This window comes from Morus notabilis, unplaced genomic scaffold (assembly GCF_000414095.1).
Source record: "Morus notabilis unplaced genomic scaffold, ASM41409v2 Scaffold1154, whole genome shotgun sequence".
NCBI lineage: Eukaryota > Viridiplantae > Streptophyta > Magnoliopsida > Rosales > Moraceae > Morus > Morus notabilis.
In genome coordinates this window covers 24,403-96,491 of record NW_010359557.1, presented here as the reverse complement: position 1 = coordinate 96,491, position 72,089 = coordinate 24,403, and the positions used below count along the sequence as shown (strand labels likewise).

The window sequence follows — 72,089 nt, the reverse complement described above, 5'->3', positions numbered from 1 at the left end:
AAAAGATGTTACAAGAAATGGAATTATGGGGATTTAAACACACACCACAATAGAGCAAAAACTATTCAATTTTTTTTTTAAATAAATCCGGCCACATTTCTTCACCTAGATTCCGATTTTGATGATGAAAAACTAAAGCCATTAAGCTCATTAACCATGGCAAATTCGATTTTCTTTCATTAGTCACCATCAAGCCCCATTACACACCATTAAGGACACCATTAAGCTCATTAACCAGGCCAAACAGTTTTGACAGAATGTGGACAGTCTTGGGCAGAAAAAAAATTACAAAAAAAGGCCCTCACGGAGTAGGCTTTTCGGTCCGACATTCGTGTCCACAGGTTGCGGGTGCACACAATGGACTCCTAACCCTCTGGATCCGTTATTTGCATCCCCATGCGCGTGAGAGAGCCTCTCAAGTATACATGCTTACCTAGTCTTCAAAATGCAATCACTTAGATACACCACCAAGGCTTCATTCCTAACCAATGTGGGATTTTATAATTTCCATCCAATTTAACTATTTCAAGTGGCATACTTAGAACATCCATTTTTTATTCACCTAATATCCATTTTGAATGTGTGAATATCTGATTTTGAACTTCTAGTGACGGAAAATGCAAATTCATTGAGATCTGTCCCAAAATCTAATTCAGCATCTTTCCAATATGGACCTTAAAATAGGCCTTTAACATGACTTATCAAGCTATTTTTCTAACAAAAGGTATGTAAATTTTAAGTCTCTATTTTAAAATTTTGAATAACTGAATATTAAAAAGTCCTATTCTCATAAGAGATAACACATATAGTAAATGTGTCTGACGATAAATCATAAGTTTCAGCTATATTTTTATTGATCTTCTTTTCTCCTGATTTATTAATGATTAATGATAAATTCTAATAACTATTCTATAAAATAAGTATCCAATTATTATTATTATTATTATTATTATTATTATTATTATTATTATTATTATTATGCAATAACTGACTAAGAAAATGATTATGGCTAGTTTCGAAGAAAAAAAAAAGTGAAAAAAAAAGTGCAGATATGGTGTTAAGAGATAATAATGGAAAAGGCATACGGTTCAAAAAAAATTATTAAACGATATAAAACAGGTGAGGCAAGACTTGAGTTTGAGAAGACGTGGATTTTATCCCCACCATATAGATGAAAAAGATAGTCTAAATTTGTTACTTTATTTAGATATATATTTAAATTTGAGAGATGGGATATATAAAAGTAAAAATTAACGCATAAATGAAGCTTTAATACATTTTATGAAAAAGTGGGGAAAAAGAGTAAAAAAAAAAAAAAAGATAGATGGTCTTTTTTCTTGTAGTCACATACCCCATAGTAAAAAGGAAATATCCGTAGGAAGATATTGCTACATGGCCTAATCAAATTCAAATCCGACTCCGAATCAAACTTGAAGGAATAATTAAGAAATTTCAGTAACTATAAATATCAGATATAATTAAGCAGTGCAAGCGTACTACACAATCAAACACCAAAGATCTACTCTAGTCTTTTCCAACCTCAATCCTCTTTTCTTTTTTGCTATTTTCTCCTTTCAATTCCCTTGTTACTAATCTAAATTACAATGGTCACTAAGCAGTTTTTAGCTTCACTTTGGAGAAGACTTTATTATTCTTCATCCAATTCGAACGACACCGAGTCGAACGATTTGGCCATCTTGAAAGGTTTTTTTTTTTTTTTTTTTTTTCATATAACTCTTCACATTTATTTTTCTTTCTTCCAACTTTAGCTATTTGTGATGAAAATCAATCAAATTAAAATAAACTTGTTCCAATTTTAACGTGTGTTATATTGGTTCATTATTATATATTATATATATAAGGCATGCATGTTAAGCGTCTAATTTTCTTTTCCTGTTTTTCTTCTATATAAAAAAAGAGTTTTTGACGTATATGACATTAATTATTTTTGAATTATTATGACATTTAATCAATTTGTTATTAATTCCGAAGTTTTCATGTAATACTCTCAGCAAGAGAAGCTAAACCCAGTCACCATTTGTTGAAGATTGAGTCCTTTAATAAACTTTCTGAAAATCTATCGTCGCCTTACATCGCTGAGGAGTTTACGGCAGGAGGCTATACATGGTATGTTCTTAGCATTCTTATATTAATCCTAAAAAGTGTTGCATTATTATTTTTCAAAAAAAAAAAAAAAAAAAAAATTCTATCTCTAGATTTGCAAAAGTATTTAGTTTAGAACAAAAATACATCTTTGAAATTTTTGTAATTAAATTGGGCGTGCATGGCAGGCTTCTTTGTATACACCTGCAGGGTGATGAAGAGAATGATGGAAAAAATCATGTTTCTATTTATTTGGAAGTGACAGATTCGACTGATCTTCCTGATGGTTGGGAGATTAATGCTACTTTCAATTTCTTTGTATACGATCAGATTCGGGACAAGTACGTTGGTCTCCAAGGTATATATCTATATACATATTCTCCATATACGAACACACACCGACACACACACATATATAATAATATAATATGATATCGTTATTTATAAATTACACAAGTTGTAGTAGCAAATTGTATTGTACCTTTTCCACTGTTCAATATTTATTTTATTTTATTTAGTTTATTTTTTGAGAATATGTAGTGCTCAAGAATTTAATACAATATACGAAAACTAAAAAACAATTTAGTATTAATTATTGTTCAAGGTTAATAATAAGCATTTGATCAAAGTATATACATGCATGTATAGGATTGATCATATATAATTTATACAAATATTTCTAGGAACTTTTTCTAGTAGTCTCTATAATTATAGATTACCAGTTGTCTTTTACTCTTTAGTCGTTAAATCAATATCAGAATATGTTTGTTCTGTGTACTATTTTAATGTTATCTGATTTTAATCAGATCCAACAATCACAAATTAAAACTACTAGTATAGTAGACTACCGAAAAAACTCTCATATTTCTAGGGATTTTCAAGTTTGAATTTCCTTATAAGAGATTTGAGCTTTATTCTTATAGTACTTGAAAAGCACTCACTTCACTTGTAATTACACGTAGAGGCGCGAAAAAGACGTTTCTACTCAATGAAGAACCGATGGGATCGTCACAAAATTTATTGATCTTAAGACGTTTAACAACCCATCAAAAGGATACCTCATCAATGATATCTGTATTTTTGGAGTGGAGGTTTTCATTTCATGCACCCAGATGCATCTGAGGATGATACGTGAACCCGAAAGAATTTACAAATTTAAATGGCAAGTTGACAATTTTTCAAAGAAAATACGTGATAAGTGGTACAAATCTGATTATTTCGTTGCTGGAGATTATAAATGGTACGCACGTATAATGTTTGATATACAACAACAATATTAATAATGTTATTTGCAAAACTAACAGATTGTATTGTTTGAAAACAACTTATATTTAATCAGTATATTATGTATATTTTGGTGCCTTAAATGCAGGAGGATGTTGTTGAATCCAAATTGTCATGCTTTGAGTAAAGGAAGCATTACAGTTGGTCTGGAATTCGATACTTCAGCCATTCCTCCCAATAATAGGCTGCTTATGAATTATCTTCTTCGGTTGGTGGAACAAAACAACAAAGATGAAGATATTGAAGTTTCTGGTGAATATATATATATATATAATGTCTTTTTTATTCTAGTTTTCCTTCTTATATATTCTCTTTCATGAATTGGAAGAAAGATTTTTAATTATAAGTTTTTACCTAATTTCTTTTCTTTTCGTTAATTCAGGTAGTGGTTTATTCTACTCCTCTAGATATACAGATCCTTCGAGTACTTATGGAGATTGCATCCTAGAAGGAGAAACTGAGCATCATAAAAATCCTTATTTCATATCTCTTGCTGAACTATACTTTGTTATTTAGAAGGATACATAGATACAGATATATATATATATATATTTATAAATATACATCTACTATTATTATTATTATTATTATTATTATTATTAATCTTTTTAGAGGGAGTGCATAATAAGGATTTTCATTTATTTACCCGCCAAATATGGACACGGATTGTCGCTCTTTGTCTCCATTATTTAGCATTTGGTCTTAGTCGATTGGGTAAATCCATCGAGCGGATCTTTCACTGTTACGTCTTTCATTCCTAAGCCTCATCAGTCTTTATTAGTGGATCAAACCAATTTTTATAGTCGAATTTTATTATAGGTGGTGCTCACTTACGACTATTTTGAATATGTAATTTTCAATGAAATGAAATTTTCCCCAAAAAATACCTGAAAAGGTTAATTCAAAACAAAGAAAAAAAATGTAATGTAAAGGTAAATTGCATTAAGTACAATTTATCCTCCAATACTTTATTTATCCGCACATACGTGTACATATATTTATGATCGATTTGATATACATAGGTATCGTGTGGGTTTTTTCAAAGTGAGGGAGAATATGCGCATTATACAATGTACGGACTTTTAATGTCTTTAATTGCTAATTAAGTTCACCATCTTTGACTTCATGGGTATAATCTGAATGCCAATCCTCTATCCTTAAGAAATAAACTGTATAATCCTCTGATCATGGATGCAATCTAATCTAATGGTCTTAATTATAGTTATTAAGTAGTAATAATAGTATGGTCCTGATTATAGCGACGAAATTTCATTTTTAAAAGAAAGAACGTTTTACTTTCTCATGTACACTCGTGTCAGGTAGTACAAACTGACATAATTATTTAGAATATAAGAAATATTAAAAATAATTAAAAACAACTAATTATCTCCTAAAAATTAGCCCTAGAGTTTCTGATAAAACATAATAATTAGTATATAATTTATCTTGTTATTCTCTTTTTTTTTTGAATAACTATTTTCTTGATGTGAAAATTACAAGTACAATATCGCATACAAGTAATAAAGTAGTGAATAAAGTATCGTTCTCACGAGGATTGCAAAATTTTAATTAAGTACCCAAATTGGTTAACTATAAAATTATTTGAACAACCTAAAATAAAATAGAAAAATAGTAAGAGCAAAATACAAATAATAACTCAAATAAATAAACTAAAATAAATAAAAGACTCAAACAAATTAAAGACTATGGCAACTGATTTCACCAAATCTAATCTTCTTTAATTCATTATTCTTACTAACATTGCCTATTATTCATGTGTTAAAACGAGTAACCCTAAAAAAAAATCACACGTAAATATACAATCCATTGGACTTCTACCTCACAAAGGCATAAAACACTACGAATTAGTAATAAACAACACCAACGTTGATTCTGGAGGAATGAGAGGCTAATGTTGGGGGGTTGGTGTTGTGTGGATAAAGAACTAATATTTAGTTGAGCACAAGAAAAATTAGGAAAAATAATAATAATAATAAAAGAAATATAAAATAATAAGAGAACTATTAATAGTTATACACAATACCCACGATCATAACGCTTAACGGATTTCTTTAGGATAAAAAAAGTAAGACTCAAAGCGAACATATGTTCATAATGAAGAGAATGATGGAAAAAATCATGTCTCAATTTATTTAGAAGTGGCAGATACGACTGACCTTCCTGATGGTTGGGAGATTAATGCAACTTTCAACTTTTTTGTATACGATCAGATTCGGGAAAAGTACTTTGGTCTCCAAGGTATATATCTATATACATATATATTCTCCATATGCGAACACACACTGACACAGACACACACACACATATATATATTCTCCATATACGAACACACGCAGACACACACACACACATATATATATATATAATAATAATAATATAATATCGGCATTTTAAAATTACACAAGTTGTAGCAAATTGTATTGTACCTTTTCCACTGTTCAATATTTATTTTATTTTATTTAGTTTATTTTTTGAGACTCTGTAGTGCTCAAGAATTCAATACAATATGCGAAAACAATAAAGACATTAGTATTAATTATTGTTTAAGGGTAATAATAAGCATTTGATCAAAGTATATACATGCATGTATAGGATTGATCATATATAATTTATGTAAATATTTCTAGAGACTTTTTTACAAGTCCCTATAAAAATAGATTATCAGTAGTCTCTTACTTTTTAGCCGTTAAATCTGTATCAGAATATGTCTATTTTACATATTTTTTCAATCTAATATAATTTTAACTAGATTTAACGGTAAAAATATTAAGACAATTAGTAGGGTAGAATATCAGAGACTCTCGTATTTTAAGGGACTTTTAAGTTTGAATTTCCTTGTAAGAGATTTCAGCTTTATTCTTATAGTACTTTCAAATCACTCATGTCACCTGTAATTACACGTAGATGCGAGAAAAAGACGTTTCTGCTCAATGAAGAACCTATGGGGCGTCACAAAATTTATTGATCTTGAGACATTTAACAACCCATCAAATGGATACCTCGTCAATGATATCTGTATTTTTGGAGTGGAGGTTTTCATTTCATGTACCCAGATGCATCAGAAGATGATACGTGAACCCGAAAGAATTTACAAATTTAAATGGTAAATTGACAATTTTTCAAAGAAAATACGTGATAAGTGGTACAAATCTGATTATTTCGTTGCTGGAGATTATAAATGGTACGTACGTATAATGTTTGATATACAACGTTATTTGCAAAACTAACAGATTGTATTGTTTGAAAACAACTTATATTTAATCAGTATATTATGTATATTTTGTTGCCTTAAATGCAGGAGGATGTTGATGAATCCAAATTGTCATGCTTTGAGTAAAGGAAGCATTACAGTTGGTCTGGATTTCCATACTTCGGCCACTCCTCCCAATAATAGACTGCTTTGGAATTATCTTCTTCGGTTGGTGGACCAAAACAACCATGATGAAGATATGGAAGTTTCTGGTGAATATATATATATATATATATTGTCCTTTTTAGTCTAATTTTCCTTCTTGTATATTCTCTTTCATGAATGGGAAGAAACAAAGATTTTTAATTATAAGTTTTTACCTAATTTCTTTTCTTTTCTTTAAGTAGTGCTCTATTTCGCTCCACTAGATATACAGATCCTTCGAGTACTTATGGAGATTGCATCCTAGAACGAGAAACTGAGCCTCTTAAGATGCCTTATTTCATATCTCTTGCTGAACTCCAAGATCCGAAATTGGGTTACCTCAAAAATGACACCTGCATCCTAGAAGTAGAGATACAATTCTTGCAATGTTTCTTTTAAAGTTTAACTTGAGTATAATTTTTGAGTTGAATTTGAGTTATAACTTGAGTTGAACTTGTAACTTGAGTTTGTGTTTAGTTGTGTACATTTGAGTTATGGTTTGAGATAAGAATCTTTTTGAGTTTGTGTTTGAGTGAGTCAAAACTTGAATTTGTATTTAGCTAGTATTTTAATAAAAACTCAATGTTTATGAAAAATTTTAATAGGGTATATGGGTCGGATTTTATTCATCTTTTCGTTGTTAACGCATAGAAAAAAAATCATCTCAATCAGAATTAAAACGAAAAAGTTATAGCATTTTTAAGAATAGAAAAAATATTGTTCATTAATTTGAGTTCGAGTTTCTGAACTCGAGTTGGATGAGAAACTTGAACTCGAGTTTTAGTCCTAAACTCAAGTTTAAACTCGAGTTTAAACTTAAAAGAATATGAACTCAAATAAAGTTATAACTCAAGTTACGAGTTTTTCACTCGTAATTTAGGTGAGCAACTAAAGAGACAAGCATAACGATTAATGTAAACGAACATTTACTATTATAATAAGTAATTCAGTACGATCGTTTCCTAACTTCCGTGTTGTTCTTTTAGCCTTTGAAGTAAGGCCGGCAATATGGGTCACGACACGACGACACGACTCGAAAACGACATGAATTTTGCGGGTTAGGGTTGAGAAAAAAAGAGGTTCGGGTCAGAATTGGGTCGACCTGAAATTGAAAAGAAAAATACGAGTCAATTTCGGGTTGGACCCGCCTAACCCGAACACGACACGAAACTCGTAAAAAACTAAAAAATACATATATTTTTCATTTCATATTTTAAATTTTATTATGAACTTGTGATATCATGATAGTTATACTCAAAATCTTATACTATTATTTGCTTAATTTCAATGGATGTTATTGTAATTTAGTGTGTTATGAATTTTAAGTTATTTCTAATATGTAAAAAACTAAATAAAAGTATACAATTTTCGTGTCAATTTCGGGTTCACGGGTCAATTTCGTGTCACGGGTCATTTTCGGATCGTGTCTTGTCAGCTCGTAAAGTGGTCGTGTCGTGTTCGTGTTGCGGTTTTTAAAAAATTTCGTGTCACGGGTCGTGTTCAGGTTGACTGAAAATTTTAAAAAAATGATCAAAACACGACACGTGACACGAATTGCCACTCAAAGTTTGAAGATTGTAAATGTATTGTTGTTGCTAATAAAATATTGTCGTTCTTGTATAATGCTGTCGATTTTAAAATCTCGTCGTTTGTAAGAAAAGTTGTCATTTAGGAACAGATATTGTCGTTTTTGCCTTCCTTTATGGTGTCAAACCAAAATTCCTTGTCGTTTCATCAAAAGTAAATTTTTGTTCTATATCGTCGTTTCTTCACATTGCTGCCGTTTATTAGTGGTTTAACTTATAAGTGATTTTATAAATTTGTCGTTTTATGGGATGTGTTTTCGTTTTATTAGATGTTCTTTTTTATATAGTGACGTGACTAATGTCGTTTGATGGAGAAAATCGTTTTCATGTTTTTGTTGTTTTCAAGTTAAGTAGCAGATTGTCGCATTGAAAATGATGTTGTCGTTTTTTTTTAATCTTTTTAATCTATTTTGGTTTAGAGAAATTGTATTAAGTAAATAGCATATTTTAAAATATTTGAAGTAACAGTAAAAGATTTTTACCACGTAAAATTTTTATCTACGACTTGATTTACAAGGTAACTAACCACATAAATTTTCTTTTACGACTTGATTTACGTGGTGAAAAGAGTTTTTACCACATAAATTTTAAATTTATTGTTATTTACTTTAAATAGTTTTAAAATTACTATTATTTTTAATTATTTACTGTTTATTTCACTCTTTTTTTATTTATCTTTGAAGGAATCACTCAAATTACACTATTTGACCTCCGATATTTACTTTTAGATAGTAAGTCATCTCGAACATTGATATAATCTCATGTGAAGTCACGTGATGAGTTTTCATCTCTTTTGAAACGAAACTGTGGCAAAGAGACTAACAATGAGGTTTTTACAAAGTATGAGATAACATATTGTGTAATTCGCATTTAAGTTATAGTACATGAGTCATTTATGAAAATAACCTAATCTATCATATAAGATGATGAGTTTCATAATAAGGTAGTTTCACTCGTTTCTTTCTCCTTGTAAAACCAGCTCCACCCCTTTTTTGCGAGTTTTGTTCGCGTATTGTGTGTAATTTTTGTTAAGAATTAGACGCTTTATTTCTACGTAACTGAGAGCAATAAAAACACTAAAAAATAAATCAAATAAAATCAGCACACAAAATTTATAAAAGTTGGCCTCTTAATATGAGACTACGTCATCTTGCTATAGTTTTTCACAATGATGAAGAAGAAATTACAAGAGAAAAAATTGTACACCTCACAATTCTCTGTGTTTTTTCTATACTTCTTTAACTAACACCAAAAATGGTGTCCTCCCTTTTATAACAAAATTATGTCAACTGAATTTTACAAGTGTAAAATACTCAAACTACACTTAATGAAATTTGATAATAAATCGTTAAGCCAATTAATAGCCAACACAATTTAACAATTTCTACATATAGACGTCAAGAATTTGATCTCATAATTGTTCTTTTTTTCGCCCTTAAAGGACGTTGGTTGCTTGCTTTCTTCGTCACCTTTTCAAGGATAATAGATGAATACTAATTTTAGAGCATTGGTATTTAAACATACCATTTCTATTGAAAGATTTATGCTAAATTTCTCAAATTTTTGGGCTTATTGAAGCTAATTATTATGGTATCGTTTATTTCACCGATTTGAGTTTTCAATTTCAATTTTGTTACAGTTAAAAACTCTCACAAAAAGTCACATCTAACTTTTTCTGTTACAATAAAAAGTTTTCACATAAAATCACGTATCAACTAAAATTGAAAACTCGAATCAACGAACTGAATAAAGCTTATATAGTTTACCAATTTGTAACCAAAAAATAAATAAATAAGAATAAAAATTCAGTATTTTGAATTTGGTCCAAATGATCTCTTTACGTTTCATGCCTTTGAAATTCAAAAAGTTGAATCATGCTTACCAATTTTCCAATATTTCGCAAATCTTTACACACTTTTTTACACGTTACACCCACACGTGCACATACCTTAAACTCAAAAGGCTGGCAAACCCAACAGAGTAGATATATCTATATGAGATGAGACTTTTGCAGGAGGGTAATGGTCCCCTTTCCATTTATTGCTGCTTTAGATATCTTTCCAATCATGGTGTGAAACACACATACACACACACACACACACACACACACACACACACACACACACATATATATATATATATATAGCTTAGGAGTCATCGAATCTAATTCTCAAGTGTGTCATTAATGCGAGAGGCGTATTTAGTTGAACCAATCAGAGACTTGATGAATATTAATGGACAGAGACAAATGCCTCATTTATTTCACCGATTCGAATTTAGAATTTGAATTTTTTTACAGTAAAAAACTCTAAAAAATAATCACATATAACTTTTTTGCTACAATAAAAAGCTATCACATAAATTCAGATCTCAACTTGAATTAAAAACTCGAATCAACGAACTAAACAAGTCTAAAGTGTTCTCGTTTGCTTTGAAAATAGATTAATTTTTAGTTTAGAAATGAGACTATTTTTTAGCTTTAAAAAATGAAATTTTGCATCATAACACACAATTTTAAAACTATAGTAGGATAGAAACATTATTTCTCACGTCAAAATAATATATATATATATATGTATATAGAGAAAATGTTGCAAAAGTGGTCATCAATATTATATATGGGGCCCACTATGTTAGCAGGAGAACGTGATATTGCTGGATCGCATGCATTTTATGATCTGATCATGATCACTTTGAAGTTGTTTATACCTTCCAATCCCTGTTGCTATATGGTACAAAAAAACGATCATAATTAAGTTTGTCGAGTCTCATAAATGTTAGAGGTTTATTTAGCTGAACTAATATAATGAATGCATATGAGAGTTTGTTTGCGTATAGAAAACGAAACAGAAGATGAAAGACTCCTTAAAGTGTTAATATTTGTCACCACTATATATGAGAGTTTGCTGACCCGTATTTTGCGGCAAAAATTTTCTCCAAAATACAACGAACTCACGAATTTGATAATTAGGAATATTAATATTGATTTCCCAAAATAAATATAAAACTGATCTTATTTTTAGAGTTTATTTATAACTAAAACATTTTTTTTTTTTAAAAACAAGAGGATGTAACTACGATAGGCACATTTGTTAGACAACAATCATTTAATTTTGACCGTTATACCATAATCATTTACATTTAGTTGATGGATTTAGAATCATTCTTAATTTACGTGTGTTTTTTATGAGAGAAAATATTATAGCGAACCATGATTCGAATCATAATACACGAATCCTTGAACCAAACGTACATATACAATTTAAATTAATGTGAAGACATGTAATTCTGATCATCGGATCAAAACAGATCACATTGTCGGTATAGAGATTAAACCTAGAAACTACAAGCAAACAAAAAGCACCCAAAACTCTCAATCGTCTATGTATCCTAGCAGCATACATTTCACCTATACACGTGTAATAACACATCACGCGCATGTTTCCATGGTAATTAATCACCTAAATTTAACCTAAATTTGTTTGCTTTTATCTTAACAGTTGACTTTTCAAACATATTACAATCTCGGAAACAGTACGTGTGAAATATATATATTACACATATATAAGACCTACCTTTATATATATCTATAATTATCGATATATATATAATATTTGCATTAATATATATATATATATATTGTGGGTACATGATGTATGGTACATGATGCATAATATATATGCATAACATATAGATATATATTTGCATTAATATATATGCATAATATTTGAAAAAAATATATATATATATATTGTGTGGGTCTTGAGAGGCTAATTAAGCCACGCAATACGCATTTTTTCTGGCAAAATTCAATACCAATGCCGTGTTCATGCGCAGTGCATGTCTTAATATATATACAGTGCTTGATGACATTTTGAAGGAGATAGTCGTTTATTGACATGTGGTTCATATATCAAAGTAGTTTGAGTACGTAACTACAGCTTGGCACAATCTTTTTCTTTGGTTTGGAGAGTAAATTAATATTGATTGTATTAAAGGTCTGTATTACAATTAAATGTAAAAAGCAAATAACCGTAATAAAGGAAACAGCAGTTTTATAGGTTACGGCTTGGCCCGAGCTTTTATAATTTCTTTTAGGATTCCATGAAATTTATATAAAGCATGTTGTAAACGTAAAATCAAAGATAATTATTACAAAGGACAGAAAAATTAGCCAACATGACATGTCATTCCATGATTTTTCCTCCACAACAACAAACTTAATTTTGTACATGTTTCCAGTTGTTTATATGGCCGAGTTTTCTTAAGTAATTTGAGGCTATGCACGTTAAAAATGATGTTTTTATTGCCTTGATTATTTGAAATATATTTTCTTTTTTTTTTAAAAAAACCCCCTATAGTTTAGTCAGGAAATTAATGGTTCATAACGCTGACTAATTACAAAATTAAAGATCACGCAAAGTACTCATAATCACCATAAATATGCATATTGAAAGAACAAGAAGCTGTATATATTAACTTTAATTTGCTTTGAGTTCCAAGGTCTTGGGATCTTCGTAAGGACCGACTAATAAGCAACTAATGTTGCATATGTCTTTACGGATTGGCAAACAGTACAGATAGAATGTAATTAATTGATACTTAGTAATTTAAATATTGGTACGTAAGAGAAATAATTTAAAAAGTTTTATAATCTTTATGTAAGCGTATAGAATTGCTCAAAATGAAAGTGTCACCTGCAAAATGACGAAATATTTATTTTTCATCAAATATATGTATGCATGGTTATATACATAAATAATTTTGAAAATATATATATATATATAAATATGTGGACTACTCGTTATATATATATATATATATATATATATATGTATGTATTATTTGAATATTAATTTGTACTTTCGTGTGCCAACTGCTAAGTGCAAGAGAGAGAAGAGTACATGAATATTTATACATATCTGACGGGTAGCGAGTTGAGGCCTCTGACTTAAATGCCTCTCCAGCTCTCCCTCTCAATTCTCATGTGTGTGTGTGTATGTATATATATATATATATATATATATATATATATCTATCTTTATCTATATAATCTACGAGCATTGTGTTTCCTTTTGTACATTAATAGAAATTTGTCATGTTCAAAGCCAAAACTACGTGGGAAAACCTAATGGTCCCGTGAGGCATTTATTGTTATTTAACCTTGCATTGGACCTTTCAACTTCTGCATTAAATTGTAGCTTTTATTTGGATCATAAATTCCACGCGTCTCATTAATGTTTACAGGTTTACTTAGTTGAACTGTTGATCATCTTAATTAATGACGATGCTGACCAACACAAAGCCATTCAAATTAATTAAAATGGCTCTAAATGCCTGAGCTTAATTATTACTTGTGATCGCAAAAAATATATATATATATATATATATTAACGAGGAAGACTTTTTCTTTCTTTCTTTTTCTTGGGCAGACTTATAATTATCGTTAATTAGTACTAATGATTGAATTAAGCCAAAGAAAATATTATATACATTTATTGTAAATAGTGAATTAAATTGGATGTAAGGTTTTTTAAACCTTATACTTTTAACTCGTGTACTATATATATGTTGAAGATTAATTAATAGATTAGCACGGAAGGGATATATATACACACGCATATATATACATATATATATATTATGCAAAAAGAGAAAAGACTTAAAAGAAGGGAGGAAGTAGCCTAAGACATTAATTATAGTAAATACAAAATTCAACTTAAAGCTGCTGATATTGTCAAATTAATTGGGCAAGCTAGATTGGGTGGATATTCCTTTGGTACTGCTTATCCGAATCCAAAATATCCTCCTTTCTAGCTATTGAAGAAAGTTTGTTAGTACTAAAATTTTATATATATAGTTATATTTATTGCATTACTTTGAATGAGAAATAAATGAATAATGCTTGAGTCACGAAATTGTAATGGGCAGGGTAAATTGTAATTTGCTTGAAGTATTAACTAATTTCTGTTGGATAATCTTGACAAATACTCTTTGAAAGTGCATATACATCAGAATTTTAACTGTTTACTCTCGATTTATAATCTTTTTAGTTAAATAATTACACTAACAAAAAAGTATTTATGATCAAGAGTAAAAAATAAAAGTTCAGACTCTACGCTCTTAAAAGTAAATTCTATAATTTTCTCTTTTTTTTTTAATACCCAATTTTTTTTGTTCCTTGTAACATTTAAGTAACAACATTTACAAAATCATCAGGCAAACGTTCTGGTGTGCATTTAGCGCTCTCATCTATTGCGTGAAATAATGCTTCTCCTCATGGCATTAAGTGACTTATTTTTAAAAAATACAACAATACAAATATATATTTATTGCAAAACTAAATGAAACTAATCAAGAGTCGCATAAATATTATCGTACTTCTTTTCAGCATGCATGATTACTATATATACGTCCCAACTTTTACACGATATATATATACACACATATATGTATAAAATATATTGAATTGGGGTGGGCAATTTGAACTCTAAATTATCTGATCAACAATAACGGTAAGTCGTGGGTGAAATTTTATCACTAGACTAGACATGCAACCACAAATTTTAAATATTAAATTAGTTGGTCTACTGATTAGTTACAAATTTTAAATATTAAATTAGTTGGTCTACTGGTTAGTTACAAATTTTAAATATTTAGTTGGTCTACTGATTAGTTACAAATTTTTTAAATATTTGGTTGGTCTATTGATTAGTTATTTTCATCAGATGATAGTAATCTTGACAAATACCTTTTAAAAGTGCATGAGTCAGGATTTTATCATTTACTCTCGATTTATAACATTTTTAGTCAAATAATTACACTAACAAAAATGTATTTATCAAGAGTAATGGATATTCTATGTATAGGAGGAAGTTATATTTTGGAAAATTGACATTTTCACTAAAGTATTAACTTCTGCCATAATTATCCATCAAAATGTTTATTTATTCAAATATGCTCTAAATAATTAAAAATACGTGCACTTATTCAAATTTGTTTATAATGTTATAGTTTGTCACTTTTTATATTGGCCTTAAAACATACGATATTGGCTCAATAAATGATTGAAAACAGCAGTTACCTAAAATTTGTCGAACGCTACAACCTAATACCTATGCTGAACAATTGTGGAGCTCATGGTTTTAATTACCCTTCTATTCAAAGTCATTTCATCAGGATATAAAATTAAAGTATAATTTAAAGCGGAATGGGAAATCATATATAGTTTTCAATGTGTCTTTAAAGTTGCTTACCTACCTACTTCTACTAATAAATAAAGATATGAATTAATGAAGCATTTAGTGCTTACGTGGAGAAAGCATGAGTTTAGTCTTTGTCCTTGACAAAATATGAATCATTAATATTCTCCTAATTTTCACTAATAATTTCACGCCTAAATGTTGTTTTGACATAATACCTAACATAGGCATTTAAGAGAAAACAAGTTATATGAAGAATGATGATGTCATCATACACATATTTGGAGTTCTATTCACACGTACATTAATACCCAAAATTAATCAGTATATATATACACACGTACACTATATTTATTGTAGCAGTATATAATAGCAAATGAAGGAAAAAAAAAAGAAAAAAGAAACTCTATAATTGGCCAGACATAGCCAATAACAAGTACGCCTCAACTCAAGTAGAAATAGTGGAAAATCCATCACTTCTTTCTAATCCGGAGATTTTTTTTTTTTTTTTCCTGCTGTCTTTTTGTGCATAATATTAAAGACCAATCTAAGAGAAAATAAGGAGTACAACAAACCGTCCAAACCACTTAAACTAATTTAATTAAACTAAACCAATTAATAATCAGTTTGGTTTGGTTTAAATTTTAAAAAATCAATTAAATTAATTTGGTTTGTGATTTTACACTTAAAACAATCAAACTAAATCAAACCAATTCTATTATATATTTTTTCCTAAAGTTATACATATTTTATATATTTGTAAGGTATTTATATTTAAAAAAAATACGTTTATTCTCAAAACTAAATGATCATAACCTGTATAATGCAATGGCTACTATACAAAATATAAGTACCAGTTATGGTTATGGTTTGAGAAGAGATTGTAAAATATTAGTTCAAACCAATTAGAAAAATCAAACTAAATCAATTACAATCGATTTGATTTGGATTGAATTAGATCCCTTAATTGGTTTGATTTGGTTTGAAAATCTCTAAACTAATTTGTAATTGGTTTGGTCTGCATTTCACCTAAAATACGCAATTTGTTTGCTTTTTAAGAGTTAAATTCATTGATAGTCCATGAATTTTTTTCTCTTTCTACAATTAGTCCCTGTAGTCAAATTTTCTTATGAACAATCTCTAAACTCTAAAAGTGTTCGATAAATGGTCTCTCTCTTAAATTTTGGATGGAAACCTTTAACTTTGTCTCATAAAAGGTCCCTAAACTATTATCTCTCTTTAAAAATAATTTCTATGTTAAAGAGAAACAATAACTATAATAGAAATTAAAATTTCAAATCTTTGTCAAAGCTTCAAAACCCACTAACCCAAAAGAAAAATTATTTTTTCCTTAAGATCAAGAAAAAAATGAAATAAAAATAAATAAAAACTCAGATTTTTCAAATCCTCTCCCCTCAAAGATTTTTTTTTTCAGATCTGCCAACCCTCTCCTAGCCCTGTGCTCGTCGGCTCCTCCCCCTGCTATATGCTCGTCACCTCCGTTGCTTTCCTTCCCTATCCTTGCCACGCACACGCGGCTTCTTTCCCTTTCTAGCCTCATTCGACTCCGGCAAGGCTTTTCGATTTGAACATAAGAGGCTTTCGCATCTTGGAATGACACTTTTCGACTTCATTGATAGCGGTTCGACTGGTGCTCAGGGCTTGGACGCTTGCTGCAGATATGGGCTTGCCTTTGTTGCTCTTTAAATATTTTGTGTGTTTTTGCATTAAGGAGAAATTTATGTTTTGTTGATCTTTTAAATTTAATTTCTTTAGATTCATATTTTTAGTGGAGAAGATGAGGACATGCGTTGTTGTCCTTTAGAGATTTTTATTTTTTATTTTTTATTTGACTTTTTTTTAGTTCTTTTTCTGATTCTATAATTTTTAAGATAATATGTTTTTTTTTATGTTTAGGAATTAAATTTAATAGAGAGAAAATAATTTAATGACTTTTTATGAGATAAAGTTAACGATTTCGATCTAAAATTTAACATAAAAACTATTTATAAGACATTTTAAGAATTTAAGGATTTTTCATTAAAAAAAAATTGATTACAAAGACTATTTTTAAAAAGAAAAAAAAGTTCAGATACTATGAATTTAACTCGAAAATATACGGGAATTAGACAAAAATCTACGTGGGACTTACGCGAGTTCTACGTACGTACGAGCGTCATAATAACTGTCGTTATATATTATTATGCACATGAAATCTGGTCTTTTGGTAGAAGTTGCACTCGTGAGTATTCAATTTCAGGCATTTAATTACGTGGGATCCACACTCATTGAATTGGATATATACTCGTGTTCGTCGCAAGTGTCTTTAGTCCTTTTCTTCATTTAATTACTATTTATTTTTATTTATTTATTTATTTTATTTATTTTTGCTCGTGGCCAGCAAGAAGTGTGGCTAGCAATTATGTTACGGTATCTAACGTGAAGAAATTAAGGGTGACCCTTTTATTTTTTATTTATTTATTTGCTAGCTTTATCCATAAAATTGCTGATTTCTTTCATTACTTAGTAGATTTACTCTGCAAAACATTAACCACAGACGGCATTTATATGCTCTCTCTCTCTCTCTCTCTCTCTCTCTCTCTACAACAATAGTAATAATGAAATCTCAGGAAATATCAAGGGTTATTGTGTTGGTAAAAGTAATAAATTTAATTTAATGAAAGAAAAATATATACACTTGCCTGTATGTACATTTTTTTCGGTTAGTATGTATACAGACGTGTTTTAATGGCTATTTGTGGTTACTCATTAAATATAAAAATTTAATGACGTGAAATGATCTAAAAATTTAATTTTATTAATTATCACAAATTTTTTGATTAATTATTAAATTTATTACAATCTTCTTATTAATATTTTACATTAAAACAATTATACTCATTGATCCATAAATATTAAAGTAAATTCGTTAAACCATTAAATATATATATATATATACACACACACACACACAATGAGCACAAGATTACAACGAGTAAAGTATTCAGATATATTTGTAGGATCCCTTCTACAAAAAGCAAAAAAAGAAAATTTATGTCATTAATCAATTCTTTAGTTACAAGATTCCTCGGTTTCAGAAGTTGTAGTGCAATCCTAGGAAAAAATTGTTCTATCGAAAAAAAAAATTTCTAGAAAAGTTTATGTTATGTAATTGCCAACTGCTAGTTTTAAAAATGCGGTTGGATACAATTACATTAAATTAATTTATAAGCCCGAGAAAATTTTAAATTATTCAGAGAAAATATTTTTGTTGAGGAAATGATTTTTTCTACATACACATATATATGCATACATACATATATACGTAAGATTATATATGTACAGTCAAGAAGAAAGAAGGAAACATTAAACTCATATAAGAAGGTAGGTAGGCGAAACTTTAAAGACTATGATAATATTTAATTCTCATTTAATGGCCGTTAGGTATATTAATGAATTGGTCTAGTAAATGGCCATAATTAGCTCCATGCAGAAACCATTAAGCACATCAGTTTGACAAATTGTAGTTGAATGCTCTTTTCAAACATTTATAGGACACAACCATATTTTTTTTTTTTTTTTTACATCACTATCCCTCATTTTATAATCCATACCAAAAAGACCCTAGAGATGGACAAAAACCAGTACGTGCCCTACATGTGACTTAAGGCATATAAAATGAGACATTTTATCAAAACGCTAAAAAAAAAAAATCCAAAAGTCCCGGATAAAGATTACATTCAAAGATTAATTGGGTTTCCTTTATTTTGCATGAAAATGCCTCTTTTTCAAATGTTCCATTAATCTATATTTTTGGTTACCTTATCTTTTAATTTGTTTCCTTTTTTGTTTCAGTTGGGTCAGAATCTGCAAAGGATATATATAGCCGAATAATCACAGATAACAAGGAAGGAGAAGCTATATTTATTGTGATGTAAATGCGCACCATACATAATTGTCACCTAACATGAATTGCTTTGCCTTGTCCTTAAATTTTGATAATTGTTTTCTCGAGTTTGTTGCTTAGGATCCAAGTATGCCCAACACAAATGCTATGAAGGGCCGCTATAGTAGGTTTACAATTAAGGGAGAAAGAGAGAAATATGTCAAGACTTGAGATAAATTAAAATTAATAGGCTAATAGTTTACATAAATTAATAAATAGGCTAAATTACTGTTTTTGTTCATAACTTATCTGATTATTAACCATAACTTGACAAGTTATTGTCTATTTTTGTCCATAACTTGTCCGGCTATGAACCATAACTTGATAAGTTTGTCCATAACTTATCTGGTTATGAACTATAACTTGACAAGTTATGATCTATTAATTTCTATAACTAAAAGTTAACCTATATACTTTCTTAAGCTTTTCATATTGATTTATTTTTTATTATTTCTGTACAATTAATTCTATTCAACTGGGGGACTGTAAACAAGTCCTTGTATAAATATATTTTTTAAAATAAAAAGTTAAAGGCCAACTAGAATGTAAAGAAAAAAAAAAAGTGTTATCCTTGTGTGTGTGTGTGTGTGTTGGCCTTTCGCTATACTGCCCTAATCCTAATCGTCCTATCCTTTCTCCTTTGGGCATGTGATATGAAAAACGTGTTTTATCATTTTTTTTTTTTTTTTGTTGAATCATCTTTTCTGTTTCTGGAAAGTAATTGCTTTTGGAAATTATTGAGAATCCCCTAAAAATCTATCAATTTATTGAAATTCGGATTAGATATTGTGAAATGCCTTAATGAGTCAAATGGAATTAAGTGGGTTTTGGTTTTGAAATTGAATGTGTCTATAAATGCTTGAGAAAATGCCAAAAGAGGAAATAAGAAAAAAAAAATACAATGTATGCCGTCAAAAAATAAAAATCTAGGAGATCATGGGATACGGTTTAATTTGAGGCTCATCAAAAAGTTCTTTTTCATAAGAATTTATTCCTACTGATCAGTCATACACAATTCTTTTCAATTTACTATGAAATTTTTTATGCCTACCTTTGAGCTGACAAGGAATGACTTTTTTCTCTAAGTTTTCCTTAAAGTGAAGTTCTGTTTAAATCTGCACCAAAAGCAATTTAAAGGCTTTACTTTGAGAGTATTTTTCAGTGAGCTATTCTTGAAGTGTTTTAAAGGGAATGACCAAAAGTAGTACTAGAATTCCAACCATAAGTACCAATTAAACCATAAGGGAAATAAAAAAGTCATTAATTGGATTTTTCTTCAAACTGAGACCAATAACCAAGGAATATCATCATAATCAATCATGACCTAAAACTTCTAATTGTGTATTTCACTGTCTGATCATGGACATACCAACTGCTGATCTTACAATATTACAAATCAAAATAAGTAGGAAGGACCAATAAAGCATGAAACTTCCATCAATTATGCTTGAAAAGAGTAATGAAAATCATAAAGCCCTCCTTTTTTTTTCACTTAAAAAATGTACATATGCTCTTCTATCACTAAGAAATCTATTTTTCCCCCCTTAAGAAACACATCTCCTTTGATTATCATCTATCATATACAAAAATTATATCAAGCATTAAAAGTAAAATTCTAAATTATTCTCTTCATTCCCTTCAAATTGTCATGTTGAGGTCAATCCGAGGTTTCTTCATCAAGGGCAATGGAATAACAGAGTTGCACCTTGGGCATTTTGGGTTGTTCTTCATTATCAACACATAAGATAAGCAGCCAGGGCAGCCGGCGGCAAATGGGGATGAGAACACTTTCTCATCATGATACTCTTCCTCTTGCGCTTCCTTCATCGATGACGACGACGAGGAGTAGGATGGCGATGGCGACGACTTCCAAAGCGTTGTCGTTGACGGGGAGCGCCTCTTTGCCGCGGGCTCCTTTTCCGCCCTCTCGAGGGCGGATTTTACCTTGTCTAGGGTGCACACACTTTGGTAGTTTGGTGAGGTTGAGGGTGGTGATGAAGAGTGTGAGACTAGTTTCAATTCTAGACTAGTGTCATCAAAAAGGTTCAATGGCATTTTTGATGATTGTGAGGCAGGGAAGTTTAGGTCTTGGAGCTTTGGCACTGTTGAATTGGTTTGGTGGTGCTTATTATGGTCAGAATAAGAATTTGTGCCACTGCATCTTTGAAGGTACACTTTTCCTGACTGCGAAATAAAAAAAATGTTACTACAATATTATGTGTATTATGTAGCAAAATGAATTGAATAAACAAATCAAGGTATTTAATTAATATGATTAATGGTTAATCAAATGTATGAAATAAGGACAAACTCTAAAGAATGTACTGTGGGTCTAGAAGTCTGAGAGAGCATTGAAGATTAACATTAAACTAATTTATTGGGTCAAATTTGCCAGTCTCCTAATAATAGTGCTATTAAATACTATTTCCAATGTTTAGTACTGATTTTTTTTTTTTCAAATGAATAAATTAATGTTGTGCACGTAAGCAAAGACTGTTCAATGGATCCTTTCTTAATAATATCCCAAAAAAGAATATATATTGAACAACTATATTTGATTACAGAAGAAACTCAAGGGACAAATAGAAAGAAACATGAAAATTGAAAAGTCATGAACTTAAAGCTATATTGAAACCCAAAAGTTCAAAAAGCCAAAAAGCCAAAAAGCAAAATCTTATTAATTGTACAGATTACATGAACTTAAAGCTATATTGAAACCCAAAAGTTCAAAAAGCCAAAAAGCAAAATCTTATTAATTGTACAGATTAAAGAAAAAATTCGTCAAAAACAATAAGGTACAGATTTAATCTTTTTTTATTATTTTATTTTCTGGGCAAATTAAGGATATAGCAGAACAAATTCCCGAGAAACAAACAGACCCAGATGAGAAAATCAACCAACCTTCAAGTCCAAGCGCTTTTCCCAGCCGCTGGGGACCTGCAAATCGAGGTCCAATTCCTGGGCATCGCTGACGAGCTTGGAAGAAGAAGAAGAAGACGAGGACCCACCAAGCAAGTCACGAGTAATCAGAGCCGTTGATCTCTCGGCGGTAGAATCATTACCCATCGTCGTTGACCCACGTTGATCGTCCTTGTAGCCGCTCAGAACCCGAACCAGAGAGCTCACGTCAGCAGCCATTTTTTGAGAGGCTCCTTCAAAATTTTCCTCTTCCTGTTGCGAGAGAGAGAGAGAGAGAGAGAGAGTGAGGAGAGAGAGAGAAATGAAATCCTTTTGAGATTGAATAGAGCCTATATATAATAGTAAATATAGCCCCTTCCATTCAAATAAAATGGCAAGCAAATTTTTTTTTTATATTATTAAAGGAAAAATGGTTTCTAGTTATTAAATATTATTTAATATTTTTTGAATTCCAAAATGAATTATAATTTGCATTAATGGTTTAAAAAATTTTGATTAATTGAAGACATTTAATGTTGGGTTGGGGTTATTTATTGAAAGGAGTTGTGGAGGAGTGGGAGGAGAATTCAATAAAAGGAGGCACCTAAAGTTATGGCGACATTAAATGCTTTTGGGAGAATACTAATAGTAACACACCACACACGCTCTCAATTGTTTTTGGTTAATTAAGATTTTTTTTTATTTCACTTTCTCCCTCTTGTGTTTTGTTATTTATACTTTTGTACCATTCAATCACTTTTCGTAATTATGTACTTTTGGTGGGTGATTTTGGCTTAGATGAACATGTACATTGTTGGGGTTTTACGCTTTGTAGACCCTTTAGTGAGCCGATTCTACCTCCTTTTGAACTTTTTTTTTTAGGATAATCCTATGCTACGAATTACGATATAAAATATACCTATTAGTGGGCAAAATATCAAATTGTTTTCGTTAAATTTCCATATAAAAATATCATGAAATTTTTAATTGTTGATAATAAGACGTATGATGGCATAATGTGATTAGCAGTCTTGACTTCAAATTTTATTCTTAATTTTTGAAATACTCGTTCCCAATCTTGAAATCTATGGCTAAGAACCTCTGCGGCTTAAACTCCTCCGGTCCGTCTCCCAAGGCGGGTTCTCTTTTGATTCTCCTGGCATTGGTTAGTCCATGTTGGTATTAGGTAATGTTTGGTTTATAGATTTAAAATTATTATTTATAATTTTAATTTTTAAAATTTAAATTTTTTATGAGAGAAAAATATTATAAAAAATCATAAATCATGATTCAAAATTAAAGACGAAGGCCCCGTTCACTTCGCTGATTCGAGTTTAGAATTCGAGTTTTGCTATAGTAAAAAGCTCTCAAAAACAGTCACATCTAACTTTTTTGCTACAGTAAAAAGCTCTCACATAACATCACATCTTAACTCGAATTAAAAATTCAAATCAGCGAACTAAACGGACCCGTCATGAAACAAATATTCCCTTAGTATCTTGGCGTGATTCTGGCGGAACTCTCAATGCTCTTGGGGGATGCATCAAAGAGTCTCTTTGATTGTGCCTTTCAAATAAGGCATTTTGTCTAGGTCACTCTCGGATATGTATGAATTTCCTTTGGCCATCTCAGTCATGCGATCATGCGATCTCGCGATTCAGCTGAGCTTGGCAGCTTTTCATCGTCTTATATAAATATATATATATATTGATGTGACTCACGATTTAAAGTGCTTTACATGTTGTGAAAATTATGACTAACAATCTGAGAATAAAACTTTTTCTCTTTGTATGCTAAAATATGATCTCAAGTAAAATATTAACAAAACTAATCAATCAAAGGAACAACTAATTAAATAAACCAGCACAAATAAGAGATTGATTTTTATCGTAAAAAAGCCTTTAAATTGAGAGTAAAAATCATATGACATGTAAGCTAAAACTTCCACTACATCAATAATAGGATTACAAAGGTTCTCTCTAGATACAAACTAGAGGCTTACGACAATAATATCATCAAAAAATACTATTCTTAACTCACCAATAACATAGACATTATCATAAAAAAATAGATAACAACAATAGCATCAAAAAAATGCTTAGGTCTCACCAAAATATGAATACTCAAGAGAGTATTAAAGAGAGGCTAAATGAGATCAAGTCTGGTAGATGAGAAGAGCTCGTCTCAAGGATTCTTCACGTCAAATTTGAGCCGAAACTGATAACATTTCGCCACCCAATCATCTTGTACAAGCACCAAAATTTCTCTATCTTCTTTTTTTCCCACATAATGGGGTTTTTTCTTTAGTATTAGCTAGTATGATGATTTTGAAGCTCTATACTTTGTAATTTATCACTGCAAACCAACCTTTGAAGAATTCTACTGTATTAAAGAGTGATTTTTTCTGTTAAGTATTAAAATTTGATATTGAAGATACTAGTTTGACACTATATTAGAGATGCTCTAACGCGGCTAAATTTTCAGCTTGCGCCTTAGTTGCTTATGTAGCAACTCCTTTATCAATCTATCAGAAGAACTTCCTATTGAAGTGAATATGTAACAAAGGGCAAGCAAATTATGGTGTGTCTTTATTAAGCAATGCAAATAGGAGTAGGGCCGGCAATATGAGTCACGACACGACGACACGACTCGAAAACGACACGAATTTTACGGGTTAAGGTTGAGAAAAAAGAGGTTCGGGTCAGAATTGGGTCGACCTGAAATTGACACGAAAAATACGGGTCAATTTCGGGTTGGACCCGCCTAACCCGAACACGACACGAAACTCGTAAAAAACTAAAAAATACATATATTTTTCAATTCATATTTTAAATTTTATTATGAACTTGTGATATCATGATAGTTATACTCAAAATCTTATACTATTATTTGCTTAATTTCAATGGATGTTATTGTAATTTAGTGTGTTATGAATTTTAAGTTTTTTCTGATATGTAAAAAACTAAATAAAAGTATACAATTTTCGTGTCAATTTCGGGTTCACGGGTCAATTTTGTGTCATGGGTCATTTTCGGGTCGTGTCGTGTCAGCTCGTAAAGTGGTCGTGTCGTGTTCGTGTTGCGGTTTTTAAAAAATTTCGTGTCACGGGTCGTGTTCGGGTTGACTGAAACTTTTAAAAAAATGATCAAAACACAACACGAACACGACACGTGACACGAATTGCCACCCCTAATAGGAGTAATCACTCATTCTCACAGTTAGCTGGAAGTGTGAATTAAGCTTCTATTTCCAACACTCACAGATGAGTGTGTGTATGGAAATAATGGGCTTGTTCTTTTACACTATGTTTGGTATGAATGAAAAGTGGGAGGAAAGAAAATGTTTGAGGGATTTTAGGATGGAAATTGGTAAATTAACTTGTTTGGTAGAAAGGAAATTGGGAAGGAAAAGAAAATTATAAGAAAATTATAATTAGTGGGTCCCACCATATTCAATCACTCCAAAAGTGGGAGGATTTTAGGAAGGAAAATGTAAATAACTACCTAAATTACTAAATTGTCCTCATTTTGGCTCCAAAAGTTGGCGCTGTTTTTTTTTTTTTTCCAGAAAGAAGAGATAAATAGGCAATGGGCTTTCTCTCTCCACTTCGATATGTGTATATAGCTAGGATTAAAGATATCCATATAAAAGATTTTAGTACATTAAATTAAACATCGATGATCAACCAACCTTTATCACATTCATAGTGCATTCATAGCTATAGTGCATAAATGCTATATAAGTTAAACTATGTTTTTGTACCTTTATATATGTATGTGTGTGTATATATATACATAATATAGATGAAATATATGTTCAAGTTACATGAATTTTTCGAGTTAATTTGATGTTGAAAACTGTATTATTTATACTTTTATTAGAAAAGAATATTAATAAAAAATATTTAGGTAAAAAAGTAATTATACCAATAATAATTTTTCCATCCCTTTAGTTTCACTTCCAATACCAAATAAGGGAAGGTAGATTCATTTTATTTCTTCCCTATCATACCAAACAAGTCAAGAGAAAATCAAAATCTTTTCTATCCTTCTAATTTTCTATGCATTATAATTTTCCTTTCCCTCCCATTTTCTTTCCTTCTTACCAAACAGAGCAAGAGTTTAACTTGAGCATAATTTTTGAGTTAAATTTGAGTTATAATTTGAAACTTGAGTTTGTGTTTGGTTGTGTACGTTTGAGTTATGATTTGAGATAAGAATCTTTTTAAGTTTGTGTTTGAGTGAGTCAAAACTTGAATTTGTATTTAGATAGTATTTTAATAAAAACTCAATGCTGATGAAAAATTTTAATAGGGTATATGAGTGGGCTTTATTCGTCTTTCGTTGTCAACGCATAGAAAAAAAATCATCTCAATCAGAATTAAAACGAAAAAGTTATAGCATTTTTAAGAATAGAAAAAATACTGTTTATTAATTTGAGTTTGAGTTTCTAAACTCGAGTTGAAGAAGAAACTTGAACTCGAGTTTAGTCCTAAACTCGAGTTTGAACTCGAGTTTAAATTCGAGTTTAAACTTAAAAGAACATGAACTCGAATAAAGTTGTAACTCGAGTTGTATTTTTTGAATTTTTCACTCAAAGGAAGAAGCCCAATATCTTTTAGAAGTTATTTTAAAATTTTGTCAGAAACTCAAAATTTTATATACTTGTATCTATTATATTAGTTGAAACCGCACGCATACGTGCGGGAAGTTTAATAGGTAAAAATAGAAGCGTATTTATTAGAGTCTCATTTAGAGAAATTAAAAAATATATATATAATTAAACAAAAAGGATAATAATGAAAAAAAAAAGAAAGAGGAAGACAAAGAAAAAGTAAAGTATATAATAGGTAAAAAAAAAGATAAGAATATAAAATGGGCAAGAAAAAGAAAGAAGAGAGAAAAAACGGGAGAAAAGTTTGAATTATTGAATAATTTGCGTAGATAAGATATTAAAGAGATCCAATATTAGAATAGTTTCTTATGCTATTAATGTAACAGTATTGAATGCCTAGAATTAACGACATTAAAAATGAGAAGAAGAACTATCAACATTGAATGCTACTAAAAAGCTGGTATTATATAATAAGCATCATATATTATCTGTTCATACAAAATGTTTAAGCATATTAAATGAATATCTAAGTGGTACATACATGTATAGTATTAACCATCATAACAGTATAGCGGCAAGATCAAAGTTTCACAATAAATGACTTCAAAACATACATTTACCATTTTATGATTAATTCATGGTACTTTTTATTTCGTTAGTCATTCTTTTTATATAGTATTTATGACCAACTACAAAGTTTTTTTTTTTTTTTTTTTTTTTTTTTGAAGTAACAACCACAAAGTTTTCAATGCAACATTTAATGTACAGGGAAGCCTCTTGAGATGACCAAACTATGACGCTATAATATCTATGCTGCCTAATGTAAAAAGAGAAATTAAAGTAAATTTATGAAAGGTAAGAAAATAATTCAAATTAGGAAAATGAATCGGGTGAGATGATATTCAATTAATTTTGACTCTTTTTAAAGAGAAAAAATTGCAACAACATAACTTCTCTATTTTTAATTCTAGGAATAATAAGTTTACACTTATCAAAAAGGTGTATAAATTATAATTACATAGGATAATTTTGTAATAAAATCTCTTGTTTGCTATGTTTTGATCTATAGGACGGTTATTTTACAATTTTCACTACTAAACATTCAAATTTCTGTTTGCCTATGTAAATACATCAAAAATTTAACCAATAATTAAAGGCTATGTATATGTGTGACATAGAATAATCAAATTAAATGGCATTCTTAAAAACTAATATGCCTATTCTTATGTCTATAATGTATCATTTTTTTTTTTTCATATCATTTACATACGCATTAGCATTTTTTTGTCATATTCTTCGTTAGTTGCAATATTTGTTAGTTTATACATCATCGTAAGAGAGAGCTTGTAATTATTGGCCGACACGTAATTCATAAGAGATTAATATTGTTGTTATTAGTCACTTTAAATGGTTTTTGTCTAATTGAAGTCATTGCCTTTCACTCATTTACTTCTCTCTTGCTCAGGAGACATTGCATTTGGTTCAGTACATAAATTTTGATGTTGATCTTCTTCTACCCATTCAACCACTAATAATTAAGAAGAAAAATTATCTTTTGTGGTTGACCAACTTAATAAAATGAAAAGAAAAAAAAAAGGTTTTTTCGATTAGGGTTTGGGTCAATTTTTATGGTTGCAAGCAACCTAATAAACTAAGGTCGTTGAATTTCTAAAATCTAAAATAGTGACCGATTAATGGAGGTAGCCTCATAAAAGATGTTACCAACTAAGACTATACGAGTTTAGTTGGCTTTCTCAAGCGCGACACTAGGGTTTTTTTCATTCGCAATTCTATTTCTGTTTTTTTTTTTTTTTTCTTTTTCTTTTTAAGTCAAAACTATGTCGAAATGAGCCAATGAAAAAAATTATTTGTCAAAAAACGGTGTTGTGTTTCTTAATAGTCCCTTAAATAAGTTGAGGGCTTGTGTTATTTTTTTTAAATAAAAAATTAAGGGCTTGTTGGTTTGTTTATAACCGAACTCGCACCCGCAATGGGAGAGTTTGTTTGTTTTTGTTTTTTTGTTTTTTTGTTTTTTGTTTTTTTAAAGATTTAGTGGGAGGTTGAGTTCTCGAATCTTTTGATCTTACTAGTACATGCATAAGGAATATATATACAACAAATACAAATCCTTTCGTGGAATTCAACTTGATTAAAATGTCCGATTGATTGTTGCATTTATTGCCGAGTTTTGTAATATATCAATGAGTTGGAAAAGAATTCCAGAAAGAGGCAAAAGCAAACAAATGAAGCTAATAAATGCTCTCAAATTCTGGCTCACACCTTCGAACTCTTCAACTTCCTCTTGCCCATTACCCTTTTTCCTTTTCGGGTATTTTCCCAACCCATTAAATCATTTTGTTTGTTTATGTTCTTTTTCTATTTTTTTTAATAACAAATTTAATCATATTCATGGATTCAAGTGGGGGAGGGTCAGATACTTGTTTCGATAATACGTACCAAGATATTTAATGAATTTCATTTTCATAGCTAAGGGGAAAAAAACATATGGTTTTCAAAAATTGGACTTTGACTCTCATGAAGTTTAGGGAGGTAAAAGTTTTGACACGTAAAATGCAGGCTGAATGTATAATAACTATATGAATACGATAGCTTACATGGTCTTTGACTAATAATGCTTTTGTTTGATTCGATGGTTTGAATTTTGTTAATCTAAACTCTTTTATTTAAACATAAAAATTCAAATTGTATGGTTTAAATTATAGTTTGAATTAACGTTTAGATATATAGTTAAATTTTAATCTGAACAGAGAATAAAGTTCGAATTTACATTTGGTAGGTGTTAAAAACAGATAGAGTGTGCACATTTTTATTATTTAAAAATAGTTTAAACGGTTGAACTTTATGAATAAATTAAATTCTAAGTTAGACAGTTTAACTCAGTTTAAATTAAGAATATAATTTAGCATGCTTACTTACCAAACATGAATTCAAATTGTGCTTACCGTTCAAACTGAACTAAATCAATTAAACAAACAGGATTGAACAACTTTTAGGAAGCCGTTGTTCCTGCATTTATACTTAGCTTTTGTTATTGTCTTTTTCTTTTTTCCTTTTTTTTTTGCCCTGCTAAATAGAATTAGTAAACATAATATGATGGAAAGGGAATTAAATATAAGGAGGAAAAAAAATTAGAAGCTACATGGTGGAAGACATAAAGTCAAAGACTTGTTTCTTATGAAACTTGATTTTCTCTTTTGCGGAGTTATGTTGTATACCAACCGAAAAAAAAGTGCATGGAGAATTTCTTCATGTTTTTTAGTAGAAGCAATGACTTATTTGATTGTTCTGTTTGTTATAATGTATTGTTTATTGTCGATCTCGATATTTTTATAAGAACTATAATTATTATATTTGTTTCAGTTGAATATTGACGTTGGAATTAGTGCTGATGTCCCAATAAAAGTCTCGCACTCGGAGGTAATTGAGACCGCAAGCTCTTAGGTCAGTTACTCAGATGAATAGCCTCACTGTATGCAAGCAGATAAGTACCCTATCAATTAGGTCGATTCAAGCGAAGCTTCTTTATTTTAAGAGCCGTTTAGTTCATTGATTCAACTTTTTAATTTGAATTAAGATAAAACTTAATGTGAGTCTTTATTGTAATAAAAAAGTTAAATGTGACTGTTTTTAAAAAAATTTTACTATAATAAAACTCGAATCGATAAAATAAACGGGCCTCAATTCGTTTCTTTATTCTCAGTTTAACTAAAACAAATTGCTCATGTTGTGTGCTCACAGAGAATGTTCGATCCATCATGGGTTGAATATTTTAATAGCGGGCTTATCGGGCTAGAAAAAGAGATTCAGCAATTAATTGGATTATGCTGTCGGGTTGGTGACAGATAAAACCTGGGCTTTCTTGAGTTGGGCTGTTTCCCATGACAATTGGGTTTTGAGAGAGAAGCTCCCTATACAATTTATATATTATGTATTTCTATCATTTAGTAAAAATCCCTGAAAGTAGTAGAAGAGTCCATCCCTCTTTTGTTAAGTCCGTACAATATCTTCAAAAAATACTGACATACTATCAGATAGCTTATCTCCAATACTAGACTTACTGTCAAAGAATATGTCCAGTCCTCTAGGATTGATAAGTGGGAGCTTTAGTCTGATGAATCAGAGTTCATTGAACCATGCTCATGAGGATACCACTGTTGCTGTCGTTTGCTGGGTGACAAGTTGTAATTTGGGTCCTGAGAATCTTGGAACAGTGCTGGGTCATAATCTTGCTGACCTTGTGTGTCTTGTTGTGGTGACGGTGCTGCAGTGGAGGTTGTTGCATCTTATTCTTCAAAGTATCGACTATTGCTAACAGTGAAGATGTTGTACGGCCCATAGATTTCAATAAGTAGAGCTATTGCAGAGCTAATATTCGTCTAGAGAGCATACTCAAAATGCCAGAGCACATAATCGAGTCTTACAGAAGATTGAAACTAAGGTTGACAAGGTCATAGCCCAGGCTAACCTTACAGATAAAAAGCTTGACAACCTCAACGATGATGTGCATAGGATCTACGAGAATCTACAGTCAAAGATCAAACGCCTAGATTCTGACCTAAGAAGCCTCATTAATCAAAGTTACTTTGGTCCAGAATTCGATAGGAAAGAAGCAGAGTAAGCAGTGTTCAAATTTCAATCTTATCATTTTTTTTAGAAAATAAAAAGAGAAATTTAGTAAATAACATATTTATGAAACTAAATCAACTAAATAACAAATTTTAAGTCAGTTCGAAGTAAATAGCAGTTTACCGTGTAAATATTTCATTTACTACTAGTAAAAAGATTATTTTTCATGTACGGCTGATAAAAATAGTTTGTCAAGAGTGAGAACTTGGAAAGCTAACTAGTGCTAGAGGTTCTTACTCTGAGGTTAAATCATAGGATACCTTGGATATTAAAAAAAAAAATCATAAATTATAGCACAAGAAGTGGATAAAACGTCAAATAAATGGGCAAAAGAAACAATAAAGATTATTTGAAATTTCTTCTTCTTTGAAAGTTCTGCTTTTGTGAATCGTTCGTTAATGGAGGAGATTGTCGGTCATCAATCAAAGCTTTGTCTAATATTAGGCATGTTAGGTATACCTCGTTCTTACCTTGTTATCTTTATGTTTTTAAAATATACAGATAAAAGATTATTTGCTATATTGTCTAATTCTCTACCCAAACGTTTTGCTCAATATTGGTATAGTAAATATATATTATTGGTGTCATCTCCTTTCTCATTCACTTTTTTTATAGAAGAAATTTTAAAATCTAAATATCAGTAGAGCGAAAATAACCTAATTCACAATTGAAGGATGAATAGTTTCAGGACAAAACATTTTTGAACAAGAATACCTCCCATCCCCAATACAACACAAAGCTTTGAATAGCTTTAACGATTCTTGCGAAGTAGTAATGTGTGAGTGAAGCGCATTGTAGCCTTGAAAGTAAAAGACGTTAAGATCTCATTCATTTCAGTGATTTAAATTTTTAATTTAAATTTTGTTACAGTTAAAAACTCTCACAAAAAATCACTATTTAAATTTTTTTTTTACTACAGTTAAAAACTCTCATATAAAGTTATATCTCAATTCGAATTGAAACTCAAATTTACAAACTGAACGCGGCCTAAGTAATACTCCAGTTTTCAGATTGTGATCTCAATTAGAAGCTAAGAAACAAAGATATAGATATCAGCTAACAATATTTTTAACGAGCAATAATAATCAATCAATTACCGCGAATAAGTGTAAAATTTCCTATGCCGATTCTTTCCATGAATAGACATTTAGATATGCCAAACGTGAATGATTTTATGATAAAAAAAAAAAATTATGACAAAAAGTGCACTGCAGCATAAATATTTTATAAAGATGAAGCCACATACTACTGATTAAAGTATTAAAAACAAGATATTTAGCAATACTTAGATAAAAAGAAATTATCAGGAGAAACCACACTTTCAAGTACCAATCCTATGACTTAACCCTATAATGAAGTGCTCCAATGTTCAATTGAAAATGTTGATCATTTTATCGTCCTTTATGCACAACTTACCATTTCCGTCGTAAGAGGTTCATAGGGAGTCAGATTTTCAAGATCTAGAACAGCGGTTCTTTGGCTTTTAAGATTCTTACTTTATGAGATTCTTGTCTCAATTCTTCTATTTTGCGTTTAGAATTAGTTTTAAAATAATTTTATTTTTAATAAAAAGTAAAAATAAGATTGTTTTGAGAATTATTCTGAAATCGATTCTGAAATTACATTTAGTTGGTTTTTAAAAAAATTATTTTGAGTATAATAAAAAAGTAAAATCATATTTATTAATTAATATATTATAATATTATTAATAAGTACTAAAAAATAAAAACAGAAAAGTGAAAATAACTTTAAACTGTTTTTTAATTCTTTCACAAAAATCATTCTCACTGTTTTCGTTTTTATTTTCATTTTTAAAATATTTGCTAAATAAATGTCTTTTCCTTTTCATTTTCATTTTTTACTTTTCGTAAAAACCGTTTTCAAAAACAGTTTCAAACACGCACTTTGTATTTTCAATGTACTAGCACCCCTATAAATACGTAGATGAAAATTAGAGGATAAACAATAACGAAGCCAACAAATTTCAACAAAGTTTAAACCCTGATGTGGCATCAGAAAACTCACGGTCACATGCATCTCATGAAGACCATAATGAACATCCTTCACTATAGGTTATACACAGTTTCAGACTTTCAGTTGCTATCTTTGTGTGTCAATTGACAACGGACATCACAAATCATTGTTTGAATTAAGGAAGAGAGATCACAAAGATTAGCAATCTCATTAGGATATCTTCCCCTAAATAGAGCAATATGATTAATGAATAGGAACGTTGGAGGCTTAAGATCATTAACATGATGTTTGTTTTCTGTATTCATTTCTGATTCTGAATCATGGTTCATAGTTCTCTACAGTATTTTTCTCTCACAAAAAACACACGTAAAATGAGAATGATTCTAAATCCATAAACTAAGAGGACGTTTGGTTGGAGGATTCAAATAATGTGATTCGAATCATTTTCGATTTACGTGTATTTTTTGTGAAAGAAAATGCTGTAACGAACCATGAAGCATGATTCGAATCAGGGAACGAATCCCTCTACCATCCTGTAAATGTCCACAGTTTAGCCTTAAGATAAATGCTAAAGCCTAAAATTAGTCTCGCTGAAAGGAAGTTACATATATAGCTCATCTTACCTATCATGTCATCATATAGGTTAATTACATTTCAACGCCAATTTTATAATTCTATTACGAATTTATGAGTTTAAATCGATATTCGGTAAGAGATCATACCACGTTGGACGAAATAACGCCGGAGAAGATGGTTAGGAAACAACTTCTTTTAAAAAACAAACAAACAAACAAAAAACCCCAATGAGGAAAATTTATTAAAAGCAAAAGGAAAAATACATTAGAAACAAAGATGCTTGAAACAAAACAAGGAAAAAAAACAAAACATCAAGCCTTAAATTTATATATTGTAAAACCAAACTCTCTGAGAACAAAACTTAGAACATTATGCCACTATGTGTAACAACTAGAAACTCTATCAAAATTAGCCAAACAATCAACAATAGTATTAGGCTCTCTAAAAGAATGAGAAATAAAAAAATCCATAGAGCTAGCCTTATCAAGAACATCCATCCAAACATTTTGAAAAGACCACGGAACTGTGGAACCATCACTCTGAAAAAGATGAATTGCACAAGCAGAATCACTTTCTAACTAAATGCGCCTCCATCCTTTACGCCAAGCTAACCAAATGGTCATAATAATAGTCCACATCTCAACTTGTATAGCAAGACACAGTCCAAAAAAAACACTAAAAGCTCCTAAGAAGAAACCTCCTAAGAAGAAACCTCTACAGTTTTGAAAGACCGCACCTCCCCCAGTTAAATTATTTCTCTTAGCAGCCTTATCCGTGTTAACTTTAATCCAAGCCAGCAGAGGAGCCCTCCAAACAATAGAATAAATCTTAGGAGCTTTCATCGGCACAACCTCAAGACCAAAAGCTTTGACAACAAGTAATTCTTGAAGGGAGTTTCTCATAACACTAATCTTTAGCTTACCAACCTCAACTACTACTTGTTTAACCACCATCTAAAGAAAACAGAAACTAGAAACCACACTATAAAAAATAACCTTATTTCTCAAAGACCAAATAGCCCAAAAGCTAGTAACAATCGCAATAGACCATAATCAATAAACTTGAGAACCAAAATCAGCTTCAAAAGCACAAGAAATCATCTCTTCAATACTTCGAGCGGGACATAACCGCCTACCAAAAATCTCAGAGATATGATCTCAAATCTTAACAACAAAATCACACTCTAAAAATAAGTGAGAAATAGATTCCTCATGCTTATAGCAAAAACGACAAACTGAGGCAAAACAAAACCTCTCTTTTGCATAACAGTCTCCACTGGAAGAGCACCATGAAGAGTCATCCAAACCACAATCGACCTTCTAGGGGGAATATGGCCATGCCAAATCTTTCTACCCTATAACCGCTCAACAGAAGCCACACGAACCTCCTCATAAGCCCGAGCAGTAGTCAAACTACCCCCTAACAACTTAGTCCAAATGAGACGATCTTCACAAGCAACAGAAGTGCAACTAATAGCTTGAACAATATGAGGAAAACCATCCGCCAAAAAAGAAGGAATAACCCAAGAAGAACCATCCTAAAAATCTGATATGACAGCTGAAAGATGAGCTCTAATGAGTTCAGAAACATCCAACAAGTCTACTAAAAGAGACTCAAGCCAATTATCTTTCCAAAAATTTACCTTTGATTTTTTACCAACCAACCACATAGATTTCAAGGAAAGCTTCACACTATCTATTTGATGCCATGCCAAATAGAAGAAGCAATTCGAGATTTAGGAATGCCATCAGCCTTTAACAAACAGCCCCTCAAGAAAAGAAAAATACCATCACGCTCAGAAATGAGATTCCAAGTCAACTTGTTCAAACAAGCCTTATTAAGAGCTAAAAGATTTCTTATACCCAAACCCTCCTCACCAAAAGGTCTACAAACCTTATCACAAGAGACAAAAATCATTTTTTTTTTCACCGAAACGGACCAAATAAAATTCCTCATAGCTCTAGCAACAACTAATATGAGAGATTTTGGCCAGCAATACACCATAAAAGAATGTAAAAGAGAAGAAGTAGCCACTGTCTTAACCAACTCCACTCTACCAGCTATATAAAGAAGACCACACTTCCAAGAAGTAAGCTTACTGATCACCTTATTTACTACGGGACGAAGATGAGCACAATTTGGCTTACCTTTAAAACAGCTAATGAAGCAAGAGATTGAGAAACTTCTCAAGACAGTACTAAGTGATAGAGAAGCTAATGTTTTGAAGGTTGCACTTTGGGCTTTATGGAGACATATCCCCCAGTCTTACGAGGAGATAGAGAGATTGTCGAAACCTTCAAGAAAGAAAATCAGACAGATCATAAATGGCTTTGCCTTGTCAAAGTTATACAACATACAAGCATTGTAAACGACCTAAGAATATTGTTTATTATATTGATTGATTTATTGAAAATAGGAGGAAAAGAGCATAGAAAATAAAGGGAAAAATGATGTTCTTTCCAAATTTCCCACTTCCAATCATTCTCAACAAGTTGTGGCCAAGAAAGAAAAGATAAACAGATGTATTTCTTTTTTGGTAATGCTAGCTTAGGCCATAAACAAACTGGATACATGTATTTTTTTTTTCTCGTAATTTTTGTTTCTTCTTGAATTTACAATATATATATATATATATGTGCCAATAACTACTAGGTTAAACGACATGAGTAGGGTAGAGTGAAGCTTAGATTTGGGATGGCGCGGGATTGATCCCCTATTTGTATAAAAACAACATCAATTATCTAACATCGCGTTGTTCTCATTCTCAACATGTCGTGTCATTATATATATTATTGTCGTTTGCAGTCAGTTGACGTTTTTAAAACAACATGTCGTTTTCATAAGTTGTCATCGTATTACCCTATATTGTTATTTCTTCTCAAATTTGTTTGTGTTCTTAATAGAAATTATCATTGATAAGGTCATTTTCGTTTGCAGTCTGTTGTCCTTTTTAATAATATTGTTGTTTCCTAAGAACAGTGTCGTGTTGTGTGAAATATCAAATTAAACAAATTTAAGATAAAATATAAATAACAAAACAATTTAAGACGTTCACGAATAGAAATGACGAAGAAATTTCACTATAACTAAAAAGAGATTATAAAAGACTGTCAAATATCTCTCACCACTTAAATCCTGAAGACATCTAAAACCTCTTAATAGAAAAAAAAAAAAAGAACTTTAACTGTCAAAAAATAATTCTATGACCAAATATTTCTACACTAAAATAAAAGAGAGAAAACTATGTATAGATAGAAAACAAACTGTGCGGCTGCCCTATAACTCTCGCACGGCTCTATGACTCACGTACATATATTATATATGAATGGAAAATATTATAGGCCCGTTTATTTTATTGATTTGAGTTTTAAATTCGAATTGAGATTTAATTTTATGTGAGAGCTTCTTATTGTAGCAAAATAATTAGATGTGACTATTTTTGAGAACTTTTTACTGTAACAAAACTCGAATCGGTAAAATGAACATGACCTTAAAAACCTCACACCTGAGTAGCACGCCCGTTTTAGTTCGCTAATTTGAGTTGTGATGTGATTTTATATGACAATTTTTTACTGTAGTAAAAAAGTTAAATGTAACTGTTTCTGAGAACTTTTTACTATAATAAAACTCGAATCGGTAAAATAAAGGGCTCGTTTAATTCGTTGATTCGAGTTTTTAATTCGAGTTGAGATGTGATTTCATGTGAGAGTTTTATACTGTAGTAAAAAAGTTATATATAACTGTTTATGAAAGTTTTTTACTATAATAAAACTCAAATTCTAAACTTGAGAGGGTCTCGGTGTATATGCTTATTGCTTTGGCTTCGCAAACAAAGTCGGTAGGCCTTCGAGTCTAAGCGCAAGTCAAACTAGAAAAGATAATGCTTCTCCAAAAAAGAACAAGCGGCAGCACCTGCTGTGAAAAACCAATGGGCCTCGGCCCAATAGAAAAACCAACCGGAAATAGTAAAAAATATGCCTATGAAAAGTTATAAGTTAATTTGTAGTTATAAAAATTAATAGGTCGTCAGGTTATAGTTTATAATTAAATAAGTTATGGATAAATTTATCAAGTTATAATTTATAGTCAGACAAGTTATGGATAAAAACCGACAATAACTTGTTAAGTTATTAACAAAAACAGTAATTTGGCCTATTTATTAACTTATATAAACTATTGACTTATTAATTTTAATTCATCTCAATCTCAAGTCTTAACCTATTTTCTTCTTTCTCCACAAGCCCAACATGTCGTTAGTATAATATATTGTCGTTTATCAGGTTATTGTCGTCTGCACCTTTTTTTTTTTTTTTTTTTTAATTTGTGGTCGTTCGTCGCTTTCAGCATTTTCCGTTGATAAGGGTATTGCGTAGTTTTTAATTGATTGCCTTTTAAGAAACACCATCATTTCTTTAAGTTACTGTCCTTTATCAACTTCTTGTAGTCTGCACGGCTGCGCCTATGTTGTCAATAAGTTGTCATTTGTTCCAAAGAATTTGTTGTTTTAAGAAAAAAATCGTTTTTACCTTAAAAAAGATGTCGTTTCCAGGTCATTGTCGTCTACCTGTATGGCTTTTTAAACACGTTGTTGTTGACAACATTATTGTGGTTCTTATATGGTTCATCACTCAAGACAAAAAGCACAGATAGCATAAAGGGCACAAAAAAATAAAAAATAAAAATCATGCTTTCAATGTTATCATAGTTAAAAAAAAAAAAAAAGGTCAAATCAATCTTTAAAAAATTAGTAAATAGGAACGGCATTGTACAAGCATCATTCACAAACGACTTGTCGTGAACCAGCAAAACAAATAACGACACCATAATATATCGTATGAGTTCCAAAGCTTATCTTTCAGCCGGATTGAAAAGCGCAAATTTTCTATTTAATTTTTAGTATCTTAATTACACAACACCATTCTATAAATGATAAACACAAAAGATTGAGTTAAAAAATAATTTAAATTTTTAACACGGCGTGACATGATATGATTAGTTTAACACTAATTAAGATATCAAAATTGAACAGAAAATTTGAGTCCGTTGGCCAAATAGGTCATTAAACTATCAATTAGTCTTTAACGATGAATCTATTCTTAATTCCTCATTGTTTTGGCCCTTAAATTTTCAAATTCATTATATGCTCAGTCATGGATTGTAGAAATTAGACAAAAAAGAACAATTAAAGAAATCAATTATTCTAATTCCAAGGGGCAGGTACACACATATCTTTTCTTTTTTCCTCTTAAAAAAATTAAGATAATGCCATTTACTTTTTCTAGGGAATATACTATTACCTTTTTTGAGTGAAATATCTTACACAAATTTGGAATATCAGAAGGTAGGGGGGGCCATAGAGACATTACTATTCTCACAAATTTTTTTTTTTTTTCTTCAATCTCAATTCCATAAATGAAAGGAAAGTTTCTGGATGTACATGATCCCACTATCGCAAAGGCCCCAAACACAAAACCTGTAAATAAAAATAATGAAAATTGCTCTCATATGAAAATACAAATCGAGGAGAGTTGTAAAGTTTCAGATCACATCAAAATTATTTTTATAAAATAAACTTATACTAAAATTAAATTGATTATAAAGTAAGAATTTTTTTTAGGATACCAAAAAAGAATTAAAATGTTAACATTTGAATTATATAAGGTTAAATAAAATGTGACAATGTAATTAAACCTGATACAAATATGATTGTGCAAGCTGTGACCTATCAGAATTCAATATATATATATATATATATATAACGAATTTAGATAAAGATTCAGCATTATAGATTATACTGTAGGGATAGGATAATATATTATTATTTAAAAAAAATTACTATATAATAATAATAAATAAATAAAAATTAAAGATTAGAATCAGATTTAAATTAGAATGACCCTCAAAACTTCCAAACGAGTGGCTACTTAAGCATTTATTAGAGCAGTCAGCGTTTTATTAAATCAAAATAGCTTCTATTCTCTCCAGAGAGCTATATATATTTAATATAATCGACTGAAAATCTCAAAATCCATTATTTAATTTCGAAAACCCTCAATTTCTCTCTGAGAAGAAAAATCCGACCAAGAAGAAGAAGAAGACGATGCAGATTTTCGTGAAGACTCTAACTGGGAAGACCATCACTCTCGAGGTTGAGAGCAGCGACACCATCGACAATGTCAAGGCCAAGATCCAGGTATAAATTTTTTTTTTTTTTAATTTTTATTTGCAAAGGTATAAATTTTACTGTTTGAATTTGCGACTCTGCTTGTTTGGATGGAAAGTCAAAATCTCTCGTTGAGAGACAAAGTATTAGAGGTTTTTGGGATTGAAATTGGATGTTGCGTTAGGGTTTGTAGAGGTTCTACTTCTGTTTTTATGGCTCTCAGGCTCTATATTTTTCTGGGTTTCGAGGTTTTTAGGTTGTTGTATATTTTTGCTTCTGAGAAAGTTTTCGTTGAAGTGTCTTTGGATTGTGAAAGTTTGTGATAGACGGTTCTTTTATTGATCTTTTCTTGAGGTTGTTTAATTGTTGTTCGATTTCTCGGTTTCTTTAATATGATTGTGTGTGTATAGCTCTATTATTCTTCTTGTTGATGTATTGATTTTTTTCTTTATGTAATATACAATTTTGGGTATTTTTTTTCTTTTTTCGTTGTTTGTTTAATATGCTCTGTTTGTTGTATGTATCTATTCTTTAATATGACGTGTGTGTAGCTCTATTTTTTTTTTAAGTACTACTGTTATTTATTTGTATTGTTGTATACAATTCTGGGTATTTGTTTTTGATGCTCTATGTGTATGTGGCTATTCTATGGTTTAATTTTTGCTGTCCCTCTTACTAATTATGTGTGTATGTGTGTCTATATATTTTGATTTGAGGGTAACCATACGAATTCCGTAATGAGTGAATTTGGTTTCAGGATAAGGAAGGAATCCCGCCTGATCAGCAGAGATTGATTTTTGCTGGGAAGCAATTGGAAGATGGGAGGACTCTTGCTGATTACAACATCCAAAAGGAGTCAACACTTCATCTGGTTTTGAGGCTTCGGGGTGGAACCATGATTAAGGTGAAGACTCTCACTGGGAAAGAAATCGAGATTGATATCGAGCCAACTGATACCATCGATAGGATCAAGGAAAGGGTTGAGGAGAAAGAAGGGATTCCTCCAGTGCAACAAAGGTATGCAATGCAGTATGCACTCTCTTTTAGCATTGTTGTTAAAAGTAAAAGTAATTAGGCAGTTTAGTTTAAGTACATTAATTTCAAATTGGTTTCTCCTAGCAACGTTGTTATGTGAACAGTTGAAGTGGTAAATTGGTCGCAACCTACCTCCTTGCATGCCTATTCTTTTCTGGTTGATATAGCATGATTTAGATTTCGCCGCCTGGGAAATTACCTTGAGTCTCTTAAAGTTGAGATATTTGGACGAAATCATATGCTAAAATTGTGACTGAGATGTCATTTTAACCTATCCTGTTCAAAATCTGTTATTGATTATTGTCCTGTATTTTTATTTGTAGCCATTTATGCACTGCTGAAGCTGAATCAATCCACTAGTTTGTGTTGTATCAAAAAGATTAGTTAATTTGTGCTTAATTCGAGTGTATATCACGCTACAGTATAAAAAATTCAAAATCTTAAAGATCTACAGCAATACAGCATCATTCTGTTTTCTTTGATTCTAAATCTTATGAAGCAAAAATAGCTTGAAAATTGTCCTTTTGGTCAACGTTCTTATTTACTTTCCTTCATCAGTATGTTTCTAAAAGCATATTCCAATTTGTTTGTGGTTTTTGTTTCCCATGTACTATTGAAGCTTGGTTTCCACTGATTTTTGGTTTTTACACTGTACTTGGTTCTGGTTATGTTATGAACCATTGGGCCTAGTGGCCAGTTTTGAATTGTGATCCATGTTCCTTAGTTTCAATTTTTAGAGTAAATGTGATACTCCTTTTATGAGAAGGAAAGATCTCACTGGTTTTACCATGTGGTTGCAGGCTCATCTATGCTGGAAAGCAGCTTGCTGACGACAAAACGGCGAAAGACTACAACATCGAGGGTGGTTCTGTCCTCCATCTTGTGCTAGCTCTTAGGGGCGGTAGTCTCTGAATGAAAAATATGTAGGTTCAAACCGACCCATTTGGGCTTCAATCGGTATTGGCACGTTGCAAGTGTTATGTTGATAAGACCGAAATACACAATGGTTACTATTAACTATATTTGCTTTTACTTTTTTCCTTTTGCTACCTCTGCTGGCTCTCTGACCTGATTTTCAATTGTTGGATGGTAATGAATTGGCTGCACATGATTGGAAAAGTGAATTTTATATCTCATAATCAATTTATCTAAATTCTTATTATTTTTATGTGGATGTTTTGTTATGTTAAACTAGGTTTGTTCTTTTGGAATAAAATTCAAAAAAAGTAAAGTTTGAATTGAAGTTACAATTTTATTCAAGTTGATATTCGTTTATAAAATTTGAGTTTGGATTTGAGTTTTAACTCGAGTTTTAATTTGAGTTTGGGGTTAAAATCTGAGTTTAAGTTTTCTCTTCAACTCAAGTTCTTAAACTTAAATTTAAGTTATTGAACAATATTTTTTCTACTTTTAAAAACGTCATATTTTTTTTGTTTTAATTCAGATGGAAATGATTTTTTTCTATGTGTCCACAATGAAGAGACGAATAAAATTTTACTCATATATCTTATTAAAATTTTTTATCACCATTGAGTTTTTATTAAAATACTATCTAAATACAAATTTAAGTTTTGATTTAATCAAACACAAACTCAAAAAGATTCTTATTTCAAACCATAACTCAAATGTACACAACCAAATACAAACTCAAGTTACAACTTCAATTTAAATTATAACTCAAATTCAACTCAAGATTTACATTCAAATCACTATGGGCTTGCTCTTTTGGAGTGTGACTTGAATGTATTTCTTGAGTTGAATTTGAATTACGGAAATAGTAGAAAATATGTCAATATGAAAAGTTTAAGGAAGTATATAGGCCAACTTTTCGTTATAGAAATTAATAGGCCATAATTTGTCAAGTTATGGTTCATAACCAGATAAGTTATGGACAAACTTGTTAAGTTATGGTTCATAGCCAGACAAGTTATGGACAAAAATCATGAATTATGGACAATAACTTGTCAAGTTATGGTTCATAACCAGACAAGTTATGGACGTAAACAGTAATTTGGCCTATTTATTAACTTATGTAAACTATTGGCCTATTAATTTTAATTCATCTCAAGTCTTGGCCTATTTTCCTCTTTCTCCCTTTGAATTATAACTTGAATTGAAGTTGTAACTTGAGTTTGTGTTTGGTTGTGTACATTTGAGTTATAATTTGAGATAAGAATCTTTTTGACTTTGTGTTTGAGTGAGTCAAAACTTGAATTTATATTTAGATAGTATTTTAATAAAAACTCAATGGTGATGAAAATTTTAATGGGGTATATGGATGGGATTTTATTCATCTTTTCGTTGTCAACGCATAGAAAAAAATCATCTCAATCAGGATTAAAACGAAAAAGTTATAGCATTTTTAAGAATATAAAAAATATTATTCATTAATTTGAGTTCGAGTATCTGAACTCGAGTTGAAGGGGAAATTTGAACTCAAATTTTAGTCATAAACTCGAATTCAAACTCAAGTTCAAACTTAAAAGAATATGAACTTGAATACAGTTGGAACTCGAGTTATATTTTTTTGAGTTTTTTAGGCTGCCGAACACGCCCTATGATTCAAAAATGTAACGAACAAGTTTTGAGTAACCCAGGTTTTGCATTACATGGGCCAAAGACTTTTAGGGCTTGTTTTTTTTACCATTTTTGAGTTAGGTGACTTGAGTGTAGATTTTGAGTTGAGTTTGAGTTATAATTTGAGTTGAAGTTGTAACTTGAGTTTGTGTTTGAGTGTGTAAATTTGAGTTATGGTTTGAGATAAGAATCTTTTTGAGTTTGTGTTTGAGTGAGTCAAAACTTGAATTTGTATTTAGATAATATTTTAATAAAAACTCAATGCTAATGGAAAATTTTAATAGGGTATATGGGTGGGGTTTTATTCGTCTTTTCATTGTCAACGCATAGAAAAAAATCATTTCAATCAGAATTAAAACGAAAAAGTAATAACTTTTTAAGAATAGAAAAAAATACTGTTTATTAATTTGAGTTCTAGTTTCTGAACTCGAGTTGAAGGGGAAACTTGAACTCGAGTTTTAGTTCCAAACTCGAATTCAAACTTGAGTTTAAACTTAAAAGAATATGAAGTTAAATAAAGTTGAAACTCGAGTTACTTTTTTTTTTTAAGTTTTTGAGGCTGCCGAACACACCTATATAATTCAAAAATGTAACAAACAAGTTCTCAATAACCTAGGTTTTGCATTACATAGGCCAAAGACTTTAGATTTTGTGAACAAATGGGAATGCAAAAACTTTTGTGTTTTCATTATTGAGTACATGAAACTCATGTATGGTAAAGCTAAAACTTAGTTTTTCAGTCAACATTTGCTGACAATGACGAGTGTAAACGGGATAAACGTTGAACATGAGTAGCTCAGCTTGTTTTAATTGCTTTTTAATCGTCTTGGAGTTTACAAGTGAATGGTATCCAGATAGCTGTTTGAATTTTCAGAACTTGGTACTTGAAAGGGAAAAGGTCCCAATTGCTATGAACTCCTCTGGCTATATTCACTCTGCATTAGTCTCACTGCTATATACTAGTGATGTTTAGGCTTTGTTCAGTAAGACTAAGGGACAGAAAATAGAAAGAAAAGTACGGTATTAACTTAGGAAAATCGTTCATTTTGTTGATTCGAGTTTAGATGTAATTTTATATGAGAGTTTTTTATTGTAGCAAAAAAATTAAATATGATTGTATATGAGAGCTTTTTACTGTATCAAAACTCGAATTCTAAACTCGAATCAGCGAAATGAACGGGACCGAAAAATAAAAAACGGACTTTTCTCTTATTGTGTTTAGTATGGATCTCGGCCTTATTCCCTCCATATCATGAGATTAAAATTTAAATTCTTTGAACGATTTGAAATTTCTCGCCCAATCTGTCATTGTTTTCCTACGTGCAAATATTCTTCCACTAAATTCAGGATTGCTTTTGAAGTTCTCAAAAGCTCTAGAATGTCTTGTCATTCTAGGATTGCTTTTGGATTTTGAAAACAATTTTCATATAAATAGATACAGTCAATATGTTTGGTAAAAACGCATGAATGTATATGTATCGTTGCAATTTTGCTCCTATTTTTAGTAGAAATAGTATTAAAAAAAAGTTTGTGTTTTCTAATAGCACAACAATCCCAAATTTAGCATGTTCGTATTTGATGGCTTTTGTCTGTCTGGATCGTTTTTTTTTTTTTTTTTTTTTTTTTTTTTTTTTTTTTTTTTTTTGTTTTTTTTTTTTTTTTTTTTTTTTTTTTTTTTGTTTGTAATTTTCTTGATGTCCTTATGGTATTGGCCTTCTTTACTTTATTCGATTAACTTTATTTTAAGCAGCCTCAACTCTTGTTTTGTATTTTACTCCCATTAACTTGGCGGTGACATGTGGTAATCAAGTTCTTCAAGAGTAGTATATACTTGCCGCCCATGTTTATTATTAATTGAAATTTGCATAGTTTTAATGTGTGGTTATTTTAGTCCTACCATCAGCATCGCTTTATTATTATTATTTTTTTTTTAAAAAAATTATTGAACTTACTGTTAAAGTACGTAAGTTTAAATTTTTATCATATATTCTTAATTAATACTCTTTTAATTAATATAATTATTTGACTAAAATGATATTAATCAAGAATAAGATAAAAATATAGACCCATTTACTCTGTTTATATCATTTTCTCTTATTTTTTACTCCCATGCTATATACTCTCTTTCTCAAGTCTTAACCCTTGACGCTTGGCTTCTTTGGACTTTGTACTGCAAGAAAACTTTTTTTTGAAGCTTTTTTTTTTAATTTTTTTTTTAATTTCAATGACAAGAAAACTAAAGGAGATAAAGAAAGGCCATGATAGGTGGAGAAAGTCCAAGCTTTTTAAATGGTTAAAAACTAAAATGGCAAGAAGTAGTCCTTTTTAGTTTGCCTGTTCATTTTATAAGTTTAAGCTACAACTAAAATCTTTTTGATGCATTTCTCTAATAAAAATTTGAATTTCTGTTTAATTCTACAAACTAAACAGGCGTTTAAACTTAATCTTCATCAAACTCCAATAAGAGATTCTAAACTCCAAGCCACTCTTCCCTTCTAAGCCATGTTGATCATCCTCCAAAATTAGACCCCAAAAACTTTGCGTCTTATCTTTAGGAATGGTTGCTCAGTAATTTTTATTTGCAAATCTGCCAACATTAGGAGAAATTGTAATCTTAAATATAGCACTACAAGAGTTTTGCAAAATTGTCCAGTTTTCAAATTTTTTTTAAAAAATAAAATAAAATCAAGATGTCCTTTCTTGGTGATATGGCATAACCCTTTAGAATATTTGTCAATCTCAACATGTAAATTGCCAAAATCATCCCTGATCCAAAGGTCAGCTAGATTGCATCCACAGGTCATGCCACCATCTCATTTGGGACAAACAAATGAGATCATTTGATGTCATTCAACAGTTTTCCAAATCCCAAGGGCATCCATGTAGAATTTTATAGACCCACCTTGATTCTTTTTGATATTTAAGCCTCATTCGCTTCACAGATTTAAATTTTTAATTTTAGTTGAGATGTGACATTTTCTGAGAGTTTTTAACTGTAGCAGAAAAAATTAGATGTGACATTTTCTGAAGGACTTTTAACTGTAGAAACATAAAACTGAAAACTCGAATCGGTAAAATGAATAAGGCCTTAGGTTTCTTCTCTTTTTGTTTATTTAAATAATAAGAAAATTAAAATATTTATTATTGTCTTAATTTTGTGATTCCTAATGAGCCAACAAGGTAGAAGGATAGAATAGAAGCAAGCAAAAATTAGTTTTTTCTTTCAAAATTCTTTTTGATCCTTGAACTATTAGCATTAGTACTGTGGTAATTTGGTTACTAATCAATATTTTAACTGAATGATTAGTCCCCGAATTTATTTATTCCTTACAACACAAAATTGATTTTAAAGTTTTGATCCTTAGCCATACAAATTGATCTTAAAATTAAATGGAGGTGATTAAATGTCTATTGCATGATAATCTGAAATTTTACAAAGCAGTTAGATGAAGGGTAAATGCTATATGCACATAACGTCTCAAGTTTTTATGTGACGAAGAAGTGGTTTGACTCTTTTAAAATTCTTAAAATTTAGTAATGTCAATTTCGTGCTAGCAATAAAAATCACCAAAAAAGATTAAATTGGGAGACAAATTTGTAAAACAAAAAAAAGAATTAGGTAGTTTGTGGATGGATGAGATAAATAACAACAATTAGAAAATCTTTTCGTTTTTTTTGTTGTAAGGATGAGATCATGTAAATGCAACTAGTCAGATTGTCACGGCCATGCATTTTCTTGCCATATGCGATATTACATAAGCAGTCCGTGCATAATTAGGCCATGCACCATGCTGCTGTTGCTCCTCTCGAAACTGATGACACATGTTGATCAATTATTTGACTCCCAACGTTTCAAAAGCCGAATAATACTTGAGTAGATGACTTAACTTAATTAAGAATTTAAAGATTTTCAACTCCAATTAAAGTCTCTTGGGTGGGATTGTCAAGAGGACATGCCACCCAATTTGAGAATAATCAAGCTAGTTCCTTTGAAAAAGCACCGTTAGTGCAATGATATGATTAATTTGTGGTCTCCATTTTGCACTAAATTGCCATTGGAATGTGACATTTTTCTGATTTTCCCATTATAAGTACTAACCATATATTATCAATCCCTTTTCAAACTAAAACTCTTTGCAAGAAAATCCAAGCACTCGTGTATTATCAAGAAAACAACTAAACAAGTATATATGCATGTCAAAAGCAGTTCTACATTTGTCAACTTGACGGTACGCCACGTGGCACCGTACCCTCCTCCCACGTGAGCCAAGTGTCATGCAAATGTAATAAATATTATTATATCTTTTTTCACATCACTGGTATTATATTGTCGTTCGTTGGTGTCTTTTTACAGCTCTCTTCTTAGACTTGTCTACTTTAATTTGTTCTGCTCATGAAAAGTCTTTAATGGTTAGTGAGGATCTACTAACCCAGGGGAAGATGTCAAAATTAGGTGCCAAGAGTAAAAGCCTTTTAATGTTAGTTTCCCTAACAACTGACTTGAGCCGAAATTAATTAATGGGGTTTTTTTTTTTCTTTTGTGTCGTTTTCAAATGGGTAGACTTTGTTAGACTACTAGTAGTATATGGGATTGCATGGAGCAGGAGTTTGGCATTGAAATTAAATTTTAAACACAATTTGAAGTCAATATGTAAATGTTTTATACTATATTCAAAAGGCACTAACTTGGGCCGGTGACCGAAATCATATGACTAAATTTTATTGTCACCCTTTTGTTTCTTGTTCATGCACATCATGATGAAAGAACTCAACCAAAATTCCAATTGCTGAAGTTGTATGATCAATAAACTAGGAAAAAGAATTATCCAACTTTAATATGATGGGGTACTCCTAAACTATTTTTGAATGTATATCCTGTCAAAATTATATCAAAATAAAAAATAAAACAAGAACTTGATAAAAATCTAAAGGATCTAATTTTCATACCCAACCAAAGCGTTCTAATTGTACAATTCTTAGCTGTTGAAGTACAGGAGTTTCATGCTGTATAGTCAAAATCAGGATTATCCATGAAATTTCAATTCAATACCTCTACAAACTCAAGTAGCTAGGGCAGTGTTCTCAACAAAAAAAAAAAAAAAAGAAGAAAAAAAAGTAGCTAGAGCAGTATTTCACTAGCTTAAAAATCAATCTGATCATGAGAATTCAGGCCTAATCCATGTTTCTATCGGTTGAACATGACTTCTCAATTACAAATTTCGTTATGATTCATGAGGTTAATTATAGTCAATTTTAACAAGTTTACTCACTAACATATCAAAATTATTACAAAAAATATCCTTTTAGAAATTGTATTACAATGATATTAGGGTTTTTTTATACTAAAATGTAATTAAAAGCTCCCTTAGATCTGTAAGACCTGGTCTTTCGTCATCTGTTTTTTTTTTTTTTTTTTTTCTTGAAAAGGGATGTAATTAAAAGCTCCCTTAGATCTGTAAGACCTGGTCTTTCGTCATCTTTTTTTTTTTTTTTTTTTTCTTGAAAAGGTGTTCTGATGTAATCTACCATCACCAAGAAAAAGGACCCCCAAAAAAAAAGAAGGGGGGAAAAATAGCTACAAATTGGCCACTTCTACCTACATTTTGAAAAGAGTTTAAAATTCCACATTTTTTTTCCTGTGCCCGGGAATCTTTTTTTGGGTAGAATTATCTCAATTCCTGTCTAAATCCTAATTAGTTAGGTCACTAATGGTGACACATAATATTATGTTTTCCTCGTTTATCTAGAGAAGGACAAAAATAGTGGAAGGGCTGCAAAAAATATGGCAAAGTATTGGAGTACGGTACTGTTGCTTGTAATTCTTTTTGTGTTGATACGTATTATTGTTGTCATTATGATCTAGTTATTTGAATTAGGTTAATTAAATTACAGAACTAAGTGGTGCAGTTAACTTTAAAATCAGGATTACTTAAGCCTTTAGGCGTTTTTTGCAAGCCGCCACACTAGGATACTGTACTGGTTAAGCATGGTATATTCATGCTAATTTTAAGGGAAAATGGGAGGCTTTATGCAAACTTTTTCAACATCATGAAAGAAATGTGCAACATGAGAAGCCATATTGTAAATATGAGGGGTGATAACTAGGCTTATGCCGCTTTTAAAGTTTTTTTTTTTATTCATATGTACCACTTTTGAGGTGTAAATTAAGCTTTTTTCTTTTTATTTTTTAAATGAATGTGGTACGTTTGAAATCCAACTGGAAAGAAGTGATGTTCCTCTAAATAACACAACCTTATAAATTAATGAATCTTACTATTCAGTCCTTATATATCTCGCATTCAAATTGAATCTTACAATTTCATGATTCCTGAAAAGTATTTTATAAGTTCAAAATTATGTCAAATTAAGTTGATTTAAACAATCTCCTAATTGAAGGAAGAACGAGAACCAAATGAAATATACACAAGTCAAAATAAACAAAACGATAAAAGTTTGGCAATTGGGTAATGGCATTTTTCCCTCAAAAACACTATATATGACAATTTTCTTGTATTACAATATTACATCAAAGTAATAATACATATAAAATGTATCTTTGTTACTTATTGTGAATATGTAATACGAATACATTTTGTATGTATTAAATTTAACTAATTAAATGATAAAAGCTAAAAGTAAATTACTCTATAATTGCTTTAAAATTAAATTAATTAAAGTAAATTAGAAAGAGCTAACTTAATAACCAAAAATTGAACATAAACTCGAATTTTTTTATGAGAGAAAATCTTGTAGATAGCTAAAAGTTCAAATTTACGAGACAACCGATAACTAAAAATAAGACTAGAGTTCTTGAAAAATTTTAGGTACGTAGCTTCTTAATTTATTTGCATGTGCATGCACACGCATATATATATATATATATATATATGTGTGTGTGTGTGTGTGTGTGTGTGTATGCCTTATATTTATTTTTACACATATAGTATTACGAATTTTACATGATATGATACGAGAATGGTATTCATGCTTTTTAAATGGAAAATTCCAAGTAAAGCAGGTTTTAAATCTTAATGTTTGATCTACGAAAAACTAGGTTAAAAATGATATACGATTTGACACAAAAATGTTGCTATTCATAGATCATAACGTTAAACTTTAAACTTTCTCTAACATAGAGCAATATAGATCTGACTATCTTGCTAATAAACATGACGATAATTTTATAGTACGTATTGTATTTTGTGATTAAGAATCGAAGCTCTCCTGATAGAGCAAAATTTAGTTTAATGCTGAGGCATATTTGCGTTTCTGAACTCAAATTTAATCAATTAGTCACATTTAAAATTTTAAAATATATACAAACAAATTAACAAAGCCTAAAAAATTTCTACTTAAAATAGTCATGATTTAACCTAAAATGCCATTTTTCCCTTTCAATTTCTATAAATTAAATAGTCCAGATCAGGTCCTTCAACTTCACCTAAAAGGCTAAAGCCAAGTTCTTGACTAGTGATGTTCATCCCTATATATATATATATATGTGTGTGTGTCTGTGTGTGTGTGTGTATAAATTACTAAAAGCTATTAAATGTATGACTAATATATTGGGAAGAGATAATAGTAGTTTGACACATATGTAACATTCCATTAAAAAGGATACGCTTTATAGAAATCTTGAATCGGTAAGAAATCCCCTCATGATCAACTTACCAGAATTGGGGAGTATAATATTGAGAAAAGGTAGACCAAATAAGAACTCAAAACGGCCATTGAAGTTTGAATACAAGGAACCCAAAAGTCTTGTTAATTGAACCATTACATTCACCAATGTTTACTTTCGAGATCAACAGTTAGCTAAATAGTGGGATTAGTAATGTCCATTGTGATCTCATACTTTAAACTTCTCCGGAAGATTTTGTGCTCCATCTACTCGTGAGAGTTTTGTGTGTTGATAAAGGAATTGGTAATACAAAGATGAGTCTCACAATGCCACTCACAATTTCTTTTGGAGTCATCAAATATCTAGATTGTTAGTTTACCAATTCATCTCAAAAGCTTAAGCTGTTAGGAGGTGAGTCAACAATAGTTTTATACTTTAACACTCTCCCTCACGTGTGGGCTGGACAATAGGCAATCGTGTGAGTAAATTAATTAAAAAACTCAACACGTGAATATTTAAACCCGAGATATATTAAAGACCTAACACATGATGACAATTTAAATGGGAATAAAGAGTGCAATTATGGAGGTTTGAACTCATGACCTTCCGTTTTGATACCATATTAGTTTATCAATTAATCTCAAAAACTTAAGCTGTTAGGAGGTGGACCAACAATAAATATGATTTAATGGGATCCGGTTATGGGTTACAATATTTAAAACTCTACGTTTTAATGGAAGATAAATCCCAATAAGACACGGAGAGATGGGTCCCATTAATAGAGTTCACGTGGATCCAACTAGTGAGGCCTATTTCTTTATGTCTGATGATGAGGATAAATCCCTATTGGAAAAGCACTTAATATATTATTTCCTTTTAAAAGTCTTGTGGTCTATTAACTGGCTATATATGGTTATGTGTTACTTTATTTCTGTTCGTGTTGATAAAAAAAAAAAAAAGGAACTAATTCATAACCAATAACGCTAGACATTGAAAACAATGGATGATGAGATCATAAATATGTAAAATGACGTCATCCATCAAAATTTGGTGAACTAGCACTGGGAAACGGCTCTGATCAAAGTACCACGTTGACTACACTAAGCTCACCTGTAGAAGGCCAAATCTTCAGCATTGCTGATAAGGACAGGTTCAAAAATTGTTAACCACAATAGGGTGTGAAAAAAGAAAATAATAAACTTACCGAGACGAGACACCAAATGTCGAATAAATTAATTGAATGGTGGGATTTTTAGATATTTAGTAAATCCTACTAGATTTCTCTCTATTTATTGCATCAAAAAAGGGTACCCCATTTTGAGGCATGACCCTTGTGGGCTTATTATGGGAACAAATATTCCTCTCTCTCCTCTTTCTTATTACTTACATATTATTGCACCAACACTTGATATATAAACGTGAAAGGTAATGAGAAAATGTATATGTTTGTCAATATCTATAGATAAAAACAAAAGATCTCATCTCTTGATCAAGTATATATAGTACTGAGTGAGTCAGAGAGAAAGACATAGATATATACATACATAGAGAGAGAGAGAGGAGAGGAGAGAGAGAGAGGAATGGGGAAAGGAAGAGCACCTTGCTGTGACAAGAGCCAAGTGAAGAGAGGGCCATGGAGCCCTGCTGAGGACTTGAGGCTCATCACTTTCATTCAGAAACATGGCCATGATAACTGGAGGGCTCTCCCTAAGCAAGCAGGTAACTTTTTTTTTTTTTTTTTTTTTTTTTTTTTTTTTTTTTTTTCTCATCTCTCACTATTAATCAATTTGTTCTTTATGAGACAATGCCAATCATAAAACCTTGATTCAGTCTTTCTTATAATTAGGTTCTTGATCAACCCAGAAAACCATTGACTGGTAATCAATGCCTTTGACTTCTTTTTTTACCTTAATTAATAAAGATTTCATTTTTCCAGGACTCATTCAATGTATCATAGATTACTAAAGATTCTATATCATTTCATAGATGTTCAAATAACAATCCAACTTTTTTATTTTTTTTAACGTGTCGAACCGGCAACTTCCCTCAAATCCCGTGTCATTAAGCTCAAATGGTCTTAGGTTATAATCGGGTTTTCGATAACAATAACTTGAATAATATCAATTTTCTTGGCTTGTCATTTTTTTTCTTAACACCCTATACCAATATCTCCAAGATTTTGATGATCAAATGATGTTTTCAAAAGCTTTTGACAGTTTCGTGTTTGTTTTCTCAAATATGACCAAAGTTGTCATAATATGCCGTGTGTTGTCTTCAATGAAGGGAGTGTAGTCGCACCAAACGATACGTAGTATGTTAACTTTTTACCAATAATTTTTTGCCAAGAAAATACAACATATTTTTTCAAACAAAGTTTGAAACGTCTTCTTGAGTTCACTTTTGTGGGCCCCATTGAACCTTACAGTTCAGCCATGATATATATAATCGTTACCATATTGTTTTCTTTTTGAAGGGGAAAAAAAACAATGATTATTTACAGCCTGATATTAACATTTATATAAGGATATCATTATAAAATCAATGCGAGGTTTACCATATTTTAATATTATTTACAACCCTAAATTTAATGCTTTTTGGGCATGTAAATAGACCAAAATTTACTTATATATGGAAAAGTATTTAAGGTTTTCCCCCCCTTTTTCATTTAACAGCTTTATATAATGGAGTGAATTCTCTCTAATTAAGAAAATTAATTAAACTAATAATCAATAAAGTCACTACAACTTCATTGGTCTCTTGTTGATTATTTATTTTTAAATGAAAAATGTACTTTCAACGCTAATGGTACCAAAGGTAGGTTCTAAGTCGGTTTCGTTTATGTGGGACCCACACCCATATATCTTGGGGTGCTCGCACTAAATATTGTACTAAACTGCAATTCTCTATTTAAATTGTCACGTATGGCCAAGTTAGGAATATCTTACCAACTTTAAAAGAAAAGGTCAAATTGGCAGTGGGAACAAACCTTGTACGACCAAAAGTCGCATTAAGCTTACTTATGGGAGTCTAATTTGCATGGTTATTAATGTTCGAGTGTCATTTTCAAATTTTATATATGTAGTCAAAATACACTTAATTCTAACTACAATTTAGTAATAAAATGAAAAAAATATTTTCCGTTTCTTTTCTTTCTTTCTTTCTTTCTTTTTTTTAAAGGTTGAACCTTTGACATTCTTACAAGCTTTCTTTTTCAAGAACTAAATTCTCTTCAAGAAAAACATGTCAAATTGCTTTCATAAGATTTGCTTTCAAATGAACTTGAGTTGAACCTTAATATTTGGGACAATACTAATAATCCGTATTCCAATCGTGTCAAAAATATTCTTTAGTTCACACTATAGATGCTTTCTTGTCGTTTTTGCAGGGTTGTTGAGATGCGGGAAAAGCTGTCGTTTGAGATGGATTAATTACCTCAGGCCTGACGTCAAGCGAGGGAACTTCACTCAAGAGGAAGAAGAAGCCATGATTAAGCTACATGAAACTTTGGGAAACAAGTAGGACCTCGTAACATTATTTATTATGTACATGAAATGATGTTAATACATATATACATATATATATATATATATATATTCACTTTGGAATTGTATATGGAATTGTATATATATATATTAAGACGTGACACTTATTGTGTAGGTGGTCCAAAATTGCGTCATATTTTCCTGGAAGGACAGATAATGAAATCAAGAATATTTGGAACACTCACTTGAAGAAGAGATTGCCCTTAGCCAAGAACTCTGATTCTAGCGGAGATGAATCAAAAGAATCCTCCATAACATATTCTTCCTCATCTTCATTCAGTTCAAATCCATCTTGCGGAAAACGAGGTTTGGAATCGGAGGAGCTTGGACATCGATCCGACGATGAATCCGTCCCCAAGAGGCCATGCAGCAATAATGATCAGTTGACAATCGTCCAAGAGAAGCTAATTGATCACGATGTGCAAAAAGAAGTGACAAACCCTAATGACCAACTGATCATCACAAGCACTACTACTACTACTACTTCTTCAGCTTCTTCTCATGCTTCAAATATGTCAAACAGTACCAACACTACTCAAGCTGATCATGTTTCAAGGGACGATGATCATGATCAAGAGGATGATCAAATGGCTAATAATTGGCTGTTTGACTTTATGGGACCTTATGATGTTAGTGATATATTACAGGAGGTGAACAAACCGGACACCCAAGCTGATTTAATGGCCCCATTGGAGGCTGATTATGAGTTTTGGAACATGTTGGAGAATTTAGGCACTAATTTTCTCCAACAGCCAAACGACCAAGTCCAACCTCAAAGTTCAAACTTTAATGGGGAAGGACACAAGGGAGAGAATATTGAAAGTTGGGATTGGATTAGAGCCTTGGAAAACGAGCTCGGATTAACGGGAAACGACAACCAAAACCAGCAACTAGTCTTGGAAGATCAAAGCCATGCAATGGAGGAACAAGTCCCAGCAGAGATGTACTTTCACTATGACGTTGAGGAAAAGCTGCCAGAAGAATCTGATCCATGCCTATACCTTTACTAATTATAATCAATTTGCGCGGCCCTTTATAAATATTTGCAACAACATTCAGCAGCCATCTGATTGATTATTAATCAAATCATTGATTAATTTATTTTTTTCTCTCATGATAGGGCTGTTTATTGTCAGAAGCTTCAGGTACTTTTTAGTACTGTTCATTATTAATTATTTAGAGATTATTGACTTTAGGGTTCTTCTCATCATGATGTGATGTATGATGGATATTTGATTTGATGCATTCTTGCAAATTAAGGGAAATATATGTTAGTGTTGTGTAGACTGAAATACAATTAGCATTGTTGTTTGTCCAGTGACTAATTTTGAGTTTTAATCAAGTGATATTTTACAAGTCAAACTTTCACTAGTGGGTTGGTGATACATATAGTACAAATTATTATTCTCAAGTACTATAATATCATTGGTGAGATTTTTTTTTTTTTTTTTTTCTGTGTCCCCACTAGTCTTAACTTGAAAGTACACAGTAGTTGGTGCTTGACAATTGAGATAGAGCAATCTAGATTTCCTGTAAGGTAAGCCAATCGAGACTCTCATATGTACATGACATGTACGTGGAATGTCCGAGTCAAACGTATATGTACATGATATATATATATATATATATATATATGGTGAAAAGAAGTGAGACCCCACAAAAGCAGGTGAACCGGTTACGTATACTGGACTACGAATATACATATGAGGAAAAAAAAATCATGTTGGATAGTGTCAAGTGTGTGTTTTTGTTAATTGACTCTTACCAAACCAAATGAAAAGTTAGTCTTACTTTGCTGCTATCTTTCATGATTTTGAATTTGAAAGCTTTCTTTTAGTGTGTGTTTTTGTTAAAGAGGTAAAATATCAACTAAACCAGTGTATCTTTTAGTTTTTTAGTTTCTTTTTTTTTTGGGTAAATTTGTGGAGTCTAAATATTGGCCCATGATTATTGCCTAATGCCGATACAATATGTGGATCAATCAGAATTCATTAAGGGCATGTACAATTTTTTTGTTTTTAATAAAAAATCGGTTACCCTAGTTTCTTTTACATAAAAAAGCTGCTGCGCTGATTCATCATTGTGAGTGTCTATAACGCCACGGAAAGTCATGCTGCAACTCTCACATTGACGGTGTGTCCTTGTTTGTGATTGATTTTCTTTTGTGATTTTATTGCTCTCAGTAACATAGAATTGGGAGTACTTCTAATTCTTAATAAGCTTGCGGAGACAATCATATATTGGAAATGTTTGGTTGGTATTTGGTTAATACCAAACCAACCACATATTGTGTTCTTTACTTTTTAACAATACGGTTGGTTAATACGAAAATGCACTAGTAGAAAGATAACCAATTTTTATACCAACATATATGATGAAAGACATAAAGAGAGCGAGAGCCTGTACTTAATTATAAGTAATTACCATACTTTATTTATTTATATATTTATTTTTGCTATTATACCTACTGCTTGATTTGCATTAATCCAGTAATTAGTTCTTATTAGTAGTTCCATTCGTATGTATCATAAGATACTATAGCATCTAGACAACTGCAACCTTCGCCATTCATCACCAATCAAGCAGAAGTTAAGTGATCGTTAGTAAGTAACAAACAGTACTATATGTTCAAATTCAACCTAATTGATGATCTGATATATTATATATATCGGTGGTCCAAGCTTATAAATCCTGGTATAAATTAATATTCTGAGATTGTCATATTGGTCATGTATACGCATCTAATTTGTAACTTTTGGCTTTGCAAATGTGTATTTTCTTTGTTAATAGCTTCCTTTTTTTTCCCTTGATCCATCAGGGGGTTTTTCTTTCATTAAGTTATCGTGATGTTTGAATAATCTCTGTGTCGTTTCGTGATAATGATTGATATCTGCTATTTGATTTACTAACATTTATTAATTTTGTCAATTATTGATAAAGACTCAAATATTTCTCATGGTATATAGAATTCTGAAACGTATGTTTTATGTTTTTATTTGTCTACTTAGGGAGTACATATATTATATCTAAGCCAGGTTTTCTTATGTGTAAAGTTTCAAAACTCAAGAGGGAATCTATATTTATAGAAGTTATAACAACAGCATTAAAGTACATAAAATAACAATGAAAATTTTGGGCTTTGAACATGAGATAGCCAAGTAAACAAACTTGGTTACAGTCATAATTATATATTAGTATAGCTCATTTCAAGCTCGGAATACATGCGTTAAAAGTGTATATACCATAAATCACTTCACTAGATCTAGTCCCAGTTTCGCAACTAGTTTATGCGTTAACAAGGTGGCAAAAAAAAAAAAACTGTAGCAGGATTTACTTAATTCTTTGTTACAATGAGTACACGTCATTTTATTAGTAATTATCCTATTTATGATTATTCACCAAAGACCACTAATTATATTACTACTGTGCATTAGCAGAAACAATCGCATTCCATGAGATCGTGTCAGCCTTTTCATATCCATCGTGATAATATATATATATATATATTTATATATAAGGACGAGTTTTAAGAATTACGTTTCTATCGATAGTTATCATTAAATATAAGAATTTAATGACGCGTTGTGATAATTCTTTTAATTTTATTAATTGTTATAATTTTTTTAATCAATTATTTAATTTTTACAATTATTGAATTAATATCTTACGGTTAAAATAACATACATATTAATGAATAAATTATAAAATAACTATTAAAATCACATTTTATATATATATATATATATATATATATATGCATGTCAAGTGTCTAGGTTACCACAGCTGCCAAATGCTGTTGTAGCTTTCGAATACAATACAATAAGGTCATATTTATCTCCTGAACTTGAGTAAATTGGATTTTAAGGCCGCACTATATTCATAGCTCCTTTTCTTCGTCGGTCCCTGTTGTTTGTCATGTTTTTCTCATTAATTGTTGTTGATCATTTTATGTTTTTGTCGTTTTTCATGTTGTTGGTGGATTTCTCTTTCACGTCATTTCTCAATTTTTTTCTCTACTTTTTCATGTTACTATCACTTTTTTCATATTGTCTTGTTTCCTTCTCGCTTTTTGATAATTTTTTGTTGTTTTCCTCTGTGTTCCTTTTTTTTTCTTTTATCATTTTCTGGTGGTTGTATTTAGTTGTTGTATTATTTACGTTTTCATTTTCTTATCATGATTGAACCTGCTTAAGCTTCTTGAGCTTGATTAATACTTCCCGTTGGTTTATTCCGATCCGATCTAAATTTGATGCGGTTTATTGGTTTTGTTGTTGGATAAATACCAGTAAAATTAAGAAATCAAAATGAAAAAACACAATGAAATTAAGTATTTTTTTTTAAATAAACTTTTAAGTTCAAAATTTTGTGTCTTTGTTTGTTTTTTTTTGTTGGTTTTTTTATTCTTTTTTTAACTCAGGATATGTTGTACAGTACCAATCTGGCAATCAACAACCCTATAAGACCAGGAGCTTCAAACATAAATATCTTTCATATTATTATTTTATTTTCTCCTTCAAGTCAAGTGTATGTAAGACTTATTGAATCCATGAAAACAACCTTCAATCTCTTTTGAATTTTTTTTTTTTTTCATTCTTGACTTTTCAATCTTCATGAATTCTACAAAAATCCTCAAAAATTATCTCAAAACTCTCAATCTCAATTACTAGGAAATACTTGACAAATTATCTTCTCTTGAAATTGCAGGCTGAAAAATATTAGCCAACCATAAGGAATGAGACCTAGGTAAAGATAGATGTGCCATACTAGGGCTTGAAAGTATTTTTTTTTTATTTTTTTTTTATTTTAAGTCTTCAACTCACATATTAAACCCACCCGGATTTGAATCCTGATCACGCATCCGCACATACAATCACTTGAGCTAGTTTCATGAAATGGCTCAGCTATGTTTTTCAAGTTGTTCCATCTTAGACTAAACTTAGAGTAATCATGTTCTGAGATGAAGAGGTTTAGTTGATGGATTCAGAATCATTCTCGATTTACGTGTATTTTTTATGAGAGAAAATACTATAACGAGTCACGAACCATGATTCGAACCATGACACGAATCCTTAAACCAAACGCGGACCCAAAAGTGACTCACCTAGGTTTTGATGCACTTCTGTATAGTATTTGAAAGGATTGTTCGCGCAAGTCCTAGCCTTAAAGAGGGATTCTTATTTTTCGGAAGTGTTTAATTAGTGGTCCAAACTTTATTCGACTCGATTCACATTCTCAAATTGTTGTCGTTTCAGATTACTGAATTGTTTTTCCAATTCTTGTCGTTTCTCATTTGTGGTCTTTTTTTTTTCTTCTGCGAGGTTCCTCAGTTGTTGTCATCCATCTTTGTCCACAAGTTGGCTGTCGTTTTCAGGTTGTAGTTTTATTCTTATCGTCCTCTTTTGTTGTCGCTTCATTTTTGTTGCCTCGTTTTGTCCTTTATTGTCGTTCATTAAGTCATTGTCGTTATACTATTTCTTTGTGCTCGTTTCTCATTTCTGGTTGTTTCATCTTCTGTTGGCATTCTCTCAATTATGGTCGTTCATGTCTTTCTATGAATTTACGGTCGTTTTAAAATTTTATTATTTCTCGTCCATTTTTTTCCTTTAATTTTAGTTTTATACCAGTCTTTGCCTTTTACTTTGTTGACCGTTCATAATTTTCTTGTCAATTCTTTTTACTGTTATTTTCTTATTAGTTGTCGCCAAAATTTCTATAGTTGTCAATTTCAATTTTGTTGTCCTTTTATTTTAATATTCGCTCACCACTTGTTGTCGTTTATTTTTCTGGTCGTTTCTTCTTTGGTTTTCTTGTCATTTCATTTCTTATCGTTTCAGTTTCTTAACCGTCCTTTCCCCTCGTTGTCGTTTTGTTTTGATGATTGTTTTTCGTTTTGCTGTGTTTTATTCATTAAGAAAGAATGTTCTTTTCCATGTTTGATGTTTCCCAGCAAAAAAAGAAAGCATGTTCTTTCTCCTAGGAAATTTTTAATTTTTCGATGTTCTGAAAAATATGAGGTCGAAATTTCCTTAAAAAAACGACATCTTCATTTTGCATTCATTTTTTGAAATAACACCTGGTTTTTTTCTCCATAAAACGACTTCTCGTTTTTTGTTCTTGTAACGACTCGTCGTTTACTTCTATCTTGTAATTATAATGAAAATATGCGGTTTGCTTTTTAAGCGACATGCCGTTTTCTCTCATTAGTACTTTTACGTCGTTTTTTTTTTTAGACTTTTACGCCGTTATTTATTGGGGAAAAAAAAAAGGTTATTTCAAGCTCAAAAGAAAAGAAGGAAAATAAAACAAAATGAAATAAAAATTTCTGAAGGTTTCCCAGGTTTTCTCCTCGTTATTCCTGGAACACTCTCCATTCCGATTCTCAGTTCTTCCCTCTCTCTTGCTCTCCAATCTTGAAAATGGTGGAAATCAACGATTGCCCAGAAGAAGCTACAACAGCCATGGAAGACGATAAAGACGAAGAAGAAGGAGGAGGAGGAGGAACAAGAAGCAGAATGTTCGAGAAGCTAAAGCCGTACTGCTTAGAGCTTCTGGAGCTTCTCCAAAACCCAAAGAAGCATTCCTCCGCGATTCCGTCGCTTCTTGAATTCCTTCGCCAATCTCCACCAGATTCTCTTCAGCCCTTCTTCGAGTGAGACCTCTCTCTTCCTCGTTCAATTTTGCTTCATTGCCTTAAAGTCGTGAATTTTAATTTTTATACAAATTAACAGATGAAAATGCAATTTTTTAAACTGTTTGTGCGTATAGAAATCAATTAAAGATCAGCTTCTTAGGGTTAAATTTTTAATCTTTTTAGTTGCTTTTACTTCCAAGCTGGTTTTATGAATTTTGATGTTGTTGTTGTTGTCGTCTCTTTTTTTTTTTTTTTTTTTTTTTTTTTTGTGCTCGTTTAATCTTGACCCTTTTCAGGAAACTGATACGTTAGCGTATTTAGCCATTTGTGCTTTCTACAGATTATATAGTTATGCCAAATTATGAAAATTCGGTTACACCGGGGTTTTGGTTTGTCATTAATATTGTTTTAGGTGTCTACATCTTGTATATGTGTTTGTTTTTATGTGTATGGCTGATGTGTTTATTTGTATTTATTTTCCAGTTATGCTTTGTTCCCATTGCTGCTTCTACTGGATGCGGCGGTTGCATCTAGATCCCCGCAGAAGGTTGATTCTGAAGGTAAATTTGAAAGCTCTAATGGCTCGAAAACGCCTCCCAAAGTCGGTGATCAAGTGGCAGAAGGTGTGCTGCAGTGTCTGGAGGAACTTCTCATCAAGTGTCATCTAGGATCAGTGGAACAGGTAATCTGATTTGAGATATAGTTTTTATGTTGATATTTCAATTTATATTTAATTATGGCCTAATAGTTTAGTCTAAATCAGGCAACGACTTAGTACCAAGATGTTCTTTGTTGTATATTACGATTACAAGTGGTCTATGTAATTCCTCCTTCGAGCTGGGAGATGGAGAAATTTTACAAAGAAGAGTTATTTTGTCCTGTTTCCTGTTGTATCTCTCTGTATCTCTTAGATACTTTTGACTCACTTTTCAACTGCATAATTGGACCGTTCTAATTAAAATTATGAAATGGTTGTATTCTGCTTCTGTTTGTTCTATTGCCTTTTCAAGACCTTGTTTCCTGTTTGTTTTTTAATAGAAAAAGATTGTTTCTTCACAGTTCGATATTCCTATCATACTCATTCATGCCTGAAGTTGGTAACTAAAGAGAGTTTACTCTTAAATATAATGTCAATTGACACAAGTGGGGCATCCCTTTTTTAATATTATTATTTTATTTTGCTTGAAAGTCATATGACAGTTTATATCTTATCTTAAAGACGCACTTTATAATTAATAAGGGGTAGTTTTTGTCTAAAACTTAATGAGTGGTAATATTAATATCCTATTGCAGATGGTTGTAGTCATGAAAAAATTGACTTATGGGGCTCTACTTTCTCCATCTGATGCTTCAGAAGAGTTCCGTGAAGGAATCATTAAGTGTTTCAGGGCACTGATTTCAAGTTTGATTCCATGCTCCGATGAGTCCTGTACGTGTAAACAAACCTTTCATCTGCCATTGCTTTTAGACAGTAGAGATTTGAAAACCATGCCTGTTAGATCTGCAAAGTATGATTCAGAACCGGCCGAATGTTTAATTGCATTTCTTCAGTCTCAAGCTTCCTCGGCTGCTGTTGGACACTGGCTATCTCTTCTTCTCAAAGTATGTGTAATCACTTTAGTTAACGATTGGTTGACCTGTAAACATAATGTGTTTTCTTATTTTATTATTTTCTTGTGGTTTTGTACAAAAGGCGGCTGACACTGAGGTTGCAAGAGGACATAGAGGCAGTGCAAAGCTTCGTATTGAAGCCTTTATGACCATGCGTGTGCTTGTTGCTAAGGTAATGTCTTTGACTGTTAGTAACGAGTTCCAACCTTTGGAGATTTGACGTCACACTCAATCAACAAGGCCTGGAACTTAGAAGGCGTAAACTAGTTTGTCACACTCAATCAACAAGGCCTGGAACTTAGAAGGCATAAACTAGTTTGTCACACTCAATCAACAAGGCCTGCAACTTAGAAGGCATAAACTAGTTTGTCACACTCAATCAACAAGGCCTGGAACTTAGAAGGCATAAACTAGTTTGTCACACTCAATCAACAAGGCCTGGAACTTAGAAGGCATAAACTAGTTTGTCACACTCAATCAACAAGGCCTGGAACTTAGAAGGCTTAAACTAGTTTTTAGTTTTTACTATGGTTCCGAGTTGAATTGGCATCAACATAAAATAGAAATTTTAAAACAACTAAAAAGTTCTCTAATATGCAAATTTTTTCACTGTAAGTTTATGAAAATTTTATTTATTTATTCAGCTTTCTAACTGGAAAACTTAGACATATCCAACTTTTTTGAGCTGTGCATCATTGAAAGTGTCATGGGTCGAGTGAGTAAAATGTTGGCTAATCCCAATGCATTAGATTGCTTTTGCTTGTCCAGTTGTTACTTCTGTGTGAGAAATTTTGGTTAGTTTCATCCACAACATTACTGCAGGTCGGTTCTGCTGATGCATTAGCTTTCTTTTTACCTGGCATTGTTAGTCAGTTTACAAAAGTTTTACATGCCTCAAAAGCAATGGCTAGTGGAGCTGCTGGAAGTGTTCAAGCCATTGATCAAGCGCTTAGAGGTTTGGCTGAGTTTCTCATGATAGTTCTACATGATGATGCTAATATGGCTAGCCTAGAGACTTCCCTGAAAACTACTGCTGATATCATTTCAAACAAGTCTATGTCCACCCAAGCATTGATGGAGGAGCTCCGTAACTTGCCTTTCAAGGCCCAGCAAAGTCAAAGCAGATTTGTAGCAGGAGAACCGAGTGGTCAAGAGCCGAAAGTGATTAGTCCTGAACCCGAACTGAATGAACATAGAACCGACTCTAGAAAGGGGATTGGAGATCTAAATGTAAGTCGTACAAAAGACTGGATTGAGAAAACTTCAGCTCACGTGGATAAGCTATTGGCTGCGACTTTTCCAGATGTAAAATATTCATCCCTTTGAATTCATGCTAGTTATTCATTGGCTTGTCGCAATTCATTTTTTCCTCCCCTTTTCAATGTTTAAACTGGTAATCTTGCTACTTAATGAGTAAGTCTTTCATCTTTCAAATGTTTGCCAGATGTGCATTCATCCAGCAAAAAGAGTGCGACAAGGACTCCTAGCTGCTATCCAAGGTCTGCTATCAAAGTGCAGGTGCACGCTGAAAAAGAGCAGATTAATGCTTTTGGTAAGCCGAAGAAACAGATGATTCAGTTTCTTCAAAATTGATTTATGTCCTCTTGTAAAACAGTAAGAAAATATATCTTATCATGATATGCTCTAGAGACCTATATTTCTACGCCATTCAAACAATATGAGTGCAAGGTTCCTCTGGAACCCAAGAAAACTGGCCACCAACAAGAATACTATTTCGTTTATTGTGGCTCCATGCTACCTAGACTTTTCCCATTTTCTCTTTTATGTTCTTGTTTGCACATAAGGATTACCCTTTAACCTCTCAAAGAAATGACACGAGGTGCTCTCTTCCTCAAGTACTTATTGTGTGTCACAACTTGCCTTTGTGTAGGAGTGTGTATGTGCTTTGGTTGTTGATGAATCTGAAGAGGTTTCAGCAGCTGCGCAGGAGTTCCTTGAACATTCATTCTCATCGATCGGCAACAAGCAACTGGAGCAGGATGTTGCAGATATTTTCAATAGGTTTGTGCTTCATTAATAGGAGATGATCTTGGACTTGATTGAACTGACCAAACTACTCTATGAGAGGATTTTTTACGGCTAAATTAATAATGTTTCTTTGACCAGACTCATTGATAGGCTCCCAAAAGTAGTGCTTGGGAGTGAGGAATCTCTAGCAATCTCACAAGCTCAGCAGTTGCTCGTGATTATATATTATTCTGGTCCGCACTTTTTAGTTGATCGTCTCCTTCAGTCTCCTGTATGTGCTCTTTTTTCCCCTTTAATTTGTGATACCGATTATTTAGTTCTCACATCAGAAAATCCCATGAAACATACGGACTAATGCACTCGATGATTATGAATTTAAGATTTGAAAGAGAGAGAACTCGAATTGACTCAGGCTAAATGATTTGGTCGCTCATGTTGTGTCCCCTTGAAATGTACTCTAGAAATTTAAATGACTCTTTGTTATGTTCCACTGCTCTTGCATCAAACTAGCTCTCAGTCTTGTGGGTTCCAATCATTAACATTTTAAGTTGTATGTACATGTATAGTAATGACTAATTTTGGTTTGATAATTTGTTCTTTGAACTTAAATAGATAGGCTTTTTTTAATCAAGTTTTTTATGACGTTGGTTTATATTTTAGGTAACAGCTGCTCGATTCTTGGAAGTTTTTTCCCTTTGTTTTAGTCAAAACTCTGTATTTGCTGGTTCTCTTGACAAGCTCATAAGGACTTCCTCCATAGGATATTTTGACTCTGTTGCTGAGCTGAAAGCCTTATCTAATTTGACTAGCGATCCCCTGACTGCAATATCTGCTACTCCTAAAGTTTCGAAGCCCGTGATTGGTCAAGAAAAACAAGTGACATACCTGGAGGAAAACACACAGAAGAATTACGAATTACCCCGCATGCCTCCTTGGTTTGTTTATGTTGGGAGTATGAAACTCTACCAAGCTCTTGCAGGAATTCTAAGACTAGTAGGTTTATCCTTAATGGCAGGTCATTTCAAGACTTTGAATTTACTTTTCCTTTTTAATCTTCTATCCTTTTTTTCATACGCACATCAGCTAATTTTACTTCTCTTTCTTGCTAGACTTTAGAGGTGGAGTGAATTTGTCGCTTGTTACCGAAATTCCTCTTGGTTACTTGCGCAAGTTGGTTTCTGAAGTTCGCATGAAGCAATATAACAAAGAGAATTGGCAGTCTTGGTATAATAGAAATGGTTCAGGACAGTTGATACGACAGGCGGGCACTGCAGTCTGTATTTTAAATGAGATGATATTTGGTATATCGGATCAGTCAATCAATTGTTTCGCAAGGATGTTTCAGAAGTCACGGATAAAGGAAAAAGAAGTTCAAGAACCCAATTCATGTTTTACTTATAGTCGGCCTTGTAAAAGCATGCTTATTGAATCAAATTGGAAAGTTTCATGTGAAAAGGGCATAAGGAATCACCTGATAGACTGTGTTGGTAGAATATTACATGAGTATCTATCTCCAGAAGTCTGGGATCTTCCAATGGAAAATAAATATTCTGTTGCCGATCGTGATTGTGAAGATGGTGATATCAGTTTACATGTCTTCCGCGATACAGCTATGCTACACCAGGAAATATAAATCTTCCTTCTCTATTATGTTTGCTTTGTGAGTTATAAATAATTGATTCTAGCTTTGTTTTTCCTCCAACAGGTTATTATAGAAGGAATAGGCATCATTAATATCTGTCTTGGGGAAGATTTTTCCTCCAGTGGGTTTCTTCATTCGTCACTGTATTTATTGCTTGAGAATCTTATTTCGTCAAACTACCATGTGAGAAGTGCTTCTGATGCTGTTTTACACGTCCTTGCTGCAAAATCTGGATATCCGACGGTAAGATTTTGTTTGTGAAATATACCTGTGTTTTGTGATTCATTAGGCTCTGACTTTTTTCTTCCAATGATCTTATAGGTTGGTCACCTAGTATTGGCAAATGCCGATTATGTGATCGATTCGATATGTCGGCAGCTACGCCACTTGGATCTTAACCCTCATGTCCCGAATGTGCTTGCCGCCATGCTTTCGTACATTGGAGTGGCAAATAAGATATTGCCTCTGTTAGAAGAACCGGTACACTTTCTACACTCGACGTAATAAATGTTTTAATGGTCCTGATTTGTTCAATTGCATAGTTTAAGTTTCCTTCGGTTTTTGGTTTTATTTTTGGTGGTGAGGATTTGAGGAATGAGAGAGGAAAAAAAAAAAGATCTGTGATTTGCGCAGGATTATAATATCATGAACCTTCTTATGTGTGCACCTTTAGTGATGATATGTTGAATTAAATATGAAATTTCAACATATGGATGCTTTTTGGTTGTAATGCTCATTATCTGGTGTATAAAATTCGCAGATGCGCTCTGTCTCACTGGAACTTGAAATTCTTGGTAGGCATCAACACCCTGAATTAACGACTCCCTTTCTAAAGGTCGTTTTTTTCCCCTTGTTTATGTAGTTTGTGAAATATCAACACTTCAAACATTTTTTTGGTTTTCATTTTTTTTGGGTGCTATTCAAACACTTGTTAGGAGCTATACTATGGAACTATAGTTCGTGACCACATTTACTCTTTGGACCTGAATATATTCGAAGTTCATTCAGCAGTTATAAATTTCTCAGTTGCTTAGATTGATAGGGAGAACTATCAAGAATGACATTGAAAGAATTGGGTGAGAACAAACACTAGAATTTTTTTTTTCTTTTTTCCATCTATTACTGGAAAGGAATGGAGAAAAAAGAAAGGAAATGGAGATGAAAACTTTATCCTAAACATGTTAACTAGTGTTTTAAAAACACATTTTTATTTTTATTTTCAATTTTGTAGCTATTGAAAAATGTAATTTGTTGCGTCCAGTTTCAGTCTTCCTTGATGCTTGTGTTATGGCAAGCAGATGAGTGGCTAGATAAACTGGCAAAGTTTTTGTTTAGTTGCGTTATAGCCTTGTTGAGCTAGTATCTGATTAGATTACAATCACGATCATACATTTTGATTTGAACAGCTAACTAGTGATCGCTGACATTGTAATCAGTGATATGTATTGTCGTCCAATCGCTTATTCCTAAAATTTATGTGTTTGCTAATATAGAACTATTATCTCGTTGTTGATTTTTTTTTTTTTTTTTTTCACTCTCTAGGCTGTTTCAGAAATTGGCAAGGCATCAAAGCGCGAGGCCAATTTATTGCCTGAACAAGCAGAGTCCTATTATTTGCATGTTAAGACTGCAATATCTGATATTGAAATGAAGGAAATGGCAGAATCCGAACAGCTTATGGAATTACATGATAATTCGGACATCGATATGCATGACATGGAGACAGGTGATTACTTTTGTTTTCTATTTCCTCTTTCTATCTTAGATGTGTGTTTTCAATTGTTGTCTTTCTGCATGGATTTAAATGTGAAGTTATAGGTCTATGGTCATAAGATATAACTGTAATAAAGATTCAAGATGATTGAGAAAATTACATGGACTAACAAAATATGTGCTCCGAATATAACCAACTTTTGTGTAAATATTTATCTTTCTTCAGTCAGCCATTTATATCACTAGAAGTTGTTGCAATCTCTACCCCTCGAACCAATTGAATGGGAAAATGAAAGGTTAAAAGAGAAGAAACAAATTCTTGGTTTCTGCAAATTTTATTTTTATTTAATCTTCAGTCTGCCATTTATATCACTAGAAGTTGTTGCAATCTCAACCCCTCGAACCAATTGAATGGGAAAATGAAAGGTTAAAAGAGAAGAAACAAATTCTTGGTTTCTGCAAATTTTATTTTTATTTATTCATTCTTTAAGTCAATGAGTTATGATATATATAGTACAAAGGGGCCTTTTGAGATCCTAGTATTATACTGAAATTGTGCATCCGTTCTTATTTGTAATGGTGATGTATTTCAAATTTTCATGTAGAGCAATGGGAGAACCGTTTGTTTAAGTTGAATGACTCAAAGAGATATAGACGGACAGTTGGATCTATTGCTGGTTCTTGTATTGTGGCTGCAACCCCTCTACTAGCTTCCGCGAATCAAGCTGCTTGTTTGGTGGCTCTAGATATAGTCGAGGTACCATACTAGTCCATTGGTTTTAGACTTTATGAATCCAAAGAAATTTTTTTGCTTCTAAGATTCTGACCTTGCAAAGATTATCAATTGCTTCAACTTTGTAATGATGGTATACAAAACATGCTGCAAAACAAATTTGATAATAAATTCGAGCAGAAAGATGAGTCATTGAGATTTGCCCGCCCTTTTTTCTTTTTTTTTTCCCCTTTAATTTTGACAGGAACTAGATGAGTCTTTGTTTGCATTTCCATTATTTTAGTTCGTTTTCCAACGTTTTCTCTTTCTGAATATGAAGGAAGGTGTTGCGGCATTAGCAAAAGTGGAAGAAGCATATAGGCATGAGAGATGCACAAAAGAAGCAATTGAAGAAGTGATACGATCGCATTCATTATATCATCTTCTAGATACTCTAGAGGCTGCAGAAGATGGAAGTGACGAGAATAGGTTACTTCCAGCGATGAACAAAATATGGCCTTTTCTGGTTGCGTGTGTTCAACACAAAAATCCAGTGGTGCGTGGTTATTTATTTCTCTATTATGCTTTCCTCAAAAGTTTTATTGCGAATGTGGATTTCTTTGTTAGCGTTTTACCAATCTTTAACTGATGCATATTTGACGTTTGTGTGATTTCTTTTTCTGTTAGTAGGCTGTTCGAAGATGTTTAAGCGTGGTAAGCCATGTAGTGCAAATCGGTGGGGGAGACTTCTTTTCTCGTCGCTTCCATACGGACGGATCTCACTTCTGGAAACTCCTGTCCTCGTCCCCATTCCAGAGAAAGGCCAATTTGAAGAAAGAAAGAATGCCTCTGCAACTTCCGTACCGAAGTGTTTCCACTTTGCCGGAAGACTCGATGGCTGAAACTTCCAATCTGAAAGTCCAGGTTGCAGTGCTCAACATGATTGCCGATTTGGCCCGGAACAAAAGGAGCGCTTCAGCATTGGAAATAGTCCTCAAGAAGGTCAGCGGTCTGGTGGTGGGGATAGCATGTAGTGGCGTTGTGGGACTTCGCGATGCGTCTGTGAATGCCCTTGCTGGACTTGCGTCTGTGGACCCTGACCTCATCTGGCTTCTCTTAGCTGATGTTTATTACTCCATGAAGAAGGCAGATATACCTCCACCACCAACCACAAGTTTACCAGAGATCTCGCAAGTACTACCACCGGCAGCATCACCAAAAGATTACCTTTATGTACAGTATGGAGGGCAGACTTACGGTTTTGATGTCAACATTTCGTCCGTTGAAACAGTTTTTAGGAAACTGCATTCCATTGTTTTCACTCACCAAATGTACAGATAAAACTTCATTGTCATAATTCCTTGTACAATTACCATTTTGTAGAACTTTCTGTTCCTTTTTTGCAAATAATAGTAATATTAATTGAAAGAACGTTGTATATATGCCTATGCTCAACATATATACAACGTTCTTGGTCATCTTTGTCGGGAACTTCCTATATAGTGCTGAAAATACAAAAGCTAGGCGCGTTACTTGATTAATATGATGTCAACACGTTACATTTTCGCTACCATCCGCCATCGATAATGGCAGGACAACGGAAACAATGGAATGTGGAAAATCAGGCACATCCTTGGACAGACGAAACTAAAGAGTTCCACAGCTAAATCATGATTTACATACAGCTCTTTCAATCAGATTAGTAGTGACAACTCTTCATTGTCATCGAATCAATCTAATGTGAGATGGGTAAAATACAGAAAAAATGAGACTATACGTACAATTGTGAACAAAAGCTGAAGTAGCTCATCCTTGCAGGACTATCACTTAGCGCTGAAAAGAGGTAAGGAGCAGTTCAGTCGGACCCGACCTTGTGTACCAGTAAGAACATTGAGGTTTGACATCTTCATCATCGCTCCCGCAAAGTCAATTCGGAAGGTTGATCCGTCATCAGAAGCATAAGCTCTAACCAATCCTTCAGTCTTCTTAGCAGCCATCAATTGTTGATCGGCAAAAAGTAGCCCTCTTCCCATCAACAACCTCTGGTAGTAGTGAGTATCAAAATCTGCCCCAGAAGGCACTGAGGATGATAATTCCTCAATGGACGGCCTTCCTGAAGCAGACTCACCAGAACCTCTTGAGTGCATGCGTTCAAACAATCCATTTCTACTAAGAGTGCCATTATCTTCTCTGCACCTCAGTCTCATCTCATTGAGGAAATTGGGTGCCAAAGTGGGATCAGGTTGACCCGTGCCATTGAAGTTGTAGAGGCGATTGTGAATGAACTCACAGCTCATCTTCCCAATGTTGTGCCCTCCTTCAGATGTGAACCAAAACCCAGAAAGCATGTCACGACTAAAATCCCTCTTTTTTCAACTCTTATCTAACATAGAAGATCAAAAGCAGAGGGCTTGGATAAAAGTACCTAAAAGACTAACAGTCTCTCTTTCATTAAAACCTTTGAGTGCAAATAGATGTAGTATCTGAGTCAGATCATCATCGGGTTTTGGAATCTCAGCCAATGCTTCATCATGGTAGGATCTAATGCTGTCTCTTCTACCTGTAAAAACGGGATAGAAGGGTCCACCAGCCTGCGATTCACACACAA

General features: G+C 31.7%; 5 protein-coding genes across 6 annotated transcripts in view; 3 read left to right on the top strand and 2 right to left on the bottom strand.

Moving 5' to 3' along the window:
- Nucleotides 1-20,840: 20,840 nt before the first annotated feature.
- On the bottom strand, nucleotides 20,841-22,733 carry LOC21399288 (putative protein TPRXL). Its single transcript, XM_010094721.2, has 2 exons — nucleotides 22,438-22,733; nucleotides 20,841-21,720 (listed from the first exon to the last, which is right to left on the bottom strand). The coding sequence occupies exons 1-2, from the start codon at nucleotides 22,672-22,674 to the stop codon at nucleotides 21,175-21,177; spliced, it is 783 nt and encodes a 260-aa protein (XP_010093023.1). The 5' UTR covers nucleotides 22,675-22,733; the 3' UTR covers nucleotides 20,841-21,174.
- A 17,460-nt stretch (nucleotides 22,734-40,193) lies between these two features.
- Nucleotides 40,194-42,579, top strand: LOC112090934 (ubiquitin-NEDD8-like protein RUB2). Its single transcript, XM_024163379.1, has 3 exons — nucleotides 40,194-40,438; nucleotides 41,166-41,425; nucleotides 42,244-42,579. Exons 1-3 carry the CDS (start codon nucleotides 40,346-40,348, stop codon nucleotides 42,353-42,355), a joined length of 465 nt encoding a protein of 154 aa, XP_024019147.1. The 5' UTR covers nucleotides 40,194-40,345; the 3' UTR covers nucleotides 42,356-42,579.
- Nucleotides 42,580-53,147: 10,568 nt separating this feature from the next.
- Nucleotides 53,148-56,370, top strand: LOC21399287 (transcription factor MYB63). The gene is made up of 3 exons (XM_010094720.2): nucleotides 53,148-53,360; nucleotides 55,027-55,156; nucleotides 55,299-56,370. The coding sequence occupies exons 1-3, from the start codon at nucleotides 53,222-53,224 to the stop codon at nucleotides 56,191-56,193; spliced, it is 1,164 nt and encodes a 387-aa protein (XP_010093022.1). The 5' UTR covers nucleotides 53,148-53,221; the 3' UTR covers nucleotides 56,194-56,370.
- Nucleotides 56,371-61,476: 5,106 nt separating this feature from the next.
- Nucleotides 61,477-70,876, top strand: LOC21399286. 2 transcript variants are annotated; one of them, XM_024163369.1, is made up of 17 exons: nucleotides 61,477-61,832; nucleotides 62,298-62,496; nucleotides 63,108-63,416; nucleotides 63,508-63,597; nucleotides 64,299-64,730; nucleotides 64,870-64,977; nucleotides 65,317-65,447; nucleotides 65,553-65,685; nucleotides 66,075-66,429; nucleotides 66,524-67,038; nucleotides 67,120-67,299; nucleotides 67,378-67,536; nucleotides 67,817-67,891; nucleotides 68,599-68,782; nucleotides 69,375-69,526; nucleotides 69,822-70,037; nucleotides 70,172-70,876. In XM_024163369.1, exons 1-17 carry the CDS (start codon nucleotides 61,600-61,602, stop codon nucleotides 70,820-70,822), a joined length of 4,122 nt encoding a protein of 1,373 aa, XP_024019137.1. In that variant the 5' UTR covers nucleotides 61,477-61,599; the 3' UTR covers nucleotides 70,823-70,876. The 2 variants fall into 2 exon arrangements, with proteins under 2 accessions (XP_024019137.1, XP_024019136.1); XM_024163368.1 differs by having other exon boundaries at nucleotides 64,248-64,730.
- Nucleotides 70,877-71,100: 224 nt separating this feature from the next.
- The window catches only part of LOC21399285 (putative Peroxidase 48), a 2,176-nt gene continuing 1,187 nt past the window's right edge, over nucleotides 71,101-72,089 (bottom strand). Inside the window, exons 3-4 of the mRNA XM_010094718.2 lie at nucleotides 71,907-72,072; nucleotides 71,101-71,798 (exon numbers count right to left, since the gene is read on the bottom strand). Of these exons, the coding sequence (XP_010093020.1) occupies nucleotides 71,305-71,798; nucleotides 71,907-72,072 (660 nt within the window). The 3' untranslated portion in view covers nucleotides 71,101-71,304. The remainder of the gene's footprint in view (nucleotides 71,799-71,906; nucleotides 72,073-72,089) is intronic.

Bases quoted from the DNA above. Each gene is read 5' to 3' on its own strand.
- LOC21399287 (XM_010094720.2), top strand. From the start codon at position 53,222: ATGGGGAAAGGAAGAGCACCTTGCTGTGACAAGAGCCAAGTGAAGAGA. The intron at 53,361-55,026 runs GTAACTTTTTTT...TCGTTTTTGCAG, and splicing joins GGCTCTCCCTAAGCAAGCAG to GGTTGTTGAGATGCGGGAAA. The intron at 55,157-55,298 runs GTAGGACCTCGT...CTTATTGTGTAG, and splicing joins CATGAAACTTTGGGAAACAA to GTGGTCCAAAATTGCGTCAT.
- LOC112090934 (XM_024163379.1), top strand. From the start codon at position 40,346: ATGCAGATTTTCGTGAAGACTCTAACTGGGAAGACCATCACTCTCGAG. The intron at 40,439-41,165 runs GTATAAATTTTT...ATTTGGTTTCAG, and splicing joins ATGTCAAGGCCAAGATCCAG to GATAAGGAAGGAATCCCGCC. The intron at 41,426-42,243 runs GTATGCAATGCA...ATGTGGTTGCAG, and splicing joins ATTCCTCCAGTGCAACAAAG to GCTCATCTATGCTGGAAAGC.
- LOC21399286 (XM_024163368.1), top strand. From the start codon at position 61,600: ATGGTGGAAATCAACGATTGCCCAGAAGAAGCTACAACAGCCATGGAA. The intron at 63,598-64,247 runs GTAATGTCTTTG...ACATTACTGCAG, and splicing joins TGCGTGTGCTTGTTGCTAAG to GTCGGTTCTGCTGATGCATT. The intron at 70,038-70,171 runs GTGCGTGGTTAT...TTCTGTTAGTAG, and splicing joins TTCAACACAAAAATCCAGTG to GCTGTTCGAAGATGTTTAAG.
- LOC21399288 (XM_010094721.2), bottom strand. From the start codon at position 22,674: ATGGCTGCTGACGTGAGCTCTCTGGTTCGGGTTCTGAGCGGCTACAAG. The intron at 21,721-22,437 runs GTTGGTTGATTT...TTTATTTCGCAG, and splicing joins AAAAGCGCTTGGACTTGAAG to TCAGGAAAAGTGTACCTTCA.